Source organism: Amborella trichopoda, chromosome 11 (assembly GCF_054954075.1).
Source record: "Amborella trichopoda isolate Santa Cruz 75 chromosome 11, AtrichopodaSantaCruz75HAP2 v2.0, whole genome shotgun sequence".
Classification (NCBI taxonomy): domain Eukaryota; kingdom Viridiplantae; phylum Streptophyta; class Magnoliopsida; order Amborellales; family Amborellaceae; genus Amborella; species Amborella trichopoda.
In genome coordinates, this window is record NC_142346.1 from 38,532,189 (window position 1) to 38,604,277 (window position 72,089).

Genomic DNA, 72,089 nt, shown 5'->3' on the forward strand with positions numbered 1-72,089 from the left:
ATATGAAAAGGATTAGGTGGTCCTGTGGGACCAATTGGTACATTGGGTCTAGCCTATCAAACATAGTTACGTAAAGGAAGATTGTTTATCTTGTCAAGAGTAGGATATTTTATCTGAAACTAATATATTTTGTATAATATTATTTTATTAGCTTTTTGGTAAGTGTCTTGTATTGTATACAATTTATTTAATTACTTAGTTTTTTTTGTGATTTTAAGTTTTTTACTTATTTTTTGTTAAAAATATGTGATATTCAACAAATTGCTTTGAATAAAATTAAAAAACTATAGGTAAAATTACCTATAAGTTTATCAATGGACAAAACATTTTTAGAAAAAAGTAGGTGATCTAACCACTAACCGCCCAGTTAGATAAGAAGTGGCCAGTAGCCGGTTCTAGTTTTTGGTGGTTTTGGTGATCGATCGGTATTTAAAAAAAATATATCAAAAAATGCATATAAATTCTCAAAAATAAGGAATTTAGTTTGTAATACATTGTTTAATATTCTTTACATTATGGTAAAGATTAAAGAAAATATATCATTAATACTCACTTTAATTAAAAAATCGATTCATTAAAGTCTAGTTTTTCATTAATTTTCTACTTCATTTGAATGTGTTTTGTTTTAATTATTCTTTATATGTTTTTTATATTTTAGCAGATTTTTTATTATTATCTTTTTTATGCTTTCAACCAATGGTTTAAAAACCGGATCGGTGACCCGGATCGGGCTTTCCAAAAACCGATCCGGATCTGCGAATCGGCGATCCGAATCGGAATCGGGTGAATCCGTAAGAATAAAGCTTCAAAAAAATCCGAAAAAATTATTAAAATTCATTATAAATATTGTTTTTTAGGAATTCAATAAAAAATGAGGGTACTCCATTAAGAATTTTCATGTTTTTGAATGAATATGCGAATATTGATATGTTCTTCCCCTGCATGAACTGCCATTCAACATTTAATTTACATCACACAAAAGGATAAACATAGAATTATCATGGAATAAGTATATCAACATACATGGACTACAATAAAGCATAAAATTAGTAACATACGATCTAAAAATAAAATGATAGACGACGTTGTTGTTCTTCTTGGTCACGCTGGTGCCATTGATTGAATTCGTTTGACAATTCATTGATTCGATCTAAAAACGAATCATCGATATTAGCGGGCGTCTGACTATTTTCAAATCCTTGAGTGTTAGTGTTTTGTTGTGCTCCCAAGCCAAAATCCCCGAAGCTTGTCCATCCTTCATGCTCACCTGCACTGTCGTGCTCATCCCTACACTGTTGCTGTTGGGACTCGATATGTGAATAATATGGCTGGGATAGGGTGGCCTCAGAATCATCATCTCTCTCATTTTCTCTTAGACCCCCTTCCCACTCTCCCTCATTAGGTGCAATATCACCGACATATTGTGGATACATTGGCTGGCTGCTTCCTCTTTCATGCCGCTCATCACTTTCTTCAATATCTTCATCACCGATAGCCTCAAGGAACGCTCTCTTGTGCAACACTGGCTCCTCCTCTTCTACTACCCATCGGTCTGCTGTGTCTACGACAAATATTGTGTCTAAGTCTATCGGCCCATAGTCTTCAAGCTTCCTTCTTATTTGTCGCTCTCTAAGGTTTAAATTATAATGAACGTAGACTAGTTTATGAAGCTTCTCAGAAGCGAGTCGATTCCTCCTAGTAGTGTGCAACCATTGGAACGTACTCCAGTTGCGCTCACAACCAGTAGCAGAACATGTCTGGGAGAGCACCTTGATTGCTATCCTCTTTAGGGTGAGGTGCATCAGTACCATATATCTCCCACCATTCAGCTGGATTAAAATGTAAAAAGCATTGTAAGGGCAAGAACAATTCATAAGATTAAATATATGAATAAACAAAATATTAGCGAGGGGATAACCTGGATCCATCATAGTTCGAGAATTTCTGGCAAGTCTAGTTCCGAAGGATCCTATAGCATCCCTATACATAGCAAGCTAAAACAAATATATTACGTTTTAGTGCATTATTCCTCACAAATATAACAACTCAATGAAGTTCTTACCCAAACATTAAATAATACCTCTTGTATTGCTGCTACTTGGTTTCGATGGCTTCTCTCCAACCTTGCAATAATGTATCTGACCCCTTCCATAATCTTGTGGGGTTGTTCAGGTGTCAAATAGAAAAATTTTGGGTTGAAGTAGTAACCTAAAAAATATATAGGTAGAAAAATGTCATTTACAATTTCATAAAAAAATGATTTAAACTGAAACATTGTAATGATATAAATATATATTTACCAGCATAATGAATTGGACGTCCGAATTTGGTGTTCCACCTCTTTTCTATAATCTCGATCACTTTGCTAGCAAAATTACACTTCTCCCCAATAGCTGATTTCGCCCTCTCAATACCCTTTATAAAGGATACCCATGGTAGCTTTCTTATCAGCATCCACCATTCTTAACACCGTGACCAAAGGGGCAGTGGCCTCTACAACGCTGGAACATCGAGACCAGAACAGCCTATTTGAGATTATGTTGTCCACTTTTATACCGATACTGGACTTCGAGAGGCGGTCATTTAACCACTCTTCACAAGTAAACAATCTCTTTAATGCACCTTCAGATTGTCGAATGGAGTCCACAACTAAGTAATCGGTCGCAAAGCGGGTTATGGCAGGCCTGATTATCTCTTTTTTCTTAGAGTGTTCTCTAAACAGAAATAATATTTTCGAGTGGTTGTATATAAATCTCGACACCAACCTTGCTTCATCTAGAGTCTCCTTCACAATTTTGATCTCACCGATTTCCTCTAACATAAGATCGATGCTGTGTGCAGCACACGGGGTCCATACTAGATGCTTCCTCTTATCCATCAACTTGCTGCCCGCAGAAACACATGCACGAGCATTGTCCGTAATAAACTGGACTACATGCTTATCCCCCACCTCCTCCACTATCTGATCATATAGTCGTACGTAGAAGTTTGCATCCTTCTTCGTCCCTGATACGTCTTTGCTAGACAAAAAAGCTGTACCTTTTGGGGAATAGGCCAAGAAGTTTAAAAACTCCTTTTTGCTAACTTTATTCAACCAACCATCACTCATGAGAGTAATTCCTGTCCTTGGCCAACTCTGTTTATATTCTTCAATCCACTTTTTAACTTCCTCTACCTCTTCGTCTAATATTGGCCCACTGAGCTCATATGCCGTCGGGGGTTTTACCCCGGGCCCGGCTCTCTAGATTGCACTAACCATAGGTGGAAAATATGGGCTATTGGCTGCATCAAAGGGAATCCCTTTATCGTAGAACCATTTACCAACATATCTCCCTAACATGTTTCTTGTACCTTTAACCATGCCTTTTAGGGTCATCTGTTGTGACTTAGGCTTTGAGAGAAATGGGTCTTTACGACCATGACTTGCAATACTGGCACTCCTAGGTAACTTAGAAACAATTTCTTCAACAACTGATTCTTCTTGATACATATTGCCACCAACCCCTCCATACATATTTGAGCTGGGCCAGCCATACATGCTAGAGCTGGACCCGCCATGCATATCTGAACTAGGCCCACCATGCATATCGGAGCTAGGCCCACCATGCATGTCTGAGCTAGACCCACTAGGCATTCTAAACCCACATTCCCTCTGATATTATTCATGTAAACTCAATCTTGTGGCCATGTCCAGCTCATTATTATATTGCTCTTCTAGGTCATAATTATATTGCTCTTCTGTATCATTCCTGCTTGATGGTGTATATAAACTAGCTATCTCCTCATTCATCCTATGTTTGACAATTTTTTTACCTTTGCTAGCATTAAGAATTGCCACCATCTGTTTTTTTACATTACTAGGGACACTAGTGCATGCAGAAACTTCTCCCTTAACCCCTGCCAAGTGTTGCTTGAACCTATGTACCCCACTACTTATCACTCTTTGACAGTAATTACAAATAATTTTGTCTTTCTTGTTGGGATCAAGTCTGACCCCATGTTGCCATGCAGGGTCTTCTGTAGATCTTGACATGATTCAACTGTTTTAAGATGTAAAAAGTTTAAATTAACCTGACAGTTCAAAAAGAAAAATAATCACCATATGTAGTGATAATATGTTGCGGTAGTTCATGTAGTCATATTCGTTGTTATTTGTTATTGCAAAATACCTTTTTTGACAATAATATTTTCGTACATATCAATTACAAACATTTAGAATAATACAAAATGCAAGCTCCAAACATGGCTACAACTCAATTATCAAGAACATACATTTTTTGCATTAAAAAATTAATAATAAAAACAATTCTTCAAAAAGCCGGCTAACATCAGTCATTCCAACTAAAAAATCCATGAACAACAGATAAAAAAAATACAGTTTTGTATTGAAAATATAATAACATGCATTTTTTTGCATAAATAATCCATCAACATACAATTTTTTTAACAAAAACTTTAACAATAAAAATTTAAAATATGGTTTAATACCTCATGATAATTAAAACCTTGTCACGATTTTCACATCTTTTCGAAAAATCATCAATTTTCAAAAAATTCGATCTTGAAAAAAAAAAAAAAAAAATTACAGCAAACTCAAACAATAAAAATTAAAAATTGGGTTTAAATGTTTAATACATCATGATAATCAAAACTTTATCACGATTTTCACATCTTTTCAAAAAATTCGATCATGGATAAAAAGAAATAAAAAAAAAAAGTACAGCAAAGTTTCAAAAAATTCGATCATGGATAAAAAGAAATAAAAAAAAAAAAGTACAGCAAATTTTCAAAAAATTCGATCATGGATTAAAAAAAAAAATTAACAAATTTTCAAAAAGTTCGATCATGGATTAAAAAAAAAAATCATAAATTTTCTAAAAATTCGATCATGGATTACAAAAAATTCGATCATGGATTACATAAAATTCGATCATGGATTACATAAAATTCGATCATGGATTACAAAAAAAAAAAAAAACATAAAAAAACAAAAAATTCGATCGTGGATTACAAGAACAGAAAAAAACAATTCGATCATGGATTACAAAAAATTCAATCATGGGTTACAAAAAAAAAAAAAACACAAAAAATTCGATCATGGATTACAAGTAAAAAAAACAAACATTTCGATCATGGATTAAAAAAAAGTCGATCATGGATTACAGAAAATTCTATCATGGATTACAAAAAATTCGATCATGGATTACATAAAATTCGATCATGGATTACAAAAAAGTCGATCATGGATTACAGAAAATTCTATCATGGATTACAAAAAATTCGGTCATGGATTACATAAAATTCGATCATGCATTACAAAAAAAAAAAACAAAAAAAAACAAAAAATTAGATCGTGGATTACAAAAAAAGAAAAAAACAATTACATCATGGATAACAAAAAATTCACTCATAGATTACAAAAAACTCTATCATGGGTTACATAAAAAACAAAAAACAAAAAATTCGATCATGGATTACAAAAAAAAACAAACATTTCGATCATGGATTACAAAACATTCGATCATGGATTATAAAAAATTCTATCATGGGTTACAAAAATAAAAATCGATCATGGATTACAAGAAAAAAAAACAAACATTTTGATCATGGATTACAAAAAATTCGATCATAGATTACAAAAAATTCTATCATGGGCTACACAAAAAAAAAAAAAAAAAAAAAAAAAAAAAAAAAAAAAAAAAAAAAAAAAAAAATGTTCTTCACAGAGTCGTTTTACATAAGCGATTTTAACTCAAAAATTCACCTCCAAGTGAATAAATTACATCCAATTGACTATATTTTCTGATAAACAACAATATAAGGAATCAAAAACCTAAATTTTTAACACATTATTTCTAATATATCATGAAAACAAAATCAAAAGGCGGAAAAAAAAAAAAAAAACAGCGGAATTTGGTTCCGCAGACATCTCACTGTTCATATCAAATTTCTTGCTGTAATTGACCAGATTACGTAAAATTGAAATTTTTAAATCATACTAGACACAATAAAGATTAAAAACCCTAATTATTAAACTCATTTTGTTCAAAATATGCCGTGAAATAAATCAAATGGCGGAAAAAAAAAAAAACCCAAAGTTCTTACCTGTTTTTGTGAACCGAAGCCTTCAATCTCCAAAAAAACTCTGTTTTTCTCAACGATTATCACAAATTAGTAACAAAAGCTTTTGATTCACAGTATTAAGATCAATATGCCTACAAATTTTGAAAGATTCATGCCCTATTTGGCATGAAATTTCAGAAATGGCGGAAACCCTAAACCCCGAATTTTTCTTGATCCAAAAACAACCAATTTTTTCACCATTTAATCCTTGAAAAAGCTGAATAAAGCTGTTTACAGCCTGCAAAACAGATCACATGCCGAAAAAAACAAAAAAAATGATCAAAAAATGACAAATTTGAAAAAATCCGTGAAGAACACTGTGCAACCCGTGTTCTTCACGGACTCGCCGATTCCGCACAGTGAATCGGCGAGTCACTGTGCGGAATCGTCCTGTTCTCTCTAGAACCGGACGATTCCCGATTTTTGAACCGATCCGGTACCTTTTTCGTGAATTTCGAGTCGAACCGGGCGAGTCCGGTTCGACTCGGCGATTTTTAAAACACTGCTTTCAACACTTTTTGGGTCACTCGGGACTTGTCCAATTAGAACGGTTGAATCGGAGGGTTTACCGGTTAAGCCAATTAAACTGCTTTCGGGTCTATGTCTGGTTAACCGTTCTAGTTCGATTTCGTGAACACTGGGACAACACTTGTTCTATGAGCCCTTTTCTAGTGTATAAATTTAAAATTTCAACCTCATTTTTACCGGATCTTTCAAGTTCCTCTTTACTTCTGACCAGTTTTCACTTTCCACTCCACCTACCTACCATTATTGCAATGTGAGCACAAGGTCTTTTTTTTTTAATTGAATGTTAACTATACTTTATTATATAAAATATCCAAGCTCCACATTTACAGCAGTAAAAAGAGATGAAAAAATAGAGAGATACAAGTCCCTACTACCAAGAATGATCAATCTAGATTTGCAAAATATTGATAACCTTCAACCTCAAAGGAGCCTACATTATCGGCTATCTGTGGATCCCAACTGAGCTATACGAAGTAGCTTCCTCAGATATTAAACTATCATATCTCCTCTACTTGATTTGAACCTCTCACAAACAACCCTTAATAAGCATCCCTTCAATAATAACCTCGTAAACTAAGGTTGGGACGATGTGCCAACCAAACGTATGACAATGCCCATAAAGAGATCAATAAAAGTTTAGCGGCGTGCTAATAGGGGTCAATGCACAACCAACGATCAAAATGTAGGGTTTTTTAAAATGAGTTAGAGAGATTTGGACGAGGAAAAAAAGGCCAAAAAGATGGAAGAATTGGAGACAGACTAAGAGTGAACATAGAGGAACACCAAGCAGAGGTGAAGGAGGAAATGAATTCAATCAACTCCCAAAAGATATTGTATCGGGCCACACAGAAGGAGGTCTAAGCCCCCAAAGAAAAATATCTCATAGAGGCTTAATTGTTAAGCCAAACTAACTAAATATAGGGGATTTTCAAGCGGAGAGACATAACGTTTAGGTTTTGTTAGGGTGTCATTTCATCATTTGAGACAATAGTATATGGTCAAAAGGGTCCAGGGGATTGAGAATAGAAAAGATTAATACCTCTTGCTACCATAAATATTTTGAATCCTTGGGTTTCCTGAGAAATGGGTACAAAACACGAGGAATATGGAGAAATTTTCCTTGTTTTTTATATAATTTAGGGGGAGTACATATTATTTATGCGATACGAAATGAAGGAAATTGATAAACAAAAAAGGAAGAGGAAGATGATAGAGAGGTGTGTTGTTTACACCACAACTCCATGTGCGGTAACTACAATTCTAGCTGCTTGTTGTCGTAGACAAAAGGATCCCATACTACGTCATTGGGTACTAATTACCACCTCAAGATAATAAATAAAGGAGAGGTGGATTTTCGGGACCAACTTTGTATGAGTAGGGCAGTATTCTCCTCCCTCTGAGATCTCCTCAAGGAAAGGGGAAAGATAAATGACACGATGGGAGTATCATTAGATGAACAACTAGTGATGTTCCTACATGCTAAGAGCCATAACTTGAATAATCACAAGATCAATCACAAGTTTAATTGTTCGAGTGAGACTCTCAGCTGTAACTTCAACCGAGTGTTGGATGCAGTCATAAGATTTCATGAGGATTTCATTAAATTTCCAAAGACGACCGTACCACCCGAAATACTTCATAAAAGAGGGAAGTTCCTCCCATATTTTAAGGTATTTTTAACATATCCTTATAATGTCATTTTCTTAATTAATGTACAGTCATATGAACTTGAATCTGCTTGCTTGTTCATTTTCAAAAAATTTAAGATTACATCGAAGCAATTTGCACTGCAAGGCACATATTGAAATCGAAAGGAATTCATCTCTCAAAATGTCATGGGGGTATGCTCCTTTAATTTAACATTCCAATATATTCTTTCTAGTTGGGAAGGTTTAGCATCAGATTCTTGTATTATGTATCATTCTTTTATCGAATTCTGACCCACTTCGAGTTCCTCCAGGTATAAATATATTTGCTATGGTAGTTGACCTCACACACCTATACATCCATATCACCACTTAATGAGTTTATAAATATGGCGTTTTGTAGAGAAATTCTATCTTGTGGATGTCGGGTAACCAAATACTACACTATTTTTCTTAATAAAATTATTCATTTTGATAAAATTAATTTTTTGATGAAATTGATTCTTTGTTTTGATAAGTGCATGATAATGTCGCTCGATTTTTCTTTATTATGTTTTTTTTAAGTGCAAGATATAGTTATATTTCTCATGATGGAAATGAGACATTTTGTTTGTTTAAGTACATGTAAATATTTTGGTTGCTTAAATATTTTGGTTGCCTTATGTTCAATGAAACACTACACCATCGTCTTGTATGTGCTTAGTTCTTCTCTTTTTCATTCTTCTTTTTATTTTTTTATTTTTTATTTTTTTCATTTTTTATCAAGGTTTTGAAATGTTATGGAATGAGCCTTTAAAAGATCAACTGATTTTTTAAAAATCGACCGACTAACTCATGATCGGTCACTAGCCAATCCTGATCTAGCCTAATTCCAGAGAGAGAGAGAGAGAGAGAGAGAGAGAGAGTTTTACAAAGGTGATCTTAATTTCAAATCATCCATCACATTTTGAGAAATTGATTTTCCTTAAAAAAAATTCATTTTGCTTAGTAAATTTATGTTTTTTTATCAATATGGGAACTTTTTTTTCTATACTTCTTAATAAAATTATCTTTTAAATAAAATTATGTTTTAAATAAAAATTTATGTTTTTTTATGAATATGGTAATTGTTTTTCTATTTTGCTGAACAAAATTATAATTTTTTGATAAAAATATGGTTTCTTAATAAAATTATGTTGTATGATGAATATGGGAAGTGGTTTTCCATTTTGCTTAGTAATTTTAATTTTCGATAAAATTATTCTTTTTTAATAAAATTATGTTTATGATAAATATGGGAAGTGTTTTTCTATTTTGCTTAATAGAATTATTTTTTGATCAAATTATTTGTTCTATTGTTCTTATTTGTTGATAAAATCAATGCACAACACACTGACATGGATATGGTAGATACATATAAGAACAGTTGTGCATTGATTTTTTGTTTTGTTGCATGTCATGAGATGTATTTTTTGTAAAGTATGCCTTATTTAAATTTATCAAAAAGGTATTTTATGAATTATGCTTTATCTAACTATTTGGAAGAGGTCCTTTGTATTTATTGTCTTAATTAGTTGACGTTTTTATTTGTTGTTAAAGTGCATAAACTTTCATTCCTAATGTGAGCAATTTTTTGTACAAAAAAAACTAGAAAGATTTTTATGCAAGGTTTGGAATGAATATGTTATTTCTTGGAAGAAGATGTTACGTGACAAAAATATATTCAAAACATATCCTAAGATATTTTCATGTACAGAACCATACTATTCAAATATTAATTTATAAAAAATTGTTTCAAATTTTTTTTATAAGATAAATATATGTAATAAGATATTATATACTTAATCCAAGTATTTTTATTTTTTATTTTATTTTTTTGGAAGTTTTTGACCCATTTTTTTTTAAAAAAAATCTACTTGACCGGTTAGTTCAGTTAACCACCCCGATTACTGCTCCCAGCCCCATGTCCGGTTAACCGTTCCGATTCGATTTTGCAAATACTGGAATGAACCAATAGTCCCAAATTAGAGGTAATCTCAAGAAAAAACTTAAAAAATGAAAAAAAGCGAAGGAAATGTATACCATGAAACTATTTATCTTTGGTATAGGCAAGTCATAATTATTTCTAACAATGTGAAATCTAATAGCTTGTGTGCCACAAAGTTCGAAAAAATTTGTTTAGAGCTTTGAGCTTGGTCAATAAAATAAGGGTGCAGTTGGCATGCAGATGCATTTGTAGCTGTAGAGGTAACGTGTGCCTTCAAATTTTATCATGGTATATAATATTGATGTAAAATATTTTTAGAATTACCTTAAAATATATTTTTATATCTAATTATAAAATTTTAAATTTTAAAAATACTTAAAATAAAGTAGATCTATAAACATACGAAAATCTTAAAAATAAATGACGTAAATAATATGTTGTAAAATACACTATTTCTTAAAGTTAATTTTTATTTTATTTTTCATGATCATATATCTCGATTTCGAGACGATCAAATCCAAGGTTTTTTCATCATTAAAACTGCCTTTTCCGGATATTTGAGGGGCATCCGTAGTTCTACGCTATAAGGTAGCATCGTTATATAAACCTTTTTCAAAAAAATAAATATAATACCCCAATTTATGACCAATTTTACATCCAATAGTAAATATTAATTTCGGCAATCATACATTGACCTCCTACTATAAAGCCAAGCAGGGGAATGTGTTTTGGCCATTTTGGCGGCCTAAACCCCCCATCTCCCCTACCCCCCGCGGGTTTTTCGCTTCTGATTTGGATAGAGGCTCGAAACTTCTACTTCATATTGCTTCTTATCTATGTAAGTTAGGGTTTTTTCTTTCTCTGATTTCTAGGCTTTAATGCTCTGATGAGTTATTGGGTCTTATGTTCTTCGTCTTTTATTAGCTTCAGTCTTTGAAACCCTAAACTTGTGTTTTTTTTCCTTTTTGGTTCGTTATTTATGTATCGGTCGTGTTTATGAACCTTTGATGGGCAAAATTGTTCCTAGGAAATGAAACCCTAAATCTTAATGATTGTCGCTGGTCTCATTTTATACTTCTGGTTTTTGAGCTGAATAATTTTGTGCACTTGTTCATTGTTAATATTTTGGAAATTTCATAGGTTTTGTTAAGTTATCGACGCCATTTGATGCTTATGCAGCAGAGCTTTAGGATTGTTCATTGTTGCCGGTCTTATGGTGTCTTGTCATCGGTCTCATGGTGTTCCATATGTTACTGTACGCCATGTCTTCTTTATCAATCTTTTATATGGCTTTTGAATGTTTGTTGAATTATCTCTGTAATTTGATGCTTATGCATTAAAGCCTTTAAATATGTTTGATTGTTACTTGTCTTGTGATTCTCCATCTGATATCCTTTTATGCTCAGGTGTTTTGTCGTTCTTTCAAAAAAATTTAAATGTTTGCTTGCTATATTTATACTTTTGTATTCATTATCTGTCATTTGATGCTCATCTGCTCCAAATATTAACCAGTTTCTTGTTTTAAAGCTCTTTAATACTCTCTATACGCCTTTATATTATATCTGTTTCTGTTTCCGTTTCCGTTTCCGTTTCCACTCTATTTATTACATCCTGGTTTACGATGTTGAATCTGATTAAATGTATTTCTTGCATGTAAAATGTTTATAACTATGATTTTTATTGGGTGCATTTGATATGTATATATTTTTGTGTATTTTATCAGATACTGGTTGGTCAGCTTGATGGATTTCGACGAGTATGATTATTTAGAGAAAACGGTTGAAAATCCCGAGGGTTACAAGGATTCTTCTACTGTTGATGATCATAGAAAAAGCTCAAAGCGTGGGGCTGATGCAGATGAACCCACTGTGGAGAACAGGACCAAGAGAGCGAAATCTGAGGAAGAAAGTGGAGATAGATCGAAGCATAGAAGCAGCAAAGAGATTTATGAGAGAAATGGGAGGTCAAGGGATCATGACAGAGAGAGAGAGAAAGTACGGGAGCGTGACCGTGATCGTGATCGTGACCGTGATGGTGAAAGGGATAGGGAGAAGGAGAGAGAAAGGGATAGGGAGAAGGAGAGAGAAAGGGATAGGGAGAAGGAGAGAGAAAGGGATAGGGAGAAGGAGAGAGAAAGAGATAGGGAGAAGGAGAGAGAAAGAGATAAGGAGAGAGAAAGGGTTAGGGATAAGGAGAGAGAAAGGGATAGGGAAAAGGACCGAGAAAGGGATAGGGAAAAGGACAGAGAAAAGGATAGGGAAAGAGAAAGAGAAAGAGAAAGGGAAAGAGAAAGGGACAGGGAAAAGGAGAAGGAGAAAGAGAAGGAGAAGGAGAAGGAGAGAGAAAGGGAGAGGGATCGGGAAAGGGAACAGGAGAGGTCGCGTAGGAGCAGCAGTCGGTCGGGAAGGTATGAGAGGGAGAGGGACCGAGGAAAGAGTAGAGACATGGAGGAAAGAGAAAGAGAGAGAGAGAGGGAAAGAGAAAAAGAAAGGGAGCTCGAGTTAAGGGAGAGAGAGATGAGGTAACTAATACTGTTTTATACATTTTATTTGGTTTTTTTCAATTAGTTGCCTTTAGGTTCAATGATCTTCATCTTTCTTTTCTTTCTTTCTGTTATCCTCTTATTCATAAGTGGTTTTGTAGTTTAAATAGCAATTATCTGCTAACATAGCTCTTTTCACTTTTTTTCTCTTTTTTGTCTTCTGTTTGATGTACATTAATATTGGAAATCTAAAAAACAACATGATCTAAAAAAAAACATGAATATAGATTTGCTCATGTGATGTGAAATAAGATTGTATATCAGATGTTTGTTTAATAACCGAAAAATTCTCTTTGATTTTATCCTCATAATAAGAAAATGTCCCAAAATAATTTATAACATAAAAATTCCCTCCTACTTCATCCTCATGACAAGAAAATGTCCCAAAAGTGACGTGAGTCATTTAAGATTAATCAATTATTTGTAGTATGTGGGATTGGCTAATGTCTTGTAGCTGCCTTAACATAGCAATGTGAATGCCTTTGTATATACCCTGATTACAACTTTGAAAATAACCTGATACTGTAATATATCAATAATTTTGTTGAGATTCATCTTAAGTTTATCACCTTTTGAGTGTGTCACTGGAGCAGAAAACTAGTTTTATGCTCCCCCTCATTCCATGGCTTTCTATACTCACCTTGCATTGTTTTTGGTGATAAAGTTAGTCAGGATGCCGATGTGGTGACTTTGAAAAGTTCTATTTCACTTGTGATGGTTGTTGGAGTTTTGATTTGTTGTCTACTGAGAAGGTTGAGTAGGTGGTGGTTTTGTGGATGTTGTTGATCAGATGGGAAGTTCTGATATTAAATTGAAGTTCTCTGTATTAGGATCTAAGAACACAGTGGGAGATGATAATCGAACAAATTGTGTGGGGCTTGGTGAACAAGTTGACAAGGTAGAAAAAAACAACGATGGGATTAATAATGTCATCCAGAAGTTTTCTCATATGCTAACCAGATTCTATGTGATTGATATACGCAGAAACACAGGATTTTGGGCAATCTGAATGAACTTCTCACGATCACAACACCTTCTTTTACTCATTAAACAACCCATTAGCTTACAATTGCTATGAAGTTGGGGCTTATCCTTTTTCTGTTCCAATCTTCTAGATGGAAAATAATTGGGATTTGAAACCTGCTATCGAATCTCCATTTTTTTCTGAATTGCTTCTCAATCATTAGAAATCTCTATGATATGCTCATAACTATTATTTGGTAGCTGACTAAGATACTTCGCCGTTTGATATCTTTTGACAATTCTCTACTTGAGTATTGCTAGCTAATGGAACATGTGTTGCACAATGCTTATGCTAACAGTTTAGATAGATTTATGTTTTCAAAAATATTGAACTTAATTGAATAATTCAATTTTGAAATTAAAATTTTTAAATTCCCAAGTTGAGTATTCCTTTCTTTCTTTTTTGAATGTTAACTTGAAATCTGGGAGGAATGCAATTCAAGACATCATGTTGTGAGCCTTGCCATCCAAGTCATCTATGCCTTGAGCCCCTTCCTGTCGTTAATGTTTTTTTTTTTACTGTGTAATTTGCTATCTAATGTTTTTGAATTTCTTCTTGAGATTTTTTCTTTCTTTTTTTCTGATATGCCAAATACTCTTCTGAAAACTTCATATTTTCAGGGAGAACATTGAGGAATATCAACGCCCTTCTAAATTTTCATGAAGTTTTCTGTATTATCTTTTTTTTATTGTTCATTCCTATTTTTTTATAATTCGGTTTGTATGAGAGAGAGAGAGAGAGAGAGAGAGAGTAGGAAAGTTGGAGGGAGAAATAAGATTAGTTAGAAATGTTAAAGTCACGTTCATATTTTACCGTCTCATATAATTTTCTTTTACCCATCGAGTTCAGCATGTGACCTCAGCTAGAAGTTAAAGTACCAAATGCCTCCTAAAAATACAGGTTGTAAGCTTATCATTATTAAGTTTCACCCTACCACAAAGTAGTGCCATCCTGTATGAGTCTATTGCAAGATAGTCTCATCGTCATCATCATTATCAGAGCCTTTCTCCAACTATTTGGGGTCAGCTACATGAGTCCTGATCTGACACTCTACTTTATCAAGGACCATACCCTGGCCATAAGTTCCCATATCTTTTATCAGTACTTCCAATCTTGTCCTTTACGTCTACCTCTTGCCCTTTTGGAGCCTTCCACTCGAACCAACTCGTACTTCCTAATAGGTGTTGTACTGGGCATGCACTGTACATGGCCGGTCCAGACTACATTTTCTTATCTTATCGCCTATTGGAGCCCCACTTAAATTCTCCTGAATGTTAATTCTTGCCTTTGTCGCCTTGGCACCAACCTGTAGATCTCAAAGTGGTATCGTACTAGAATGATCCAAAACTTTGCTCTCTCACTTATAGGCCCTATAAAATCCACCTGGAAACTCTCTTCTTCTAGTCCAAGGCTGTATCTATCAAACTTTAAACTATTTAATGAATAAAACTTCATATAAAGGAAACTAAAGATCACCATGGAATTAAAGGAACTATGAAGGTATGTAGTGCAAATGCCCCATTGGTATTTATTAAAACTCTAATTAGCCGGGGTATTTGCCATAGAGTTGGCCTCCCTAAGGATATGACAATAATTTGCATTATTAACGCGAAGCAGTATATCTAGCATCCTTTTGACTCTGACAACATCCTCTCTCTCTTCCCTCTCTCTCTCTCTCTCTGGGGGGTATATGACCAAGATCGTCCTCTAACCCATCTTATAAGGTTGTATGCATCACTATGTAGAATACAAAGCCTAAAAAAATTGAGCCACAAAATGAATATTCAGCAATAATGCATTTGCTTCAGTGAAATACACAATTCACAGCCAATTGACCTGCATGACCCTCCAAAATGAGCCCATCATTTTTCTGGATCACTACCATAAGCCTGCTGCACTGAATCATCTAGTGCATTGCTTAAATTTTGAGAATCCTGTGAAGGGTGGGTCCTCAATCCAGTTTCAATGTTGGAGGATGGTAGTTGCTAATGACGCTCACTCACTAGTTATTAACCTACAACACCACCTTCTCATTCATTTATGGATGTTTTCAGGCCCATAAAAGGTGCATTCCTTGATGATTGCGATTGGCCTCTTGATCCATTTTCCCTTTCCAGAAAGTTCTGTTGCTCCTTTTTATCCAAAATTTCCAAGTCATAACCATGAAACATTCCACCATAAAAATATTATCTTTACTTGGTCTTGTCCTCACATATAAACCAAGAAAGGGATGTTGCATCATCCACGCAATGCCAAACAAATACAACATACTTATCCGTATTAAATGGTTACAAACTTAGATCCCTTTTTGAACAATATAAATTGCTCTAGATTTTGGACGTAGTTATAAACTATGCTGATATCTTGGTTGATTGTCTTCTTTCACTTCACTCATTTCCTATATCTCGCAATGAATTGTTGGTTCTTTTGATATCCTAAACAAACCTATTCTTCCGGACAAGGCCTCTAACATTTTCCTTGTCTCCTGGCATTTTAGGATTTAAACTGGAATTTCTGGCTGGTGTGCCAGTTACGTGCTTGTCTGCTCGCGCTTGTGTCTATGACGAATCTTTTATTTTGATCAGTAAAGCATTTTTTAGGCTTTCTTCTTTTTGGATGCTTATGCCTAGAGGTTTATTTGGCAACTCTGTTGATGACTTATCCTCTCTGATTTTGTAGGCGTCTCAAAGAAAAGAAAGAAGTGGTGGAACCAGAAGCTGATCCAGAGCGCGATCAGAGGACTGTCTTTGCTTACCAGGTATCATTGTTTCATCATAATAACGTTCAATCCTTTCATGTTTTGGATAGACCTGATTCATATACATTGTGATAACCTCAAGTCTTTACTAGTTCTATTCTGGAAAGGGACTGATAGAGGATGATGACCATGCTTGTGAATTTTGACAGATGCCATTGAAGGCGAATGAGAGGGATGTATATGAGTTTTTCTCAAGGGCAGGCAAGGTTGGTGGATGGGAATGTTTGATCTTGTTGTACATTAACTTTTGACTGCATTATGTTAATTTCATGTTTCATACGAGTAAAATTGTCTTTCATAAGAAATGGTCAAGATCATGAACTTCGAAGATATTATTTTGTACCTCCTATTTCCTTGTCTTTAAAATGTTTATCCCTTCTTACTGTGTTTGCTATATATGTCTTCACACTTAGCATGAGAGACCACTCAGATTAGTATCAATGCATTTCATTGAGATACATTTGCTTCTGATTGCAGTATATGCTCCCCTGCCTTCAATGAGGCGTAGTATAGTGACTGTTTTTGTGGCTTCAACATTCTTTGCATGTGGTGAGTGTGAATGTTGCACATAAAACAAGCTGGTGATCAATAGACTGCGTCTCTCCGGGGTGCTAGGATGCCTGATATTGATGTCAATAATCCTTTTCTTGTCACTTAGAACTTGTCTGTGTGTTTCTTAATCTTTCATGAACTCTACTGAGTACTTCTACATCTTCATTTTTAGGTAAGGGATGTTCGGCTGATTATGGACCGGAACTCCAGACGCTCAAAAGGAGTTGGGTATGTGCTTTATTTTGTCCGAGCTCAAGCATAGTCACTATTTTAAATTTATTTTTTAATAAATAGGTTTGATTGAGTTCCTGAAAACTAATTTGAAATATGTTTGCTTTCTCTGGTGATCTCAGTTGAAAATTTCCTAATTTTCCAAAGATGCTTTAAGTCTGATTATCTTTTGACTATATGGCTTGAGAATCTCCTAGAGATCTATTCCTGCTATCTTACCAATTCAGCTGTTAAAGTGCCTGTCACTTTTGTGTTTGTGGTGGACAGTGTCTATCTGAATTAAATGAGAAGCAAACCTATGAAAACAAAGTAAAGAAAGGGCAGAATACCTTGATATATGACTCTCCACACCCAAAAACCGTGATAACTCGGGAGTTATTCATTCAGTATTATGATATCTTGAATGCGCCTCTTTATTGGATCAGAGCATCATGTCAATCAGATCATCGATTTCCTATTATGTCAATTAAATTTGACATCGACCAAAATTAAACTTGTTGCTAAGGTGTGACTTGATTTCTTAAGCTATGTAATGTCCTTGAACCTGTCTCCAAGCAGCAATTAATATGCATGAGATTGTTATGTAAGGTCCATAATCAGCCTATTTCTGGCATGGAAGTCTTCTTGTTTCCTAGACTTCTTTCTATTGCATTTGTTCCATGTAACCTGAGGCTGTGATGCACAGGATAAGATGAGATTCTTACACTTCTGTGTTTCATTTGACTCAGTTATTAATCTAATACCCTGTCCATGATCCCTTCTTAATTTGTTGCAAAAGTAACTGAAGGACACAACTTATGGATCCATCTGGATGATCAAATCTGTAATGTAACTTTTTGATGCATTTTAATGTGACTACGATCTCTGTAGGTGTTTACAAGACTTGCCCAAACTCGCTTCTACTGTTGATTAAAGAGTGTTGGGCATTTCCTCCCTAGGTGTGGTAATGCTCTAACAAGCTTATATATTTCCAATGCCAAGGAGTCGCACTTCAATATTTACGAACATGGTTTGTGGGTGGTATTTGTAACCTACATGTTACATGTTATGTTATGGTATTTGAACTTGAAGCTTTGAACCATCTTTGCAGGAAGTTTGTTTTTTGGTAGCAAACTGCTACCCATGTGATTCCCACAGGGAGATTGTTCTCTTAGTAAACAATTTCTGATGCGAAAATTGTATTCCACCTTTGCCCTTATTTTTTTTGGGGGGCGGAGAGTTGAACTCCATGTAGAAGATGATCTGCAATATGTTTGTGATCAATTTGAGTTGGACACTCCTGTCAAAGGTTCTTTGGCATGTGTTGAAATGTCTAAGACACATCACATGTCTGTGACACTAAAACACTAGAGACTTTTTTGCTTGAGATATTAATCCGAAAATCCTTTGTTACTTAAATTTGACCTACCACACCCTTTAAAGGGCATAGTGTGCTCTCTGAAAAACCATTTTAGGGTTGGTGTTTCTGACATGCATAGCTGTGTTGAACATTTACTGTTGTGTTTGTGTCCTTGTACATAATTCGTGACCAATTTATTGATGTTGTCATAGCATGGCATAAAATATTAGTTGTGCTGTGGATGACCTTAAGTGTGGTATGGGGGGTACTTTCTTCATTCCTTAATCCTTGACCTTGACTTCTTGTAGTTGCATTGCTGGCGGAAAGAAAAGGTTGCCCATGTCATTTGCTCGATAAATTTCTGGTTAGCTTTAGCCTGGGGGCATGTTTCATTGACAAGGATGTGTCCCGATGTGGTGGCCTGAAAGAATCCTTGAAGTTGTCGAGATGGAGCTTGATGATGCCAGCAGGGCAAAAAGGCGAATTGTTTAGGGATTATGAGAGCTTAAAGCCTTAAACAGTCACATGATTTGGTCAGATTAGATGATAAGGGGTTATGGCAGACCATTCCACTGAGGGATTAATGGGTTGGGAAAAAAACCAGCTCCTAGTGAAGATTAGGGCTGCATTTAGTTCTAGGAAGGGGGTACGTTAAACCTTGTTAGATTTTGCAAACGGAGTTGGGTATTGGCAATGATTGATTGATTGATTGATTTTGGTTGAGCTGGCATTTAGCAGCGTTGATGGGATTGTGGGGCTATACATTCCTCATGTGATTGGGGTTGTTTAGGGATGCTTAGGTGTTGTGGATCTAGTTCTTGAATGGAACTGGAGCTCATGGACATGGAGTGCTGCCAGGTTTTTTTGAGAAAGGTTAAAGGTACTGAGTTTGTTTCGCCAATCAGCTTTCCTGATTGGAAGGAGAGGAAAAGTCGCTAGAATCTAGTTACGATCAGGTTTTTTCTCTTTGTTTTTTCTAAGTATATTCCTTATCTTTCATATAAGAGAGGAGTACAAAATTTATATGGAACAAAATTCCCAAGCCCCATGTTATCACTAGTTTAACAACTGTTAGACAAAGATGTATATTAACTGCATCCAAAACACAAAAATTAAACAACAAATACTTATATTAGAAAAGTCTTTCTTTGAGATGCCCTTTTAACCATCTGATTCATCCTTAGGCATTTCTTAGATTTTTTATTTCAAGGAAAATTCTTTTCCTTTTTCACATTTAGAGCCTACATGGCACTTCTGGACAGTGCCATCTATGTTCCTAATAAACCTTTTGGTAGCTTTGCAGACTAGGATTTCCTTTGGCTAAACCATAAAGAGCCATCTTAAATGATATCTCTTTGGAGGTGGCATCTAATAAACATGTGGCCATAATTTCATTCTCTGATCACATGTTTCTGTAGTCTATGCGGTTTGAGATTTTTTAGTCGAACTCCCTCATGAGCATGACACTTTTTTGCTGGGCCCAAGCTAACTGCTTGCATCCTTATGATCTCGAACATAGTTTCTTTTCAGGTGCTTCACCTTGGAAGTCTCCATTGTTTTTTTCTTTCTGGTGAAATGTTCTTCTCTGATTAGGATCTGAATGAGATCTGGACCAAAAACTCCTAGGGAAACACTGAAGAGCTTTCCCTTGAATGTTGGATTTATGAAGTGCTTTAATTGTTAACAAGAAGGAATATGTATTTTTCTCGAACACCATTTGTGAATACTGTAACTAAGAGAACATATGGATTTTTAGTTTTTTTCTTTTCTTTTTTAGGGAAATTTATCAAAATACCCTCAAGAGTTGAAGACGTGGAACTATTTTATATTTTTACCCATGTACAACTGATCCAAGTTGTGATCATGTGCTTTTTAATGGGATTTTGAAATTATGGGTAGTGTTAAATAGTTCGTCTCCCATGGGTATTTAGACAAATTTCCCTTATTTTTATTCTCTGCAGATGTTTCCAAACTGGTAAATTGGCAATGTTTTGTTTGTGCTTATATGGCACAGACTTCTCATTAATGATTTCTGTGCTTGTTTTTCTTTTCATTCCTCTATCTGCTATACTCTATTTCCTCAATATTTAACTTTGTATCTGAGGTTGTGACGCAATTTGTTACCTATGCTTGGGAGAGAATGCTGAAATTTTTTTGACTTGTAGGTATATCGAGTTTTATGACGCCATGTCAGTTCCTATGGCAATTGCTCTTTCTGGTCAGCTGCTTCTTGGTCAGCCTGTAATGGTTAAGCCATCTGAGGCCGAAAAGAATCTTGTACAATCAACAGCTTCTGCTGGGGGAGCAGCTGGTCTTGCTGGGGTGGCCAGAAAACTTTATGTCGGGAATCTACACTTCAACATGACTGAGGATCAGCTCCGACAGGTATCTGTCACTGGATGATGATTCATTATTGGGAAATGATCTGTGTAATACATTTATTAATGATTATAAGTACCTTTGATTAATATCTTTATGATGGAGTTATTCAGTTCTATGAGCATTCTTTACTGCTCATTCTAATTGCATAAATTCTGGTTGTCTATGTTTGATTTTGATAAGGGTACTGCATTTCTTGACAACTGTTTGTCTTGACTGTTTTCGTCCTGAGGGGATTATGAATGAGTTGCTGGAGCCTCATCATAATAAGTAGCAGAGTTTAGCTATCCATCCTCATATAGAGACATCATTATACAAATTTTTCATGAACCCTGGCAACTCCGTGGAGATAACCAAGTAACCTACAAATAAGTGTGTGGCTAAATGGGTCTATTTGCTTGGAGATGGTCTACATATTGGGCAGTATAAAATAGGACCTTCTACTTGTCCCTTGATCATTTACAAATTTGTTGGAATCTATAAAGAGTTTCAATTTTTTTCAGAACTACTTGATAGTTACCAAGGAATTCCTTCATCCATTTAAGTTGATTCAGTGGAATTTAGGGTGGTCCTCCCCGTGGACTAGTGTGGTAGTGTCTCTTGCGACATGCTGAAGCCAGGTAGCAGAGTTGGGCCTCAACCTATGTGGAATCCGCAAGATTGCATACTTCAGAAAAAAAAATAAAATTGAATGTTTACTACTATAATCATCTCTAAATATTTCCTTGCAATGGCTGATGCTATTTTCTTTCAGAGAAAATATTTTTAGTTTTTATGTTTTATTTTACTATTAAAATGAAGAAACTGATTGCTTCAAGTTAGGAATGGGCCCTTGATTGTCAAGGGTTCCATTCCTACCCTATTAACATGTTATTATAAAACAAAAGAAAGAAAGAAAGAAACTGATTACCTCATGTTGCTCAAAACAGCATACAAATGTTGACTCCTTGGTAAGAGAGAGGAGAAAAGAAAGAAGTTAAAGAGAGCCGAGAGAGATTAAAGGGGATGATGCTGTTGCCCTGCCAACAAGTTCTATTTTCTATTGCCAGCCTGGGCTGGAGTATTTGCAATATCATCTGCCATCCTAGGAGTATGTATAAAGTAACATCCCTATCATGAGAGATGTCATGTATTTTCTCAAAAATGTTGGCCATCCTCCACGGACCAGCATTTCCCTTATGAGCCCAACAAATCACATTCTACAGATCACCCTGAACTGTTGGGGAACTTGAGAAGTTTCGGAAATAGATGTCGGCCCCATTTGAGAGGGTTTGGTCTCAGCGAAATTGGCATCATCGAATCCCACAGGTCCTGAAGAAATTAGAGATGTTTGTCTTATATTTCGTCCACCCTGCCCATGAGGGAAAAGTTTAAAAAGAAAAAGGAAGGATATCCATTCCATAGTGCATCCCTTGACCTATTTGACGATGCACCTTATGAATTACTATCTTCATGTTTGTTTACTCTTGAAACTTTTCATAATGGTCTTGCTGATTCACAATGAGATTTAACTTAGCCAAAATAAACAAAATTGTCGATTAGATCAATGAGAAACAAATATTGAAGAAAAGGAGGGGGTGTGTTGGAGAGGATAAGAAAATGGAAAACAAGTCTTGCTGGGTGCACCAATAAAAGAAACTCTTCCCAAGTGTCCTGTTATGTACCCGAACTTTTTTTTCGAATCATTCGTCAGTGAGACATAAGTCGCTTTCCTCTTATATTTATGTCTATGTTCCTAAATCAAACAAATTCCCTAGGAAGCTCCGATAATACCCCATTGAATCATTGAGTTTTAATCCCCTTCAAAAGTAAGGGATGGACATCAGATCACAAGCTAGGAACCCTCTCTTCTCAATTATGTTAATCTTTTTCATGACAAACCAGGTCAACTGATTCGAAGCTTTGTTCTACCGTTTGTTTTAATCACATATTATCAGCACAAGATTGACCATAAATCTGCTTTACAATTCTGATGTGGTATGACTCCTGGTCTGAGTTAAAAAGTTCCATTAATTGTTATGTGAAAATAAAGAACAGGGGCCAACTGGTGTAAAAGGATTGAAGTGATCCAAGCCAGTTTTGGGAGCATGATTTGAGACTCAGTTTTTAAATGGTAGGAACAACTTGGAAAAAGGTTTCAGAGAGGACCACTACCGTAATTGCAAGGTTTCTTCAAATATGTTCTAAACAAGTTCCATCAGTGCCGAACCAGCCATTCTATGTCAACAAAATCGGTTTGGTCCAGTACTTGAGACAAGCCTAGTAAAATGGTTGAATACAATCCTGGCACTGTTCTTTTATGAACACCCTGAGCCTGTCCAATAGATTACTAATCATGCCTCCCATACTCTGATTATGGACTAAACTCATAAGGTATATTAATCGACGGGAAAGTCCTAGGTGCGTAGAACAGTATGTGTGAAAATTGAGCCCAATTGAAATGCCTCTCATATTTCTTATATTTCTTCATCCTCCTAACATGCATCTGTCCAGCATGCCCTTATTCAAGTTCAATAGTTGTATATTAAATGGGATTAGACTATATCATATCATTTTAGTGTCACATTATATCATTCTATTTATATGTTACATCGTGCTAAATAACATTATATAATGCGGTGCAATGTGGTGCATTAGCAAATTTGCCTGGGCGATGTCCCGTAATTGCTGCACTTGACTAGAGTTACTAGACTAGTTTTGTGTAATATGCTGCACTAGCAATTCCCCCCCCCTCCTCCTGTGAAGATTCTTCTCCTGGAGGTAGATTCCGTTGTAGAGTCACCACCTGGGTTGGGTATGTTGGACAGAAACTAGCTGATGTAAGTGGAACATGAACACCCAATTCTCTTCACGTATGTTGTAGACAACCAAGGTACTCTTCCACAGTGTGGTCGCCTCTCTTACAGATTATAATGTTTTTGGATGGAGTTGATGCAGTCTGGCCACATTATCCTCCTTAGAAATTGGTCTTTCAAAGCCTTCCATATCTCTTCAGCAGTTGCAAGATACATTAGCCCTTGAGAGAGGCTCAATGGAATTGAGAAGCCAGCCCAAGATATAGAAATCTTTAATGTCCCTTTCTGAGATTTTAGGATTGAGCTGCTGAATTTTCCCATTGGTGTAACTTATTTCCTACTTTGAGAGTGATAGTAAACTGAATCAGACTAATATAGGTTATTGCTCTCATTATTTTTTACAGTAGTAATTTGCAAGTTGAGGTTTTCAAATAAGCTTAATGGAATTTGTACATTTCCTTATTCCCATAAGGAAGAATACACGTCGACTCGTATCGCCTATGGCAACAAGGCAAGAATATCAAACGTTTCTTGAAAGCAAAAGAAACTGCAAAAGCCAGTTTTGAAACAGAGGAGGATGAATACCTCTCATATGAGTAGGAAATATAATTGGAGAATTCTACGGAAGGTAGTGTTTTAAAGGGATGAACAGAATTGTTAGCTTGAGGCCCGCATGAGGATGTCATAGCTAAAATATAGCAGGATCTAGTTTTCTTGCTCTGATACCATGTTGGGGTAGTGCACAGGATAGAGTCCTCATGCTTTGAAAAGTGAGAATTAGGGCTCTACATGCTTCTCATTAACTTTTACACTTTACAAAAGAGCCCTAGTACATTTAGGTAGTTACATGAAGGTCCTAAGGTCATGTGCAGCATCAACCTAGAATAATACTGGTTTTGAGGGATGATTTGGTTCAAGTGGAAGGCTCTAAAAAGCCAAGGGAAAGGCCTCAAATGACAAGGATTAAAGTAGTGAGAAAAGATATGACGACTTATGGTTTGATTGAGGGTGTAACCTATTATAGAGGGGAATGGCAGAACAAGATTCGTATAGCTGACCCCAAATAGTTGGGATAAGGCTCACATGATGATGATGACATAAAGATCCGAAGGGTAAACACTAAACAAAGTTTTAATAGAGCAGATTTTGACCTAACTGTCCTGGTGTATATATTCGAAGATTTTTATTCTAGTTGCGGTAGTCTTCTATATATATTTGGACCATTGTGGCATCCATGGCTTTTGGATCTCTATGAAGCTTATTTTATTTTTATGTTATAGCATTACTCCAATTGGGTTTTTGGAGAAAGTGTTGGCATGAGATACTGGTTTACATACTGGTTTACATGTAGTTTTGACATGTAATTGAGGAACATATTGGTGTAGTGCAAAATAAAATAATATTTTTCATGCGATTAAGATGCAAGAAATACTTCTATTACGTGTCTGTCCAGAGTAAAATATTATTTCACTGCTTATCACTGCCAACATAATATAGGGGGTGCTATGTTTTCTTTTCTTGTTTTCTATTCTAAACTACTATTGTAGTGAATATGGATGTGCTTGTTCAAACATTTGTGAGGGTATTGCTATTTTTTTTTCCCATGGCTGGTTTTGGTGAATACATTTGAACTAGGTCCTGCGATATATTCTCTTCTAGTATTTCAATTTTTCATGCTCTTAGTTGAAGCTTAGATAACCTCTTGTTATTCTCATTTGCTTTGGAGTTTCTGGGAGTTTGTTCCTCCCTTTTCATTATATGCTTTCTAAATAAAGATGGATCTTTGGGATGGATGATAATCCAGGTATTTGAACCTTTTGGTCCCGTGGAGCTTGTTCAATTACCCCTTGATCTTGAGACAGGGCAGTGCAAAGGTTTTGGGTTTGTTCAGGTAAGTGTGTTTCCAATTTTAGGTGAATAATCTTTTTCTTTTTTTTTTTACTTGGGCTCATTATAATGTGGGAATATTTCAGTTTGCTCAACTGGAGCATGCAAAAGCTGCTCAAAGTTTGAATGGGAAGCTGGAAATTGCTGGCAGGGTTATCAAGGTAGACTTTCATCAGTTTGGATCTTTATCCAAAATTCTGGTAGTCCAACAGCCAGTTATTGCTTATGATTAGTTTCAGCATTATTTCTGCCATCATTAGTGCTATTATGACTCATTATATTCATTTGTTCAGGTGTCTGCTGTGACAGATCATGTTGGAGGGCAGGATGTAGTGGCAACAGCAGGTGACCTCGATGATGATGATGGTGGTGGCCTTGTAAGTGAAATGATACTGGTTTATTTCTTGGCTTGCAGTCTGCTGTGCAATAAATTGTCTGATGAATCCAAAGGCAACCCAAATAGTGCTTTATGACCTTCCCAGTCCAATCCTATGTTCAGAATCGAGGATCTTTTGCCATGCTTCAACACCAACTCAAGGATGGGGAGTTCTTTGAACTTGGAGAAAATAATGTTTCTCTGAGAACTTAATGATTAAAAAAAAAAACAAAAGAAAAAAAAAGAAAAGATCCAATTTACTGCTTCCTGTAACTCATTTAGAAGTTCCAAATGAGCAGATTTTTAGCATCCTGTACTCATGGTCCTAGTTATCCAGAAACCAGAATCTGCAATCACACTAGGATTTTGAACATTATTTTTCCAGAAATGGCCACATAATGCTGTAACAGTGTAACTTCAAGCCTTTGAGCTTTCATCTTATGTGTGCTATATGCCTTGAAGTACTAAGTTCCCTGTCATGTTACTTAGGCTTGTATTTGCATATTGATACTGTCTCTGCAATATAGGAAGAGCATTTTGTGAGCTCTCCTTTTTCTCAGATTTGGGGAGCTAAAAAGGTCTCCTGGAAAAAACAGGACATTTCCTAACTAAATAATAACTAAATAATGACCAATTCGTCATGTACTAATCGTCATCATAAACTAATTATTCCATTGACCCTGAGCTGTGTTCTCAAGCTCCAGATAGCTGCCCATATTCTATGTTGCAGATTTTGTTTAAGTTTTTTGCATATAGGAAATCCTGCTAGTCTTGTACTCTGCCAAAGTGCTATTAGTCAAATGTGATGAAACCTCTTTTAGGAGAAATGATATTGTTGCATTTTCTTTTTAGGGCAATCTGTTCAATTCAGTGTATTTGAGCTGGTAATTATTAAATGCCAATTAATATTATTTTGTATTACCAGGCCCTCATCCCTATGCTAAAGGGCTTGGTCCTCTTCTGTATTTTCTCCATTGCAAGCCTCTGAAAAGCCTCACACCAAGTTGTCACATTGTAGATGCAATGGTCGCATCTTAGTTTAACATTCACCAATTAACCAGTCGCTTTCAGAGTCCAGACCTAGGTTTTTGATAATTTCTTGTTTTAACTTTCACTGCTTCATGCAGCTTGGTACATGTTGACATTCTTATGCTGAGATGGGTTAATAAAACTCTCTTTTGGTTCAACATATATTTAGATCCCTGGATTGTGTATGTCTTTGCAAAGGTTTAGATAACAATTTTGCATTTGATACTTATCCAAAAACCCAAAAAAAGAAAAAAGATAAAACAAAGTTCCTGTTTAGTAAATACAATAGTTAGGCAATTTTTTGCTCAAATTTTCCATTTAGGAAAGATATTAGGTTTCTGTGCCGGGGGGGGGGGGGGATGTTATGAGAGTGATATTTTAATTGGGCAGACTTCTGGTGTAGCAATTATTGTCTCTAGGATTTATTTATAGAATTGAAGTTGATTACACCCACCTCAGAGGCTGTCGTTCAGGATTATTTTTTTCTTGGGGATGGAAGCATTGTGTCCATCCTCCAGGAGAGGTGATAGATCTTGGGGATTTTCTGTTGATGCCTTCTTATCTCAAGTCTGCATTCATCTTCCTTGCTAGGCTTTATATGTTGTTGTTGGTTGGTATCCTCTGTCAGTTTGTGCATTAGAGCAGTTTAGGGTGTGCTCTAGTCTTGACTCCTGCCTTCAGCTCCCTTTTCTTGATTTTCCACTACTTATGGCCTCAAAGGTGCTGGTAAGGAACATCTCCACCACCGGGGCCTTGAGATGGCATGCTTATTGCATTCACATGGGGAGGCAGAGGCTGCAGTGAATGACTTCTTCATTGCCCTTTTGCATGTTCCATTTGGAATGTCTTCATCATTCTTTATGGCATTCTTTGGTTATGCTTTGTTGTGTGGCTTTGATGATGAATGTTAATTTTTATTTATTTATTTATTTTTTGCTTGTAATCTCTTTAAGCTTACGTTTTGTGGATGATGACTTCATTGACCTTTGTCCTCTGGAATGAAACTATTTGTCAATCTGGAATGAAACTATTTGTCAAGAGTCATGATCACAGAGTCTCTATAGAATTCTAAAATCGACAGAAGTAGAGCACAGAGTTTCTCTCAATCTGAGATTGATTTGTGTGCTAGATGCTAGTCCCATTTAAGGATTAGTTTGGACAAACATTTTCTCATGAGTAATCCTGTTTTCTCCCCCACTCATTCATGTATAGTGACAAATTTTGTTTGGTGCCATCCTACTATTCATGAGTATGGCCCATTTCTCTCTCCCTACATGTTTGAGGAATGCCATGAAACACTCCTTCTTTTTTTTTGAAAGAAAACTTGTTTTTCTCATATTCGTTGTTACATCATTCATTAATATACTTACAGGGGCATCTTATCCTTCTTTATTGTTCTTGTCCATCCTTGTAATCCTGATGTTTCACTTAGTGGCAAGTTCTTTCCCTATTTGATATAAATATATGAATAATTTTAAAAACCTTGGAATTCCGTCGTGGATTGGCCTGTATAGCAGTTCATCCAACTCAGTGGCCTAAGCTCAGTTTGTGTTGGAAGGCTCACAATATGCGCATTTAGAGAAAGGGACCCTGGAAGAAGGTTGGGGGGATGGGGAGATTCGTTTATAAAAATATTTCAAACAGTCATAAATGGTTTATGCTTCTCAATCAAAACATCAAAAATATGGTTTGGATAAATGGGGGGTTAACCGGGTTTTGAACAATGAGTGAAATGGTGGTAGTCTAGGAAATAGGAAGTAAGAAATATGAGCAAGAAATTTGCTGAGTGGAGTACTTTAGACAATGCTAAACATAGGAAATTGGACAAGTATGAGAGACACTTGCTATAAATGTGGAATGGATCACTATTAACCTAGCCAGCGGTTTTTTGTAAATCCAAGTTTATGGGTGGTCAACCAGGTGAGTTGACTGGTCTGATCAACTCGGAAAAGTTCCTGGTTGAACAGCTGAGTTTTGAAAACTTTGATTTGAACCTGGTAGAGAGGAAATGTTGTGGGTCACTTGTGTGCTAATTTATTCCTTTAATTACCATGTATATGTGCTTTCATGTGTAAAGGGACGAATATAAATCTGTTCCTTTTGATTTATGCTGATTGGATAGTAATATATTTTGTTTAGTTTCTTGGTTGGATAATATTGGTTAAATTGTTTAGATTCTTCAATGTGCAATATTCCTCAAATCGTGAGAAATTGTCCCCACAAATAGTAAGGTACAGTGATTCTATTTGTTCTGTTCAAAATAAATATTTGAGCAATATAGCTTCATCTGTATGACGTCTTATTTTGTTAAATTTTGCGTTGATCTGCAGTCTCTCAATGCTCGCTCCAGAGCCCTACTCATGCAGAAATTGGATCGTACTGGCACTGCCACGAGGTTGGTTCTAATTACTTTTGTGTCTTTGTGTTGTGTGTATGAGAGAGAGAGAGAGAGAGAGAGAGAGAGTCTCACTTGTTCATTTGGTGCAGTATAGCGGCTTCTCTCCCAACACCTGTACTGAATGGTCCAGTTCTAAGTCAACCGACTGTAGGCCTTCCAATGATGGGACCTACTGGTGTTTTAGGTGCTCTCTCTGCAACAGCAGTCACTGCTCCTGTGGTTGACTCCCTTGGGGTCCCTAGCGAGTGCCTTTTACTTAAGAATATGTTTGATCCATCCACTGAGGTTTGTCATCTGTAATATTGTTCTGTTTCCTCTTAATATTGAGGAACTTGTATTCACTTTGTTGGCGTGTTGCAGACTGATCCAGAATTTGATTTGGAGATAAAGGAGCAAGTTGCTGATGAGTGTTCGAGATTTGGCTCCGTGAAGCATATCCATGTGGACAAGTGAGTCATTTTCCTGGTTCTTCACTTCTTTCATGGTGATAATTTGCAACTTTGAACTTCGGATTGTTCGAAATTAATTTGCATACATACTTGCTATAAAAGGAAAGAGGAAAATGAGCTCTCTATCAAATGACTTCTGTTTATTTAAAAATGGGATTTTAACTTCAATGCCAATAAAGAAAAAAAAGTAATAAATGCCTTTATTTGCACACGGTTCAAAAGGCATGTGCAAATATTCATTGTGGCTATAGCGTAAGGTTGTGGTTTCCGGTGTACTTTTCTAGTTAATAGTGTTCAAATTTTAGTTTTAGAAAACCTTTATATAAGGTGTCAACCTTATACTATTGAAGCAATGTGCATCTTAAAAATCTATTAGAAAAGGTTGTTCGGATGCTAAAAATGCATATTTATCATCTCAACCTCAAGATGTATTGATATAGAAATAAAGGGTTTTCAAGTTTTAGAAATAATGCCATCGTGTAATGTATTATTTGAACTGTCTATTTCAAGATTTTCAAGTGTTCATATATCTGTTTGATCTGCATCATTTTTGGAGCTTTGAATTTAATAAAAAGGGTAAAATTGGATTTTTAGATCAATGCAATATTTTTTGACACAAAAAATGCATGTCTTTGGACACAGTTTAGAGGTGTGCCTTTGATTGTTTAAGGTTGAGGCCTTATACAAACCGGACCGGTTTAGTTTATGGCAAGCATTTTATCTGTGATTGTTAAAATCATTTTCTTACCCCTTTCCTGGCTCTGCAATATTCCAAGTTTGGTTACATAACCATTCAGGACAATGGTTAAGAGTACAAGATCTCCCCAGTTATCTTAAATATGTTGCGCTTTAGAAAATTGCTCTTACATGGTTATCTGTAATCTTAATATTCTGTGTGCAGATACAATCCAGGAGGCCATGTATATTTGCGGTTTGACAGTGCAGCTTCAGCAATTAATGCACAACGTGGCTTGCATGGCCGATGGTTTGCACAGAAAATGATCTCCGCTACATTCATCGTACGCTGCCCCGTCCCTCATCCCACAACACACATTCTCTTTTGCATGTGCACAAACCCAATTCATCTCTCTCATGCATGCACCATGTTTCTCTCACCTTTCTCTCTCTCACACACCTGCACACACCTCTTTTGTCTCTCTCTCTAACCAGAATGGACTTCTTGCATGTGCAGCCCCCTCAGCAATACGAGGCAAAGTTTTCGGGAGGCATTTAAGGGGTTGCTGAGTTTCCACCAAGACATCTCCAATTGGGTATCAGTTGCAATTTGTATTGATCTAGCACCAGTTTATATATATGTATATCCTTAGAGGGCTGCATATGATGAGCTTAAAAAACTACAGCCAAGACAGAAGAACCCATAGGAACTGTACACATTTGTGAATGGTTGATCTGCGGTATTATGGTGAGAGTTGGATTTTAGTTGACCAGTGTTATTTTGGTGAGAGTTGGCAGAATATCAGGTCTGGGGTTTTGTTTGGTTGGTGGAAAGAATGACAAGTATAAGATGTTGAACCCAAGAATAATCTTGTCTTGGGTAATGATTGATTCATAGTAACACTATTTTTAGTTTGGTTTTGACAACAGGTTTTCATATTCAACTAAATGGAGTGCATCTCATTTTTGCTGCCTTAATAACTGCGTGTGCTTAAAATTTAGAAAAAGTATATGAAGAGAATTTATGTTTGGTATTGGGAGGTTACAATTATTTTTATCTGGCAGGTTTCAAATCGGATGGTTGTATGAGTGTCACGGATTAGACTCAATGTTAAAAAAAGATCTCTCGTATTTCATGATGTCATAAGCCATCCAATTTTCCATCTAATAGCTTGGAGTAGTTGCGATTTTTTTGTAACAAAAATAAATGGTCGAATGCAATTTTCAAAAATATAAGGCGTGGATAAGAGAAATTACAAATCCATCCTCTAAAATAGGTTTGGGGAAGTATTCTTTCCAAAAAAAGAAATCGGAGTTGAAGGAAGTAGAATTACGTGCATCCTTACGGCGGAGATAAAAATGGCAACAGACCTTAAAGGAAAGCGCTTTTGCAATACACTTAAGTCGTGTCCACCCTATGTTCCTAGAAAGGACGGTGGGGATGAAGCGTGGTTTCCTTGAATATTCTGCGAACGTTCATTCATCTCCACCCTCTTTATAGGGATGAACGTGAAGCTTTGGTATGTTTATTATGAGTGAAAAATTATTTGCTCCCAGAGAAGCAAATTGTATGCTTGCTCCTTTGAGTTACACCTCAAGCATGTTATTACCAATACCCCAAGTTCGGGGACATAATAACCACGCAACCTGGTGGCCGACCTAGAAGGATAAGTGCCTTGGGAAAAATTTAAGCTTTGGATTGAACAATCCCCCTAAAAAATGTCAGTAATATCTAGGAGAATAATTCAGTTTTTTTTTTAGTTTTTTTGGGACAAGTGTACCAAATTTTAATTATAAATCATCATGTGGTTATAAAGATCACATAGAAAGAGATTCAGAAACTGTACGCTCCAAAGAAATGACCCCTTTTTTTAGTCGAACTATCAATTACTTCATTGGCCTCCTTGTAAACATGACTTAAAATTTACTCTTTTTTTTTTTGATAGAAATTCAAAGCTTTATTAATCAAGAACTAAAAGAAATTATAGAGTCAGAGACGATAGTCTCAATTAAGGAAGTACCTCCTTTGGCAAGGAAGTTTGCTAAACCGTTGGCCTCACGGAAGATATGCATGAAGGAGAAAAGGTCTAGAAATATCTCAAATCTGTAGCAAAATGGACTGAAGTTTTCAAGGTGGTTTTTGCTCCATATTGTACCCCTTAATGACATTCAGAGAATCACCTTCCACTACACAAAATGATTCTAAATTCCTTGCCACAAAAAGTTTTAATCCATAGAAGAGAGCCATTAATTCCGCACCATTTGTCTCCCATTGGGTATACATAGGAAAAGATAGCAGCTCTATTCCAATCCCTCAGCATGCCTCCAAAGCCAACAGGATACGGATTTCCTAAAGAGCTCCCATCCAAATTAAGTTTAAAAACCCCAATTGAAGGGGGAATCCATCTCCCATGAGGACTGCATTTAAAAGGCCTCAACTAGAAAAGATCTGTTAAATTTCTCCTAACACTTGTTTCAATAATATCTTTCCCCTATTTTGTGATAGAGCATGAAAACCAAATGGAATATAAAATTTTCTCCAGAATGCTTTCCACAGGCAAACAAATCCCATCAAACACTCTTCTATTTCTCTCCTTCCAAACTTCTCAAAGAATCTACCCTCTCGCTATTTGCCAAATAACCACACCAGTTTGTGGAAGCCAAGAAACTACTAAACTCGAAATAATTTTTTTAACTACCGCATGCATAACCATGGCACTCCCAAGCTAGTCAAAGAATCAGTGCCAAATTTTAAGCATAAAAGAGCAATGCAAGAAAATATGAGCTCCTGTTTCAGCGTCATTTTTGCATAATAAACAAATATTTGACGAGATCTTTCCTCTTTTGATAAGGTTATCAACAGTGAGAACCTTATCTTGCACTGCCAGCCACAAGAAGGCTTGAATCTTAAGTGGTATGGGCCATTTCCAAACAGCAGCAATTTCTGACATAGACCACCTCCAATGATCATGGAAAATCAAATTATACATAGACTTCATCGAAAATAATCCATCTGAAGTAAGCTCCCAGACAACCTCATCAACTGCGTTCTGCGGAATATGTACCTCTTGCAGAAGCGCTAACAGACGAACAAATTCATGAAAAACTTGATCCGAAATTCTATTATAGGGGAGGACAATATTCCAGACAACCTGGTTACCATTGATTTCAAAAATATCAGAAATATTGGCATCGAGATGATCCATTTGCTGAAAAACCAAAGGGAAAACATATTTCAGAGGGGAATCACCTAACCATTTATGATACCAAAAGAAAATATTACAACCATCCCCAAGATTCCACTTAATATCCCTATATATCAAAGGTTTACATGAGTTAATAGATCTCCAGTAATAATACATCCCCTTTATACCATTTCTTAGTCCAGCCCTCATATGAAATCTATTTTCTCTATATTTAGCAGCAATAGCTTGATACCATAGCTGGTCTTTAAAGTTTTAAGCTTCTCTACCACCATTTACACAACAAAGCATGATTAATCAATCTGATTTTCCTTATACCAAAACCACCTTCCTTCTAGGAGTACACACCCTGTCACAACGAAGAAGGTGGTAATTTTTGGAATTATCAAAAGATCCCGAAAGGAAGTTTCACATCAACGCTTCAATTTTCTTGGCAACCCGAGGAGGAATCGGTAGTAAAGACATTTGATAGATTGGAAAATTTGATAAGCAAGCTTTAATTAAGGTAATCCTCCCACCCAAAGAGAGATATTTATACTTCCACAAATCAAGCTTAACTTGTATCCTTTGAATCACTTTATCCCAAATGGCCATAGGTAGACGTCCATCTGAAATTGGCCTCCCTAAATACAAAATAGGGAAAACTTCCACCTTACATCTCAGCACCCCTGCAATATCACAGATCAAAGAGTTATCACAATTAATACCAATTGCTGTAGATTTTTCAAAATTAACCTTAAGCCCCAAAGTCGCTTCACAGCATTGTAAGAAAGTAGCAATATTTTCAATTTGGTCACAATTAGCCTCACAAAAAAACAATGTATCATCAGCGTATTGTAAGTGTGATACATACAGACCATTATTAGGCATAAGAAATCCTCTAAAGTGCCATTTTGCTTCAACATTTCAAACAAAACGACTAAAGCACAAAGCATAAATGGTGTACAGGAAGGGGGACAATGGATCACCTTGGCGAAGACCACACGAAGCTTCAAAGAAATCAGAAGGGCATTCTTTACAAAGAATAGAAAAATGTGCAGAAGATAAGTACCCATATCCAACTTCTCCATTTATCACCAAATCCTATATTCTTCATAATTTCAAGAAGGATATTCCATTCAACCCTATCATAAGCTTTTTCTATGTTCAATTTGATTACGACCCCTGCACTACCACTTAGAGATCTTGAATAAATGCACTTTTGTGAAACCAAAACACTATCGGTAATCATCCTATCCTTGATGTAAGCAGACTGGGGCCCAATGATAACCTTCGGTAAAATTTTTAAGTCTTTTAACTAGGATCTTAGCGATAATTTTGTAAAAGCTCGAGAGAAGGCTAATGGATTTCATATCACTAAGGCTCCCAATAACATACTTTTTGGGGATAAGAGCGATAAAAGTGGAGTTAACACCTTTGAAAAGTTCATCACTATGCAAAAAACCGCACACCATTTTCAGCAATTTCGACAAGGCCAAATTCCAGAATTTGTGGAAAAAGAGAAGTGGAAAACCATCAGGTCCAGGAGCCTTATCCCTAGGAAGCCCAAAAACTGCTTTTTTAAATTCTTCCAAAGAAACGTCCCTCTCTAGCAGTACTAATGAATCAGCCAAAAGACATCTAAAACCCACTCTAGATAACTGGGATGTGACCATTACCTCAGTGGTGAAAGCTTTTTTGAAGTGACTGATGACCGCATTAGATATTCCATCTTCATCATCAGAGTTAATTCCATTAATAATAAGCCCAGAAACATCATTCTAACGTCTCCAAGCATTAGCAGTGGTATGGAAGAATTTGGTATTTAAATCCCCTTCTTTAAGCCATTTGACCCTGGATCTTTGCTTCCAATACATCTCTTCTATCCTATAGAGTTCATGAAGCTCATTAGTTTTGGAGCTCCTAACTAAAACCAATTCTTTAGACAGAACTCCAAAATTTTGGACCTTAGAGTCCACCTCTATTAAACAGTTGAGCACCTCCTCAATTTTCTTTTTCACATTAACTCCTCTATCTGTCTTCCAAGCAATGAGTTTATGTTTCACACTTAAGAGTTTTTGGTGAAGTTGAAAGTCCATAGAATCAATAGAAATTGAATTTTCCTAGGCACTTTTGAAAGGTCGGATGCTTCCTTCTCGGCCAACCAATTAGCCTCAAACCTAAAAGGTTTAGGACCTACAGGAAGAACTTTAGTACACAGAAGAGTGGGAGTGTGATTAGAGGAGAGCTTGGGTAAAGCCTTGATCGAAGCTAGGGAGAAAAATTCAGATCATTCCCCAGACACCAGAAATTTGTCTAGCTTAGACATCGATGAGTTTAACGAGCTACCATTAGACCAAATAAAAATTGCGCCAGAAATTGGTAAATCTATCAAAGCATGTGTCTTGATAAATCTATTAAAAAGATTCATTACTGTCATGATCGGTCCACCATAACTACTTTCATCGGGCCATGTGATAAAATTAAAGTCCCCCCACCCCCATCCTCACCCCCACACCCACCCCCACCCCCACCCCCCAAACAAATCAGATGATTGAAACTAGTAAGAAAATCAAACATCTCATTAATTAAAATTTGCTTTTGAGCCAAAACTTGAGGACCATAAGCATTCAATAAACCCCAACGAAAATTAGAGTCAGGTCCATCAAAACCAAAATTTTCTTTAACAAGAGAAAAAAAAGACTTTAGAATATTAGGGTCCCATAGAAACCATAAGCCCTTAGAAGCCCCCACTGAGTCAATACCCAAAAAATCTACATACTCAGGACCCCAAACTTCCCTAGCACTCACAACTGTGGGACTAGGAAGTTTAGTCTCCTGCAGGATAAGAACAATATGCTTAAAGAGAGAAACCAGAAACAAAACATCTTATTTGCGATTGAGGTCACCCAAACCTTGAACATTTCAAGAAATAATATTCATTGAAAATGATTAGCAGAGGAGGAACCTGGGCCGTCCTAGCTCGAGCTACATCGTCCAAGTCCTCATCATCATCCAAAGACAGTCCCGAATTGACTTCAATGACCTATTCATTAAAGATTACAATGCCTATCGCGGCCTGGTTTACATACGAAATTCCCCGAGCATGCAGCCTCGCCGAAGACCTCGTGCTCTCTAGAGATTTTCCTTTGGCTTTCGATTTACCCCATGTAGTAGGAGTACTACCCACATCCACCACGTCCTTCTTGTTCACAGCACCGAGTTTACCCTCCTTCTTTGCAAGAATCTCCTTAAAGATTGCTCCAATAGGAACATTATAATCCATTCCACAATTTGAGACCATGCAGAGGCTGACTCTGGGATTTCAACACAGAGTCTGCCTCTGCCTCTAAAACCTTTGACGAAAGGGTTTCATCAGCAGGGATAGTAGCAGAAAAATAATGCAACAAAGGCCTATCCTCATGCCGGATGACATTGAGAAGGCTAGAAGCATCCACCTCCACCAAAGCAAACTCAGAAGATTGAATCTCAAGCTCAATACGCTCATCAGCAATAACAGCTTGAACCTCTTGTTCCATCTCCTTAGGAATAATCTCCCCTTCCTCTAGGTCCAACTGAACATCCTCTTCCTCAAGCAACATCAAAGCCAAATGTTCAACCATAGGAGGATCCAAACCATGCCTGGTAGAGGAACCAAGCTTACGAAGCTTCCTAATAGCTCGACGATGAAACAAAGGAAACATCTTAGCCACCGAAAGCAAAACTAGGTTATGAGCTAACACCAAACAATGTGTCTGGCTTGCCACAACAAGAGCAGCAGCAAACCACAGAAATCTACTGAAGTTTTAGGTCTTCCTCTCAATAGCAGCAGACTTTTCATTTTTAGCCTGGAGGAGATCAAGGGAAGAATGGAAGGCCGTTCCCCAAATCGATGCCACTAGCGAAAAAGTTGGGGAGGCCTCCACGTCAACCACTGCCTTCCTCGAGGTTAGTGCATCGATATTCATCCGAGATATGCCACCGTCATGCATATCTCCTTCCGATAAGTGAATTGGTGAGGCCTCATGGACTACGTTACCGTATGCACTCACACGATTATCTCTAACCGTTGGCACCACGAACGACGGGCAATCCGTGAAATGACCCATTGGGATTCAGCGTTTTGAAATTTTCAAATTTCAAAATCCTTTTATCGTTGTCCTATAATTACGGCACTGAGTCCTCCTCGATAAAGTCCTAGACTGGTTCGTCAAAAAACCTAGATCTAGAGTCATCTTCACATTTGGATGACGAGGAACCTCTTGCCATCCCCCATTGTCCCTGAGGAGATCCCCAGCAGTCTTAATCACCGTTGGTTGAGGGCAGGCATTTTTAACATCTATAGAGATTTTTATAGAGAAAGATTCCTGGCCCACCAAAAGTCAATAGAGGCCTCCTTCCACCTCCAAATATAGAACCTCATAAAACTCAGGTCAACTCCCTAAAAAGAAGCCTTATCCATGTCACATAACTCACCATAGCAATTAGCCACCATTTGACAGGTATCCATCGACTAAGCATGGAGTGGAATACCTAATAATTCCACCAACTTTCCTTGGGTATATAAGAGAGATAGGAAAAAGGTTTCCATAGACCTAAGGATAAGCACTTATCTCGAATTTTGACAAATCGATTTTCTAAATCCCTACTAGCATCCCCTTTAGCATGCCGATGAAAGACAATCTTATTATTCCCCAAAACTTTAACCTTCGAAGCATAAGATAGACCCCAAAGCCTTTTGGCCCAATCACTCAAACCAAAAATGTCATTCGAAAGTAATCCTCTAGACATATCGAATCGAACTGATACCATGGGTGCCACAAATCCATCCTCCTGACTATCTCCATCACCAAAATCCCCACACAAAGCCATCAGCCTTTTGACTCTATGCCATTGAGAGAAGGGGGAAGCAACATCATTGTGATTCTATTTTTACTGTTGCACGAAGAGAGAGAAGGTGAGGCACGGATCTTGGCTGATGTTAACATAGAGAAAAGGTAAAGCACGATCTTAGTTGAGAGAGAATGAGACTCCACACTGATCCAAATTTGTTTAGAGAGAGAGAGTAGGGCACGATCTTGATTTGAGAGAGAATGAGGGACTCCACGTTGATTCAAATTTGCTTAGAGAGAGAGAGAGAGAGTAGTGTACAATCTTGATTTGAGAGAATGAGAGAGCATGAATTTAGAGAGAGGGAGAAGAACACAACTGATAAAGCCATGAATAATTTAGAGAGAGAGAGAGAGGAATGGACGAGAGAGAAGCACCCAAAGGAATTAACATGTTTTCTTTGTGTAATCAACTCTCTTAGGTCCCCCCACCAAAATCTTTGGACTCTTCAATGTCAAAGCCGCTTCTTCTATGGTTCAAAAAAATAAAAATAAAAGATTGCTACAAAATATCCATAATCTCCAGCCAAATACATCTCAAGCTTTTAGTCGAACTATCAACTACTTCATTGGCCTCCCTGTATACATGACTAAAAAATTACCTCATTATTCTTACAAAATATCCATAATCTCCAGCCAAATAAATCTCAAGCTCCATGAAGGCCTCACACATTGCTGCACCAATTTATTACCTCCTTATTCCTACAAAATATCCATAATCTCCAGTCAAATACTCTATGGAGGCCTACACACGTTGCTGCTCCAATTTATTACACTGAGAGAATCACCCTCGATCATACAACAATAATCAACACACCTCTCTTGAATAAGCTTACACCCTTGTAAAACCACAAATAATTTTGCCTTACTTCCTAAAGCCAAGCCATAAGGTCCCCAATAAGCGAAAATCACTTCACCATTTGAATTTCGAACCACACCACCAATGCTAGCTGGTCCCAGTCTCCCTACAAATTCCTTTCAAAGTTTGGTCATCCATTGTTTAAAATTAATTTTCAAGATTCCATATTTAACAAATCCTCCTAATTTGTATTTTCACCTTAGGGAGCAAGCATACCCTCATGGATACCTGCATTCTTTTGGATGGTATGGACTTGAGTTCTGCCATAAACTTACAGGATGGACATTTCTCAGTTTTTGAATCTCTCTAGGAAATGCATTTCCATGTACGTAAAAAAGCTCTAAGGAATAAAAGAAAATGCCAAGTTTAATAATTTAAAATTGTGAAAATCCCTGAAGTTAAGTAGCATAGCTAGAAAATCCAACGAGTTTCAACCTTGTGTTACTCACTAGCATCTCATACCAAAAGCCCTAGGATGAAAATGCCCTAGGTGAGTGAGTGTAGAGCGTAATGTCATGGAGGGATAGTTGGTGTGCCATCTGATCACGAAACGTCAGGATGAAATTTAAATGTCTATATTATCTTTGCCACTTACATGCCCCTTGAAAAACAGGGAGTGCCAAAGCATGTCTATTTCTTTGCCACTCACTTGTCCCTCGAAGGACAAGGATTACCAAAGAGGGGTAACTGTAGACACCCCATTTTTAAAAATGGCAAATTTTGTGATATTCTTGAACCGTTAGGACCACACTATCCTAATAAACTCCCAGATCATAGACCACCACAGTCCATACTGCCTGCCATGTGATCTAAAATCCTGCTGAATACCCTATTTTAGTAAAAAAAATCATTAAAAATAGCTAAACACCTCGTTTTGACCCAAATTTTGCCAGGCAGCATAACAAAAGCTCGTAGATCCCCCTACAACTGGAATTTTACGATTTTGGGCAGGTTTGGTCTGATAGACACTACTAGTGTCGTACAAGTGACACTCTTAGTGTTATCCAAGCCCAAACTGACCCAAATCGACTGATTTTTGGCAACCAACATCCTGATCCCCAACATTAGTCCATACAAGAATCTACATATTTAGTTTGGGCTACACCGCCCAGCCCAGACAAGAGAACAAGCAGATAGATGATATACATTGCTGCTTACTTCTCTACAGAATCTAAAAATTCTTCTCCCTCTCTACCAAAGGTTTCAGATATCTCCCTCCTCTTACAAGAAGATTTATATTATGACACAATATTTGGAACGAACTATTCATGTAGTAAATCTTATCAACAATTTATATGATGATTTTGTTTTAAGCAGATAAGAATCAATAAAAAATTCTATGCCGTTAACTGATTAATGGGATATCAATCCTCTATTCAATAGACGTTGAGATTAGATGCCTAGGATTATTATGTAAACTACCTGATTTTGTTGATTGTTTTTTACATTTCCATCTTCAAGTGAAAATTATATATTTAAAGTGGTTTCGGATTTATTTTACTGCCACTAAATATAATTTAAAGAGAGATACTTTATGCCAATTTAAAAGAAAAATTAATTTCCAGTAATAAGAAAATACGAGGACTGAAATATAATTTATAAGTTCTTACAATTTCAAACAATGGACTTATCCCTTGCCTATATTCCTAAGGTAATCGTTTATTCATCTTTAAAAAATATTAATATGCAAAATGGGCATTAATTTTAGTATTAAATTTTAAATTGAGCTCTAGTAAGGAAAACGTTATCATGAATTTTTTAGATTTAGAACCACTTAATGGGCCACTTGTATTCTTTTCCATCATCTTATTGGCCCTATCTTACCTAAATATCCGTGTCCCTTTCCATTGAAACAACCTATTTTAAGGATTCTTGAAATTGAAAATCCGTATTTTTAAGGTTTGTTGAAATGTTTTTGGTTGAATATTTGTTGAAAAAATGCTGAATGATAATATTAGCATGAAATAAATAGTTGACCAGTCTTATTCTATTCCATTGAAACAGCCTATTTTTTAGGTTTCTTGAAATTGAAAATCCATTTTGTAAGGTTTCTTGAAATGCTTTTTAGGTGAATATTTCTTGAAAAAATATTAAATGCTAATATTCGCGTGATATAAATCTTTGATGAGATTTATTACTAGAATAATTGGTTCCAAGTATTGCGTCATTATATAAATCGTCTTATGAGAGAAAGGATCATTCGAAGTCCTTGTTAGAGAAACAAACCAGTAAGGTTTCTGATCTTTCTATTTCATTCTTTTGACTGATAAGCTCTTGTTATTTTTAAGAAAGCATCTAAAAATGTTTTTTCCTTTTATTTATTGATTTTACAGGTTTGGGAACTAAAAAACCAATAAGATGAACAAGAAACGAAAGATGGAGACTGCAATTTGGAAGAGAGAGAAGAGGTGAAGGATGAAGCAGAGGGAGAAAAGCGCATAAATTTGGGAGAGAGAGTGGAGGAATCACAAAGGAAATCTTTTTCAGTAGACTTGGATGAGAGAGAAAGGATGAGAAAAGAGTTTTAAAGAAGAAAGATGAACAATGAGAGAAGTAAACTTGGGAGACAGAGAGAGGGTGAGAAAAGAGTTTCTAGAAAGAAATATGAATGATGAGAAAGAAAATGTTGATGGAGAGAAACTTGGGAGACAGAGAAAGGGTGAGAAAAGAGTTTCCAGAAAGAAGAGAAAGGGTGAGAAAAGAGTTTCCAGAAAGAAATATGAATGATGAGAAAGAAAATGTTGATGGAGAGAAACTTGGGAGACAGAGAAAGGGTGAGAAAAGAGTTTCCAGAAAGAAATATGAATGATGAGAAAGAAAATGTTGATGGAGAGAAACTTGGGAGACAGAGAAAGGGTGAGAAAAGAGTTTCCAGAAAGAAATACGAATGATGAGAAAGAAAATGTTGATGGAGAGAAACCAAGGGAAGAAGAGGAGGGACTTCTGCGCTTCACGTTAAAGTTGGTTAACAACATATATGTCTTTCAGCCGTACGATAAGGACACATGGTCAATCCGAAAAGATACAATTGTTCAATGGATTGATTAATAAAAGATGTAAATCGATTTTGATTCAATTTATCCAAAAAAACCATTTTTTTTATTGGGTTATACAAATCTTGATATTATTATTAGTGTTGGGCTATCATGGTGGTTTTGTCACAAAAGTAGAAATAGAGAGAGAAAGAGATGAAAGAATCATGGTGTGAGAATGCGAGAGAGAGTGAGAGATTGTTTTTTGGGCTTCATGATATGATATGGTCATGTGGAGTTAGTGCATTTTTTTTCTTTCCAACTAATTTTTTATAAGATTGATTTTAGAGACTAATCTATCGGGCTAATATACATTATTGATATTTTGTTTGTTGAAACTCGTTTTGAATTTATACCGATTATATATACTAAAGTAATGTTGTGGTGTTTTGCACTATCCATTTTAATCGGGTGTTATAGATTTGATGTCTTTTAAGACGGTGTCAAATTTACAATGACTAATTAAGTGTCAAATTTACACCGACTAACTAAAATAGATGGTGTAAACTTATACTACAAAAGTGAGATGCATATAAAAAAATGATATGAAAAGGTTATCACAATATTGGCATGCCTTCAAATTGATCATAACGACCTCTATATGCTTTAATAGGAAAAGAAAAATAATTTCAAATATTAAAAACAGTGCATCTTGTATGCATTATTATTTATTTTCAAGATATCGCTTATTTTTATAGATTTGCTTGATCCGTACCAGCTTCATAGCTTTAAATTTGATAATTAAAGGTGCAAACATATTCTCAAGCCATTGTAAGTGTTTCCATTTTCCTGAACCAGAACAACATTATCTGATCGAATTTACAGTGTGCCTTTAAATATCCGGCCAGCAACTAGTTCAACTTGATCTAAACGAGAACAATAAAATGCACAAGAATCTCGAAAGAAGAGCAATAAAACGAATAATAAAATGCAAGCACAATAAAATGAATAATTATCTCAAAAGCCAAAAGATTTCATACTCCGGTGGGAGTATATTATTCATTTATTCACTCGGATAAAACCCAATCTTGAAACAATTTTAATATCCCAAATTTTGTTGATGGAAACTTTTTACACAAGGACTAAAATCAATAAGAAAATTATCCAACTTTCACTCTCTTTGCACTTAAAAATAATAATGTTTCAATTTTGCTGATTAAAACTTTTTACACAATGACTAAAATCAATAAGAAAATTATCCAACTTACGCTCTCTTTGCACTTAAAAAAAATAATGTTTCAAGAAGATTGAACAAAGACTGTCAAATATTTGGACGGGGAGATCAAAGTATAACAAAAACCAAACTCAATTGTCTTTTTTTTGAAAATAGTCATCCCATCCTAAATTTTGGGATATAATCTCTAGAACGCAAGAACAAACCTCAAGGAAAAATAAATTGACTCGCACTATGTAGGAATCTGAAATAAATAACATCTCAAGATTGCATATGAACCATCATATCTTCCAAGGGAAAGATCTTCATGTTTAAAAACATAAAATATAACTTTTTTTATCAAAAAATAATTATTTAATAACACTTTGATAGATCCTAAATTTTAAATATAAAAATATAAATAACATCTCAAGATTGCATATGTACCATCATATTTTCCAAGGGAAAGATCTTTATGTTTAAAAACATAAAATATAACTTTTTTTATCAATGAATAATTATTTAATAACATTTTGATAGAATAATTATTTACTAACACTTTGATAGATCCTAAAGGGAAAGATCTTTATGTTTAAAAACATAAAATATAACTTTTTTTATCAAAGAATAGTTATTTAATAATACAATTATTTAATAACACTTTGACAGATTTTAAAATTTGAGCCCATTCCCTTGATGAGAATGGAGTCAGAGACCTCATCATGGGGCTCGACAGTACTATTGTCTAGACCTTAGGCCATTCTCCACCACAATGTAGAATTCTTACCACTAAACTACAGCTACATGGCAATGGTGGCTGGAAAACTAAGTTACCAATATCCGATCTAAAAAATTAAAATCATGTGACTTTTTACAACATTTTGAAATTAAACCAAAGGAAGTAGGTAAGTGTTAAATTTCTATTATATCTCGGTGTAGATAAACACTCTTTGCTTTGGTAACTCACTCCTTGTCTAAGCTGAGTTATACAATCGATTTTTGAGTCCACCTTGAAAGTTTCTAAAAAAATATAAAAAATTAAAAAATTTGGAAAAAAAAAATGTATTAAAAGGAAATTCAAACCTAAAACATCTTTAAAAAGTTAAAAAAAATTAAAAAACTAAATATGGATTTAAAAAAATAAAAAATTACAAATAACCCCCAAGACTAGACTTTCTATGCACTTTACCCCTAACCAAACTTTTTCACATTTTTTCCCCTAAAATGTACTTCCCTAGCAACTACCTTTCCAAGTAAAAAAGTTTATTTTTTTAGACGAAAATGCCATTTTTGTACATAAGAAATCATTTTCGCCGGATTTGACGTGGACTGTCAGACCCGAGTAGCAATGTTTTGACCACACCACCGAATTGTCGAACCTCTGCATTTATGCAAGACCAAACTTTGAATTGCCGGACCTCTTATTTCAGAAAAATGAGTGCCGGACTTCACTTTTCAACTACAGGAACCCTTGCTACAAATGTTGAAGCGCCTCTCTGATCGTTGGACCCCTTTTTGTTCTATGGACTTGTACAGATCGCCACTGTTATTTGCTAGACTGACATTACACTATAGGACAGCCCTAAGAATACGCTGGACCTCCTTTTCATGGGAAAGAGGAGAAAGGTGTGTGGATAAAAGTAAGGGAGAGTAGTTTAGACTTTTTTGTTTTTGGGTAAAAGAATGAGAAAAAAGTTTGTTTGGGGTTAATTTACCTAGAAAGTCTAGTGTTGGGGTTATTTGTAATTTTTCCTTAAAAAAAACCTAAATTTGGTATATTTTAAAAAATCCAAACAAAAGAAAATACAAATGTAATTAGGGCAAAATATATTCACCAATCTTTGCTGAATACATCTAAATCATGTAAAAAAAAACTGTAGTACACCAATATATCTCGTTAAAATACACAATACACAACTAAAAAATGCATTTTGCTTTTTCACAACTTTTAAATTATCAATCTCTATAGAGGATCAAATCAAAACAACTTTAAAATTATCAATCTCTATAGAGGATCAAATCAAAATAAACATATTCACAAGCGCGTTTACAAAGCAATATCAATGCATCTAAAACTTTCAAAAACTAGGATGAAATTATTACTAGTAAAGAATTTAACTTTTGGTCAAATCAATCAACAGCTAAATAATATTTGAGGAAAGAACCCAACTACAAAATACTTTAGTGTTTAAAAAATATATAAATGACCAACCCGGTATTACAATGAATCGAATCTTGAAAATTCAAAAAGTGAAGAAGAGACTCATGACAATTATAATTCCTGTATCTTTTTAATCTTCTACTCTGCTTCATTCGGTTGAATTCAGCCTGGGTGCTTCATTCGGTTGAGTTCAGCCTGGGGTGCTTTTGTCGCTGCTTCTTTGGGTTGAGTTCAGCCTGAGTGATTTTGTCGACATGAATATCCAGTAAAAGTGGAAGTAGCAGTTTGGATAAATAAAAACCGACTCAAGATAGCCGTTTTCAGATGATAATATTATAACATTTTGGTTAGACAATTATTTTCCAATTTGGATTCTTCCCAAGTTTCCTATGTCTATTTCCTCGCTTATGTTATTCTCGCCATAGACAGTCTCCCGTGTCTCTTTCTTCCTCATGTGATATTTTGTCTGCTCATTAGTAGTCAAAACCTCGTCGGAGTAGTTTAGTGAGCAATGGGTTGTCAAAACGTCGGAGTAGTTTAGTGAGCAATGGGTTGTCAAAACTTTGATTCAGTAGTTTGGTGAGCCATATAAGAGAAGAAACTCTTTCTCAAAATCAAATTAGGTGATAAAGACTAAAAAAAAGGAATATACACTAATTTTCAGGTTGGGTTTTGAGCGGAAACTCCTTGTCAAAATCAAATTATCTGGTAAAGATGGAAAAAGGATATGTACGAAGTTTATAAAAGTTGAGGGTTATTTTTCAATTAGGCATTAGACGAAAATAAAAGTATATTTTTGATAATTTCTCTACAATTAATTTAAATAAAAGACCAACGTACTCTAACAAAATTTTAAAAATTAGAGGTATTTTAGTCAATTTATATTTTAAAAATAATTTGTTGGTCTCTTGTACAAATGTGAGATGGTGAGAAAGTTGAGTTCCCATAATTTGGACTTAATGTGATGCTTATAAAATTACATAAAATTAAAATACAATTTGCACTACCAAAAAGCAGAACTTGAACAACTTGGCGAAAAAAGAAAGTGAGACTTGAATGTAAAATATAAATTGTATGTGATTATTTTTTAATATTAATAATAAAATTAGAAATATGCCATAAATATTAATCACAATGATAATGATATTTAAATATTTAGTATAATATAATAATCATATAGTAATATATTTATTAGAATAATTATAAGACATTGTATATAACAATCATAATAATAAGATACGATTAAAAGAAGCATTATATAGTAATTAGCATAATATTTGTCATTTAATAATATCACATTATAATAGGTTATATATAGTATAATATAGGGAAATTTACATCGGTACCAGTTTTTTAAACCGTTATAACAAAAATGCCCCTAATAGGCCGTTATTGCTATGAGGGACGGTTCCTCAAAAAAAAAAATTTATTTTTGACAAATTTCCTCGGATCCGATGTTTCTAACATCAAACCGCATTTAGGCCTAATTTTTTAAAGGTTTAAGGTGGTTCCATGTTTATTTAGACCTATTTTTTTAAAAAATGTTTAAAGCGGTCTGATGTTTCTAACATCAGACTGCATTTAGGGTTCATTTTTGTAAACCATAAGGCCGTCTGATATTTCTAACATTGGATTGCATTTGGACCTCATTTTCTTAAGGTTTAAGGCTGTTCGATATTTTTATTTAGACCTTATTTTTTTTAAGTTTAAGGCGATCCAAGGGAAAAGTTGGAAACAAAGTGAAAAATCAGGAGACAAGTACCTCCGTATAAATATAGTATATTTTTTAACCATCATGTTATAATGGTCAAATAAAATGGTGGAGACATAATTTCCCTATAATATAACACAATACAATACAACAATTAAAATAAATGTCAATTTATTATGAAAAAGTTTATATAGAGCCGAGGCTCTAAACAATCAAATTAAAGTGCACCTCAAAAATTTCACTAGATGAGGTTGTTTTGATGCCCAAATATCTTCAAATTGATCATCTCGACATCAAGATACATGGATATGAGAGAAAAATGGATTTCAAGATTTGGAAATAGAGCATATTGTATGCATTTTTTGACCATTAATTTTCAATACTTTCAAGTTTTCATAGATCTACCTAGTCTACACTCTTTTTTAAGCTTTAAATTTTATAATTAGAGATGTATATTTTAAGGCTATCACAAATATTCTCAACATTGAAACCATACATTTTTTGATGCTATTTGAAGGTAGGATCTATTTTGATTTTTTAGAGCCTCGGCTCTATACAAACCACACCCATTTATTTTTAGTATAGTAATAATCTTTTATCTCTATATTTTTTGATGCTATAATTTGGTTATTTCTTAATATTTTTAAAATAAATCATTATAAATAATACAAGAGATTGAAAAGTGAATATGATTTATTGAATTGATTTATATATTCTATTAAATACATATACATTTTTTAGGGATATGGTTTTGATGAGTCAATTGAGGTATCGATTTGCATCTGTTCCCCCTCAAAATTTTTCTTAAAGATGGATTTTAGATCCAAATAACTTTATAGTCTAATTTAGAGTGATCATGAATCGAAAAAAAAAAAAAAAAATCTAAAACAGATTTTTGTTTTGCACTGGACCTTACTTTTTAGTTTTTGGCAGAGGAGCAATTCTTGCCATTATCCTGATAGTGCTTTTATGCTTCAAGGTTTGTAACCGAGCTTTCATACTTCAAGGTTTGTAACCCAACAGCTTCATCTCTTTGATGTGATAAATATTTTTTCTATTTTTATTTTCTAATTCTTTTCTATAGATCATGATATTTATACATAATTATGGATATCATAAGTTGTACTTCTTTTAGTATATCAAGTTTAATAATTAATTCATATCGTTTGTTTATCTTCGTAATGACAAACAAGGTAGCACACATTAGTCACAATAATTGTTTAAACTCATCGCACTTTTTTAAGACATTGAATTAAAGCATTGAAAAATAACTAAATATATAACTTATTTTTAGAATCATCAAAATAAATATGTTAAATACTTACCCCTTCTTCAGTCTACTCCAATGTCTCAAAGCTTTAATATTTAAAATATATGACACATATTTAAAATACTATTGCATAATAATGTAGAGTTTTATACACAACAATTAAGACGAAAATCATGTTGATACTCATGGGATAAGCATGTTGAAGGTCATGTTAAAAGGGTTGTCACAAGATTCTCATTTCAAAGGGATTTTGCACACTTGTAAGCATCTAAGTTTGACATATCTATATATATATATATATAAGAGACTCACAAAATAGAACACATATATTATTGAAAGAGTTAAATTTATTATTTTCTAGGTATTTCACTTGTTACCAAACAATTATAGATGACATAGGACATGTAACCTTCGAATAGAGGAATTTGGTATCATGTGGGGTATCTTTCTACTTTTGAACAAAAGCCATCCTATCTTCTTAGGATAGAGAAAAATATTTTATTTATTAGATCTTTTAAAATTGGAAAGAGAAAATCTATATACTTTGAGAGATTTTAGGAGAGAATTAAAATTGATGAGAAAAAGTATATTTTATTTATAACTAATTAACCATAAATGTATTACTCATAACTAATTATTTAAATAAATATATAAAGTTCTAAGTTTGTACTTTTCATTACTTGAGTATTTGAATACGTGTGCAATGTGTGATACTTCAAGAGAAGGTAGATGTAGATGAGCATCCAATTTGACATCTAATGAGCAAGAATGATTGTGACTTTCATATACAATAGTCTCTTTGTAGACAAACCCTAATTTTTATAATGTATATGTTTTGCTCTTCCGGTAGTATACTAGTCATTTACACCCTTGAACAAAAGAATTATTCGAGACATTTCTTATCTCAAACTTTAAGAAGCTGATTATTATTTTCAAAAGATTAGAAGCATAGATTTTGAGTTTTCTAACACTTAGATCTCACACTCCAAGAATTTAGATTTGAGATCTCTAACATTTAAATCTCACCATCCAAAAATTGGACGGTCTCTATTCAATCTTGAGGCATTATTTTTCAAGTACATCGGGAATGTGATATATATATATATATATATATATATATATATATGCATTGAGATGAGTCTACGGGTTGAAGATGTTACATCACCAAAAATTGGGGTGCTAGAGGTACTCCTAAATTAGGTTTACCCAACGGAATAAATAGATATTATGCTCTCACAAGACTACGAAGTGTTTTGGTGCTACCAAAAGGAGCATAAATAGATATTATACTCGCACGAGTACGAAATGTTTTGGTGTCTTCCAAAAAGTTCTAATGGAAATAGTTTACCGTTCAAAACAAAAAGAACAACGAGTGGTCCTTTAAAGGCCTTATGTGGCCTTATTGTCTAAGGAGTTATATTTTAGGGGGGTTTTTTGTTTTTTGGACAATGAGACAACATTTAAATACCCAACTACATCAACTTGTAACATAGGGTTTGCCATGCAATCCTGCACAAGCCTGACATTCTTTATGCAAAAAAAATTAACAGGGATTCATTTTCAAGTGACAAACAATTTCATTTTTTTTTGGCATAAATTTAAGGGACAAAGAATGATCGTGGTCCCGTTTTACAACCCCTTAAAATTAGCACCCTAGAACCGAACGAAAAAAAATCATGCCCTACAATAGCACCGTGACCAACGAATTATCTGGCCGGTCCTTACAAATCTGTGTTATATACTCAAAATCTATTACTTTTCTAAAATGCTCATCTAGTGATTGTTGGATTTATGTTGCCTTTAAAGGCTTTATGAGTGCTTGTAAAATGAAATGATATAGTAGAACATGAATTCAATGGGAGTGTGGTCCCTTGTAGACCATATTAAGCAAACGATGGTTTGCTGATACCGATCTGTGCTTAACGATCTAGGCCAGTCAGTTGGAAAAAACTCATGGTACCTGGGCATGAACAAACCGATGAGGGTTTATGGGTTAACCCTTGATGAGGTCGAAGTACATGCCCGAATGAGTGAGCTGAGGGACTGTGTGACCCTTGTGTGTGATGGTGGCCTATAGAGAGATGCCAAAGCATCCATGTACCATCACACAGCATACATATCGATAGATCGTTCGAAAAAACCAGAAATCCACCTTTTAGGGTGAAGCGTATGCATGTGCGAGAGATACCCCTATGCACCATAGGAGCTATGGTCGTATCAGGTTTAGGTGACCTTGACTCGTATTTAGGGTAGGATCTGAAATCCACTGACTGAGATTGCTATCCCTTGGCTCATCGGTCAGACTTTAGTGACCCGCTAATGAGCCCCTGCTTGAACTGTAGGTCATGGAAAACACTGGGTTGATCTGATAAAGCAAGTGTGGTATGTAGTCCACAGTTGAAGGTGGATTGCCCCATGATTGTTGATTCCTAAACCATATGGATCTTTTTCCGATCAAATTAATTTCATTGTGTTTATTTTATGATGGAACTTATTTTAAAATTATTATTTTGAATTTTTATGAACCCCTAGATATTTTATTTATAATTTTTAGATTTATAAAATTAAAGATATTGATTTTACAATTGTTTAAATATTCAAATAATATTCTAAAATCTTTTTATTAATTTTGAATATATAAAAATATCATGGGGGCCCATTATACACATTTGCCCGCCATATTTTTAGAAGGTGGGGCCCATGAGTGCCTCCCTCGGGTGACACACACCACCTTTATTATCTTTCCTATTTTTTGGTGATATGGCATGTGGCCATATGGTTGGAACATATTGACTAAATATTGACTTGATATATCTTTGAAAGATTGAGTAGACTTGTGCTAATTTATGGTATGCAAAATATTTTGATTAGATTTAACTTATTTAATTTCTATTGATAAGAAAATGGTTTAAGTAAGGGGGATAATGGTTCATGCATCTTCCATAATGTTGATGACCCATCTATGGAATAGATGACCAATCTATGGAATAGATGACTCAGATCTCTCACCCCAGAAGTCACCATTGATCGACAGTCTATGTTTAATCTCACAACCATTGGTCGACGGTCTATGTTTAATCTCACAAGAAGATACAACCCAAAGAAAACCCTAATCTTATTCAAACCCTATGAAAAGGGATTGTCTTTACCAAAAAATATCTACCCCTTATCTTTCTATCTCTCTTTTAAGAAAGTTCATCTCTCTCATGTTTGATCTCTCTTTCGTACATTGTGAAAGGACTCTCTCCTACATTATGAAAGGACCTAAAAGTTTAGGTTATGGAGTTATTCTCTCAAATATGGATTTATCGCTAAGAGTTTTAGGGTTTAGAAAAAAGAGAATCCATCTCTCTCAAATTAAGTTGCTAAGAGAATTCACCTTTGAGTTTATGATCAAAGGGGTTCATGTTCCATTGGTGTGGCTTGGCCGAAATTTGCTTTCCCGGTTTGAGATTGCAGCTAGACCGTTGATCTCGTGCCATTGGATGGTGGTGACTCGGTGTGGGGTGTTATAGGCCCGGTTGAAGTAATTTCCGGCACTCTTCCTTTTGTTTCTTGCAACTTATCTTTTATTCTCAAGCATAATGTATAATTGTTTCAATGGCATCAAGTTGTTAAGATCTTGATTTTATTGGGTGATTTTATTTTTTTTGTATTACAATAAAATTGAGCATACTTTATTTTGAGCAACATCGACTTTATTATAATACAATTTTATTATAATAACAATTTTGAAATCACTTTATTAGAATATTAATTTTGAGGTATTGGTATTATAATACAAAATTACTATAACATCAACTTTGCTCAAAATTGCTATTGGTATTATAATACAACTTTATTATAATATCAATTTTGTAATCACTTTATTATAATACAAAATTGGTATTATAATACTAATAAAACAAAATTGGTATTATAGCAAAATTGGTATTATAACAAATTTTGTTATAATATCAACTTTGTTAGAATACCGATTTGTATTATTATAAAATTTATTATAGGAATGTATTATAGCACTTTATTATAATACCATGTTTTATAATAGCAATGTTATAATACCAATAAAACACTTTTTTTGATATCGTAATAATACCAATAAAGTGTTTTTTTGGTATTATAGCAATGTTATAATACCAATAAAACACTTTATTATAATACCAATAAAGTGTTTTATAATACCAATAAAGTTGGTATTATAGCAAAATTGTTATTATAATAAAGTGCTATAATACCAATAAAGTGCTTATTGGTATAATACCAATTTATTATAATATCAAATTTGCTATTATAATATTAAATTTGATATTGGTATTATAGTACTTATTGGTCTTATCACTACTTATTATAGTACTTTATTATTGGTATTATAATATCAAATTTGATATTATAGTACTTATTGGTATTATAATATAGTACTATAATACCAATATCAAATTTGACCAATAATATTGGTATCATAATATTGGTATTATAATACTATATCAATATAGTATTATAATACCAATAAAACACTTTATTGGTATTATAATATTATAATATTGTTATTATAATATTGGTATTATAATATTATAATATTATAATACTATAATATTATAATATAGTATACTCTTATAATATTACAATATTATAGTATTATAATATTATAGTATAATATTATAGTATTATAAGCACTTTATTATAATCACTTTATTATAATACCAATAATAAAGTGTTTTATAATAAAATTTTGATATTGCTATAATACCAATTTAATATTGACATTATAATACCAATAAAACACTTTATTGGTATTGTAATAGCAAAATTACAATAAAATCACTGCAAAATCACTGCAGACTGGAATCTACCAATTTTGAGCAAATTTGGTCTGGGCAACGCTACCAGTGTCGCCCATACCCGATTGTCCCAAATTGGCAGTTTCCACATGCCAACCCCTCCGAATCATTTTTGGCTAGGTTCAATGTACCTGGACTATTTTGGTCTAGATGCCTTGGACCACCAAAATGGCACTCCAGGATGGGAAATCTTTTGGTTATGGTATGTTACCCATTTCAGATGATTTTCAGCTTATAGAAAGGTCATTTCGGGATCTTTTTAGGGGAGACTCATGAAACCTTATTAGCCTCTGGGAGCCCAAAGAAAACTGAGAGATTGTGAGACCTGAGATACCTAGACCTAGGATTACCTTAGCTTTAGGCCACCTGCAGCCCTTAGATTTGGAGATCCATTCAACCAAGCCAAGGCCTGGTCAAAACGTGAAGAGAAACAAAGATGACGCACAACATAAACTCAGCCGGTACTGATAAGGGCAAGGCCTCGAAGCCTCGAAAGCCTCAAGCCAATTGGCCCGGTCTGGTACATTTTTACTCTTATATATATTTTTTTGTTTATTTTATGATAATTAAATTAGTTTTATTATATTTTATATTGTATTTCGTATTTCAGATCAATGCTCGCACTGCCACTGATCTGAGAGAAGATCTGCTCACTTCTGAGTAGATTTGGCTTCATATTCGAATTTGATTGTCCCACTCTCTATCACTCTTTTAAAATCAATTTGTTTTGTTCAGATCTGAGGGATCCCATTCAGAGGTCTCTCCAATTTGCATCGTAAACATTTATATCATTATGTTTATATGTACTCTCTATTTTGTATTTTACGTTCTGTAGGCAATCTAACTAGTTAACTATTATCGTTATACAGCAATGAATGATGTGTTATAATCACTTAAGTATACTTGTGTAATTATCTATACTGCATTATTAAGCGAGAGTTAAGGGATCGACACATATCACAAGAATAAGAAGAGACCCTAATACTATAGAGGTTATAGGAAAATTGACTTATTATTAAGTCACATTCCCATCTTTGGGGATTGAGGGAGAGAGACACATTTTAAGGAAGAGATAGACTTGGAGAGGATATTTATTGGAGAAAGAAGACGCAGAGAAAATAGAGAGAAAATCATGGAGATAAATTAGCATCCATCTTCATTCCCCATATTTAGGGAGGAAGGAAGAGAATTTTTTTTTAAGAAATTTATATCTTTATTTAGGAAAAGAAAGTGAGAGGGAGAGACAGAGACATGGATAGATAGAATCACAAGGAAAGTCAAATTTATATGGAGACACAATCGATTAAAATCTAATAAATATCTTATAGTAGACATGGTGGAAATTACATAATATAAAGTAAGATATTAATTGAGAGGCACGAGAAAAAGTAGTTGAGAGGTGTGAGAGACCTCTCCCATCATAGAGAGAGAGAACATGCATTATTTATTATTAATGTTGTTTATTTATGTTTATTATCTTTTATAGCTTTTTTATTTATTTTTTATTTGTCTATTCTCATAAATATTTTGATTTCTTTATTGTTGTGCAAGTATTGATACTAAATTAGTTATGCTTAATGATGCTATAAACATCCCTAAATGTCTTTAAAGTTATGTTAAAGTTTTTGTTTCTTTATTTAATATGGATTTAATATTTATTTATAACTTTAACACCATGCATATTATTATGTAATTTACTGAGAGTGAATATCAAAGAAGTTCTTATTTTTTACATTAACTTCTCATGCGTTTAATTTTTCCCCATAACTCGTCATCTTGCTTTGTTAATAAGCTGAACATGAAGTTGAAATTTTTGGCGAAAGTTCTATTCCTGAAAAATAGATTATGACTAATTTTAATAAAGTTCTGTGCCTGAAAAATAGACTATGGCCAATTTTCACATTTATTATTATAAATTTTTCGATATATAAAAAATATTCTATTGATACGGTGAGATGAAAAAGGCATCAATCTTTTTTCATTTATTTTTTCATAAATACATTTACTATTTTTTGTGACAATCCCTTTCTAATTATTTTTTATGATTATTTAATTACTTTATTTTAATTTTTTTGATGAAAGTTATCAATACTTTATATGTTTTATTTCTAATAAAAAATCCCTACACTTAAGAGTTATTCTTAAAAATGCTTAAGAAAATTTATGCCTTTAATGGCATACTTTCCTACTCTTAAAATTTATTTTAACTTTGTGAGTGGGTAAATAGCATCATTACTTCACAACACAAATTTTCCTACTATTAGTTAAATTAAGTAGAGTTAAGGGGTGGACACATGTTACGAAAATAAGAAGGGGCCCTAATTCTATAGAGATTACAGGACACATTCCCATATTTAAGGGAAGAGAGCGATAGAGTATGAACTAAGGTAGTTTATACTATATTTTGTATCTCGACATTGTTGAGAAAGAGAGATAGTATCATATTTGATAGTAATCTATAAAATTGATCGTTATCTAAGTTAATAAAAAGCATGAGAAATCCCAAATTCTTCCATATTTTTTTAAAAAATTAGATACGATGTAAATTGTATTTTTGGCTCTTACATATATTTTCTTAATTTTTGAGGAAGGTGAGATTTTTTTTCTAGAAAACCAAATTTGAGAGAGAGAGGGAGAGAGAGAGAGAGAGCACTTCCATACCCAATCACACAATTTCTGGGATTTAAACTAATTTGTTTTAAAGAAATCTAAATGATGAAGATAGGGTTAGAAAATAGCTAAGGAGATGATATAGATGGAGATTTAAGGAGAGGATCTAAATGAGTGAAATTGTAAATCTTTTTTTTAAAGAATATGTTGTTAAAGAAATAAATCCACCATATTTCCTAATATTTATCTCTCCTCCAAACTTTTTTTCTAAGCAAAAAGTCCATGAGATATTTGATACCCTAATATATATCCTAATATATGAACCGAAAAAACATGTTAGGGAGAGAAATGGGAGAGAAATTAGTATATTTTTCCCCTTTTTAATAAATGTATGATATGAAATTATTAATAGAGATGAAAACATTAGAGAGAAAGCATCTCTTATCACTTAACCTTGCTTATTTTGTTACAAAGTGTTCTTGTTTTTTTCAATTTTGTTATCTATTTTTTATTATTTATGAGATATGTATGTAAACACATCTTTTTTGTCCTCTCTCTCCATATTTAAAACTACATTTGATATACATGCAAATCTTTATAGCATAACACTCTCTCTATATATTTAAAACCCTATTAGATATGCATGCAAAGTTTTTTGGGGATGATCCTATACATATGCAAGTTCCACTTTTTATGGCCTCTCTCTCTTCACATTTACAATATAGCCTCTATCTCTCTCTTTTAGTTACCTTAGCCTTTTTCTCTCTCTTTCTACATGGTCTCTCTCCCTTTTGTCTTTCAGGTTGGTTTTTCGCTCCTAACTTGGTCTCTCTCCACATTTGAAATCTTATCAGATATACATGTAAATTTTTTGGAAAAATGATCCTGCATTAGAAAACCGTATTACATGTAAATTTTTTAAAAAATATTCCTTCATTAGAAAACAATATTACATGTTTTTTAAAAAATGATCATTCATTAGAAAATTGTATTAAATATTATCAAAACCACAAGAGTTGCTAAGGGTAATCATTGAGAGAATTGAAACAAATTAATTTCTTACCGGGTAAGAGCTTTTTTTTTTTTTTTCTTTTAAATATGAATAAACTCTTTAGAGTGATAAAATCATAATTTTTTATATTTATGGCAGATATGATTTGAGCACTCTTATTGCACGAATGATACATATTGTAGCATTTTTTAAATGCTCATAGTCATCTTGATATAATACGATCATCATACCAGTGCATTGCGCATGTTGTCTAGCAAAATAATATTATTCTATATTATGAAGAGATTTATTTTATGTATTTTCTTATTTCATTCTTAGGTGCAACACACATTATCCATAATTTTATTTAGGAGTTTTGATGCATCTTAAAAACATTTATTAAAATTTTACGTTTTAAATTAATAAACGTTAGTTTAAAAATATTTTGAATTTTTTTTTAGATTTACATATCATCATTTCAAAAATTTAAATATAATTTTATGAATTATTATGTATTCATAATTATTCATAACGAATTTTTACCATTATTATAAATTTTAGAATGTTAGAAAATAATTTTTTGTCGTTACCAGGAAGTAGAAATGCAACTTTGTATCTTTTAAGTATGTTTTAGTAAATCTATATTTTATAGTGTGAAGTTTAAAATTTATCAAAATTCATGATTAATTTTTATATTTTGCTAATAACTTTTTAAATTGTCATATTTTTTAATGTATTAATCTAACTAGTATTTTAATAAGTATAAGGCTATAATTATCTATTTCTTGTATATTTCCTTATTTTCTAAGGGATGTTTTTATTATTACCATGGTGAGTGTATGTTCTAACTTATAATATAAGTCATGGTAAAATTATAACATATATGGATGATATAATAATTTTATAATTGCAAAGTTACCTGAAAAATGATAAGTATAATTTTATCATAATAAATTAATGCCATATAAGGAGAGAAATGGATGAATAGGGTTTGGTCCAATGAGCCAAGAGATAGGTACAAACCAAGAACTTCAATACGATTTTACGATGGCCTCAGAAAAAAAATTTAGATAATGATATTATACAACTATATTTCATTTTTTAAAAAACAATGGTTCTTTTTTAAATGATTTTGAAAATCAGGTTTTGCAAAAACATATCTTAAGAAAAATTTCTTATAAAAACTGTTGTGTTTTAAACAGAATACTGCTAACTATGCTCGTGACGTGAAAAATTATGGATCTGGAAGTAATGTTTGTCATTTTCAGTGACGAAGCTCTAGTATTATACGTAAAGTGCATAGTCTTATATTTGTTTTTAAGGGAAAATTACATAAATATCCGTTTTAAGTTTAGTTATTATCAAAATACCGAATACTTTCCGTTATTACTTACACGTCCATTTTTTTTGTTAGCAAAGATGGTTTTAGAGAGAGGTTTCAGGAAGAGATGAGATCTGTGATTGAGAGAGGGGGGTTCGAGAGAGAGAGGGTTTAGAGAGATAGAAAAAGGCTCTCTGATTAGCAAAGATGGTTTCAGATAGAGAGATTTCAGGGAGAGAGGGGTCTTTGATTGAGAGAGGGTTTTCAGATAGATAGAGAAGGGCCATCTGATTAGCAAAGATGGTTTAAAAAAGAGATTTCTTGGAGGGAGGGGTCTCTGATTGAGTGGGGTTTCAGAGAGAGGGTTTCATAGACATAGAGAAGGGCTCTCCGATTAGTAAAGATGGTTTCAAAGAGAGAGATTTCAGGTAGAAAGGCGTCTCTGATTGAGAGAGGGGGATTTAAGAGAGAGGGTTTCAAAGAGAGAGAGAGAAAAGGGGTTTCAGAGAGAGAAAATGCACAAAGGACCGACTAGAGAGAATTTTTTTTCAAAATTGGCATGATTTATGTTTTTGAAAAACCGAAAATGAGTAGTTTCATCTTTTATAAAAAAAATTGTTATGAAGTCCAAAAAATAGGGTAATAACGGAAAGTATTCGGTATTTTGATAATAACGGATATTTATGTAATTTTCCCTTGCTTTTTATACGTGTCTTCAAATCTATAAAAGGAAATCCAACAAAAAGTCAGTAAAAATATACATAGGCTTAAACTTTCATGCCAAGTATTTAGGGGTGGCATCGGGTTGGGTCCAGCTGGACTTGGACCCAGACCCGAATAATATTTGGATCCAGGTTTTGGACCCGGACCCAACCAGTCGGGTCTAAAGGTTGGACCCATGCCTGTACCCGTCAGGTCCTGAGTCTATCCCATCGAGTCCAAGGTCTTGTCGGGTCCATTGCCACCATCACTATGAGCTTTTTTTTTTTTGCCCTGTTTTTACCATCATATACTCATATTATTGGCAACATGGTCACAATCACCCGCCATTAGATTTCATGCCGACTAATTCGTTGTTTAATAGCTAAAGATGACTACAAGTTCTTATTGTAGACTATCCTTAATAATCTCAAACGAATAAGACTTGAAATATTTGATCTCCAATAGTTTATGTGTACGAGTCGGGTCCAACGGGGGACCCAAATAGTGTTTAGGTCCAAGTTTTGGACCCGACCTGCCATGTCCAAATTTGGACTCATACCCAGATTTGTGTCGAGAATATAAGGCAGGTCCGGGTCCATTGCCACCCCTACAAGTATTGTGCTTGTCAGAATATTGAATGAAGCCCAAATAAGCTGTCTTGTGGTTTTTTTTTTTTGCCTATGTGAAACCCATATAAGCCTAAAAAAAAATTCAGAAACTGTGATGGCATACATTCACATTACTCGAAAATTTAAGCAAAATTTTCCTTTTCCACGTCTTTAAAAATTGAGTAAAAAAATCTCTCTCAAAAATAAATTTATTAATATACCTTTACATTTGCGCACTTGGCCGCGTCGAAACCGGGTCCAAACTTTTTAGAAGTTGTGGCCTTTTTCTTTCTCATTTTCAATAGCTAAAGATGTTGTGTTCCTGCAGGAGTAAACTATTTATTTACTTCCTCATGCAAAAAGCTGATCTAGTATTAACTCTAGGATATCAAATTTTTGGGATATAACATTCAATCTATAGACTAATCTCAATAAAATTATTTTTTCCAAATCATACTCTCGGGCTTGAAAAAAACAATATCTCAAGATTTAACAAAGGAGGTTTGTGTTGTAGAACTTAAATTCATTTTTTTTTCTTTTACAAATAATCTTTTAGAGATTCTTAGTAGGGGTGAGAGCGAGTCGGATCAGGTTTGAATCTGGGAGGATCCGAATAGTATACATCGGATTTGGATACAAATCCAAATCCGATCAAGTCCTGTATATTTGGATCCAGATCTAGATCCGAAGAGTATACATTGGATATGGATCCGGATTACTATATATGTGTACATATACTATTTAAAAAATGTATATATATAAAATAAAAATATCCTATTTAAAAAAAAAACAGATTGGATTCGGATATAGGTTGGATCCAGATTGAATCAATTCGGATTTCAATTCGGACCTGAGTTTTGGGTCCAGATCCAGATTTCAAATCCAAATTTGGGGTCCATACCTAGATCTGAATAGAATCCGAATTTTGGGTTTCGGATCCAGATCCGAATCGGGTAGATTCTCACCCTGAATTCTTTGGTGCTTCCTAAAATTTAAGATTAAAAAAAAGCTCCTTAATAGATTTCTTGTTGAGGGAGTAGATGTATACTGCATTCCCACGGTAGCATAGCATATGTCCTCGAGTAAATATATCACCGTCATTCATGTTATTTCCTGGCAACTTTGTCCCTGGCCCTATGTATGTCTCCCTAAACATCAATAAATTTGTGCGGCAACGAAGATGTATTAACTTCGTTTTGGTTAAAAAAAATAAAAAATAAAAAATGGCTCAAAAGGCAAAAGTGTTTTAGATATAAAAAATGGCTCAAAAGGAATTAAAAACTAACATTTATATCTTTTGAAAAAGAAAAATTTCGAATTTAGATTATTGTCATGGTTGAGATTATTGGCTCTAAAAGTTTGGACCGAAAATACACTTGGGAGATATATTTTTGTAGGGAGGCCACGAAAGAATAATGTGAGTGGCCCACTCACCAAACCCTTTTCCTGCACCTCAAGACATGGAAATCTGAACTTTACCTATTTTGGTGTCATTTACATTTCCAGATTTTGGGCTAAAAAACGTGGATGCCGGTCTCCACACAATAATTGAAATCCCAGATCCAGGCACATCCAAAGTGTGTAAACAAGTGGTATCCATAAAAATGGGCCTTCCAGAGACACATTTCCGTGGAACCAATGGGCCCTAATACAATTTTAAGATGGTCTCAGAGATCTTTTAAATAATGATATTACAAAACTATATTCCATTTTCTTAACAAGAATAGTATGTTTTTATTTATTTTTGGGCATATTCAGTATATTAAACCCATAAAAACCTAAAAAAATCCCTTGGAACAAAAGCTGACAAGTTCCATTTCACAGTAATTACACTTAAATCCCAAAATAAGGAGGAAATATTTCTTCATACAACGAAATATATGGAAGCTCCACTCTTTATGGTTTCTGTCTAGACAGACTTTCCGGGTGCAGGTGCAGGCCCCGAGGCCGAGCGCGCAACGAACGCAGTGCAGTAAGACTTAAGCTTGGAGATGAGAGCAGGACTGAGGCCACCAGGAACCCAAAATGTGAGCCAGCATTGTGCTCCCACTTCCAGAGATGCCTTGCAACAATCCACCCCAGGGAAGTTCTTGCCAGTGGTGTAGAAGTTGTAGACCTCCTGCCAGAATCCCACTTTGTCCCATAGAGCCGAGAAGCACTCAGAGAATTCTGCTGGACGCGCACTCGCACTCGCAGATTGGGCTTGGGCTACTGGTGCCACAGACGCTGCCATAAGGACTGCCAAGATCAATAAAATTGCAGGGAGCTGGTAGGATGCCATAGTTTTGGCTCTTTTTTTTCCCTTTTTTTTCACTTTTTATTTTGTTAGTTTATTTGAGTTCTGTGGTTTTCGGGGATGGGAGGGGGGTATTTATATATAGAGTGGGTTTTTAATCAAATTAAAAGGTTAATGGTGGTTAGTCTTAGGTTATGGATGAATGGTTATAGGCAGTGGAGGTTTTGGGGTAATGCGGAATGGTTATTTTTGGGAAGGAATTGTTGGATATTCGACAAAACCAAGGCCGTTCGCTACTCGGTTTTCCATATTTTACCTTAAGACGTTTGATTCGTGACTAAACATTTAGGCACGTAATATACCTTAAGACTTTTTCCATATTTTACCGTAACTTATTCGTGACTCAACATTTATGGTGCAAGGTTGAAATTCTTGGACAGCTGTTTTTTTTTTCAAAACTTAAGTTGCGGTTTGAAGATGCTCAAGCCATTTTTTTTTTTTTAAACTTAAGTTGTGGTGCCATCTTCTGACCGAGATATAATTTTGTCAAAAAAAATCTCACATTGACTGATTTTCATTGCAATTTTTAGGTATAAATGGGGCCACTCGCATGTTCCTGACTTATTTTACCATGCTTCTTTACACATTTAAAAAGTATTGTCCAGTTAGTTTCATATGTTGGTAGAGCTTGGTTGGTGTGGAAATATTGACCTTGGATAGATATGTATATTATATATAACATAATAAAGATATATATTATACAAACAATATATAATATAATATAAATATTATATATTTTATAAATAATAATATTAATTATTATATATTATTTTATTGTTATTTTATAAATAATTATATCTATTATCATAAATTTTAAATATTATATATATATATATATATATATATATATATATATATATATATATATATATATATATATATATATATATATATATATATATATATATATATATATATATATATATATATATATATATATATATAGGAAAAGTTTATATAGAGCCAAGGCTCCAAACAATCAAATTTGAGTCTATTTCAAAATTTTCAGTCGAAGAGGTTTTTTTTATGCCCAAATATCATCAAATTGACCATCTCGATGTCAAGATGCATGGACATGAGACAAAAATCGATTTCAAGTTTTGATAATAGTGTAATTTGTAATGCATTGTTAATGCATTTTTGGACTATTAATTTTCAAGATTTTAACGTTTTCATCGATCTGTCAATTAACACTATTTTTAAAGCTTTAAACTTTATAAATAAAAATGGAAATGTATTTATAAGGCTATCACAAAGATTTCCAATATTGAAACCACATTTCTTGACACTATTTGAAGGTAGGCTCTAATTTGATTGTTTAGCTCCATACAATCGTGACCGCGCGATAAAATTTGGACGGTGATGAAGATAGGCAAAATCGCTATTCATTTTCGCCCATACGTGTTGGGAAGACTTTTCCTATACCTATATTATATTATATTATATTATGGAAGCCCCTACGCAACGTCTATAGACAAAAATGAACAGTATTTTCGCCCATTGGCTCGGCACCGTCCAATTTTTTTGGACGGTGTAGATTAAAAGACCGCAACGGACGTAGTAGGTCCCTTGTGGTAAGAGAAAAATCGGAAACGGCCACGGACCACGCGTTGTCGGTTGTGGCTCCATTCAATAACTGCCATAGACATGCTATGTCCGTGGGGGGAGGAAACATTGTTCAAAATCACCTATAGACGTTTTTAAGAGTTTTCCTTATTATATACATTATATTATATTATACATTTATATATTTTTATATCATCTAATATTATACAATGGGTACGGTTTCTATAAGGTTGCAACCTTAAACAATCCAATTAAGGCTCACCTTAAAATTTTATCATAACATGTAATTTTGTTATTAAAAGTTCTTAGTATTATCGTAAAATCTATTTTCATACCTAATTAGAAAATTTTAAAATCCAAAAATGGTTAAAATCAAGTAGATCTATAAATATATGAAAATCTTAAAAATAGACGGTCTAGATAATGTGTTGCAAGATGCACTATTTTTGGGACTCAAAAATATTTTGTTTTTTTTCATATTCATACATCTCGATGTCGAGATGATCGATTAGAGGGCTTTTTCAACATTAAAACAACATTCTGATAGATTTTTTAGGTGCATCTATTATTCTACATTTTAAGGTTGCAACCTTATTAAAACGTTTCTCTTATATAATATAGTATAATATAAAATAATATATTAATTATTTGCACTAACCAAAAGTATGAAATGCGATTTACATATGTAAATATTTACCAGAAAATATTTACGCACAAACCAAACATACCCTAATGAACGTAAAAAATGCTTGTTGTGAACCAAATGTACCCTAATGGAAGTAAAAGATTATTTTTTTAATTTAGATGATACTAGCTGATTTACATATTTATAAAAGATGTATATATTTATACTAGTAATATGCATATGCGATGCATATATATTAAGAGTATTGACACTATGAGACCCTCCCACACTCATGTGAGTAGGACCCCAAAGGATCACCATTAAATTTTGACAAGAATCAAAATTTACTGGTGAACCTTTGGGGTCCTACTCATATATATGTGAGAAGGTCTCATGGTATCATTACTCATATATTAAATATTAATCATCAAAATATATTCAACATTGCAAAACATTATCAATAAACATGGTCTTAGAGAGAATTCAAATAGATTTGTGACGCAAAGGTTAAACTGGGGATGCTTCACAGGTCTCGTTAAATGGTTATGATAGAAATATTATGAGAATAAGATAGTGATTGAGAAAATAAAATTATGTCTCAACTCTTTATGTTGTGATTCAATAGTAAACATTTGTTTACCGAAATGAGTGTACAGAGATGAAAGCGTTAAGGAACTTCTTATGCATGTATTTTACTTTCGTTACTTTATAACACATCCTAAACCCTTGTATTGACTTACAACTTCTGATCAAGGAATTCGAATTTAATTAAAAAAACAAAATAATTTAGTTGCCGCACATATCAAAATATGGAGAGAGAAATATAACAGAGTCATATTTTATATACATTACAACCATAGAACTACAAAAAAACTTATATTATAAAAAATTTATATTGTTGAATACATAAATATTATTTATTTTATTTAATAGATTATTTAGTACATATTTATGATAAATACACTTAGGAAAGGAGAAAAACAATCAATTAAATGCACATAAAATTTGATCAAATAATAAATTGTCCATAAAAAATAACCAAAGTATGAAATATGTCAAAGAGAAGTAATAGTAAAATAAAAAAATAAAAAGCTGAAAATAAACAATAAAGCATGTCCAATAATTGCCAATAAAATCTGCAAAACGTAATTTGCAAAAATAGAATACATACCTCTTAACTAACCACCAGATTAAAAGAGAATAATTTATTTTACTATAAAATCATTAATAATTATTCTAGATAGAAAATTGAATACAGTACAAAATTTTTAAAATTGAACAAAAATTATAAATAATGTGAAATACATGCTACCATAAAAAGATTAAGTTAGGTTTGTTTGGATATTTTGTTTCAAGTTTGCTTATTTTGTTGAATAGGAAACTTTAAGATAATATTTTGTTACCTTATGGTAAATTAGGTGGTTTAGCTTTAACATAATATTACCTCACGTATGAATCGGTTGAGTTTTATTAGGATTAGTTTTGTTGGTTAACATAAAGAGGTTGAAGTGGTGCATCACATTGGGCATTGCCATTAGAGAGTATTACATATGCTTGTAATTATAGGCCCAACATGAGACATGTGATCGCAACAAGTTTGGGTAATTATAGGCTCAAATCTACATATGCTTCTAGATGGGTGAATCATCGCCATTTATGTCAATGGTCTATGGCGTAAAGAGTTGTTTGATCCTAGTCACTCATCTACCATCAGCCATCTTGATTTACTTAATGGTACATAATGGAACTAAAGTTCAGGGCTTGCCTTATGTAATTTGACATATTTTTATTTTTCCCCCCATTTTTGGCGAGCATGTTAACCCAATCATATGGTACCACGTACACCCATGGTAATTTATTTGAAGAGAGAGACCAAGCACATAAAGAAATTGGGGCATTGCAAAGAAAATTCTTCTTTTGTGAGATTTCTCTCGCAGCTTGTGAGAGAGTATTGTTCATCTTCCTCTCTATGTAACCATGGATGGCATAAGATTATATAATTGCACGATAGAACTAGAGATAATATGAAATTGATTGAGATGTAAAGGTTATTGTTTACAAGGAACTATTTGTACAAAAAGGCCATAACTATTTCTACTCGTTACATGTCAAATTGGATGGCTTGATGTGAGTACGAAATCTGAGAAAATATTTTTGAGACCTCTATATTTTTAATTGGATGGCTTGGAGTGAGTCACGAAGTCCGATTTTATGTGACTCCCTTGTACAAAAAGTAAACGGACTCTTTATAAACAATCCATATACAATTATACATACATATAAAGAGAGATGGTGTCAAGAAAGAGCTAAAGTATGGAGATGAGGGTGATGGAGGCAATAAGAGAGCCAGTAATTCTCTCTCTCTAAATCAGCCCTTTCACTTTCTCTCTCTCTCTATATATATATATATATATATATATATATATATATATATATATATATAATAATACAAATATAATTATCTATTCAATGTAGATTTTCTTATTTCAAGATTTTTTTGGTTGATATTATAAATGTAGTGAGTGTGTGTATATGAACAATAATAATTAAAGTTAGAGCATTTTTTTTTAAAAAATGGTGAGATATTTTTCTTGTAAGTTTATCACAATTAAAATTAATGCGGCCAACTATTCTATTTTTTATAACTAATCCATTTTCATTGCAACTATTCTATTTTTTAGAATGTAATTTAACAATAATTATTTAAATTAATATAATTAATTATTTTCTTATAATAACTTAGTAATAGTAATTGCTTTAAAGTTAAAAATTGTGATAGATATACATATCATTAATTATGTTAATGATATAATTGTAATAAATATTATGATAATAATAAAAATTATCAAAAGCTAATTAAATATAAGATTATCTTACAATTATGTAATTATTTATTAATATAATTTAATAGTAAACAAATACTAATTTTATTCGTAGAATTTATTAATTTATTTTAATTAGTTTAGTTTACAATTGATAAGTATATTTATAATTGAATTATAATTATAATGATATAATCTCCAGGTTACTTCATTTATTGCATTAATTTTTATATAGGACCGCATATGTAGTCATGTTGTCCAGCCCTCATGAAACAATTTCCCTTTTATATATTATTTAATGTATCACATAAATTATTTGCTCAATTTGCTAAGCTTATATAAGGGTTTGTATATAATGAAGCCATTATCTTTAGTATTAGGAGGTCATAACTATTTATAATCATTCGATGTGAAAACTGATATCTGGGTGATTCACAAAGTTCGAGAAATCTTTTTTGAATTTTGAGCTAGGTCAATGGAATAAATGCAGCTACCCAATTTCACATCTAAAAGTCAAGATTAATTATGATTACATTGTACGAAAAGTAAAGGGTCTCATTGCATATTTTTTTTATTTAAAATATTCAATTACGAGTGTGGTTTATATAAGGCTAAGGCCTGAGCAATCAAAATAATGCATGCCTTCAAATAGTGCCAACATATCAAACAAAAATTTGATGGCCTGAAAATTTATTTCCATCTCTAATTACAAAATTTGACGATTAAAAAATATTATAGAATGAGTAGATCTATGAACCCTTTGAAAATGTTGAGAATTGACGGTCTAGATAATACATTACAAGATGCATTATTTTTAAGACTTAAAATCTATTTTTTTCATGTTCATACATCTTGCAGTCGAGATGATCTAATTAAGGGTTTTTTAGCATCCAATCAACCACTTCTAGTGAAGTTTTGAGATGTATCTTAATTAGGCATAGTTAGATTTTCTAATTTTAGTAATAAAACATTTCGATGAGACCAGTGAAGTAGGTGCATATCACTAGTATAATATACATGACCTCTAATCTCAGCCATCATATCTGAGTAGATGGCTACGATGGTTGTCACAACATCAAAACCTGGCTCTGGAGCATCAGATCTTGATTTGACAACTAAGAGTGTTTTATTCCATAAATCATTTTATAGTGAAATTTGGGGTGTGCGTGCATCTGATAGTGGCGCACAATGAAAACTAATAAAACTATTTCTATGATGGAAAATTACCATAATACACCTAAATATTTTAAGGGCATTTTGGTCATTTATTTCATGAGAAATATGTTTTCTTTATTTTTTTGGAGGTGTGATCCATGAAGGAGTTGAGACACCCCAAACTTCAGCTGAAAAGGTTTTGTAAACAATATTTTAGCATGACATTGTGACATGAGTAATCCTGGTTCTCGATTCAGATGGAACAGTGGAGACATGGAATCACATATAATATAGGATTGTATCTTATGAGACCATTTATCAATCCTAGCCACTAGATATCAAATTCCATGGCTTAAGATATGTTATTAAGTTCGAAAATTTTATTTTTGAACTTTGAGACTAACCAATGATATACTTACAACCATCCGATTTAAATTCTAACAGACACTAGCAATTGTCACTACCTTGTACTAAAAGTAAATGGTGTCTTTGTATACTTTTCCTATAATATATATGAGTTAGGGTTACATAGAAAGCTTTTTTTAACATATATTTGATAAATATTCATTATTATATATATTATTCCATATTGATTATTATAATATATGAACTATTATTAATTATGTATTATAATATACTTAAGTATAATTATAATATATATAATTATATACTCATTATAATCACTATATATAATTATTACATGAAATCAGTAAGTTGATTATATATTATGGTATATACTAATTATTATATTATATAGTGGACACGGTTTTGGTGAGTCAGCCGACTCACCTATTACCGTGCAGTCCCATCGTCCATCTCTAAGATATATGTGAGAGAATGTTAGATTCACTTAAACTTAGAAGGAAAAAGTTTATATAAGGTTGCAACCTTATAATGTACAGCTACATATGCACTTCAAAAATCCATCAGAAAAGGTAGTTTTAATGTTGAAAAACCCTTTGATTGATCATCTCGACATCGAGATGTATGACCATGAAAAATAAAAAGATTTTAAGCCTCTGAAATAGTGCATTTTACAACATATTATCTACACCGTCTATTTTCAAGATTTTCATATGGTTATAGATATACTTGATTTTCCCCATTTTTTTAATTTAAAATTTTATAATTAGATATAAAAATAGATTTTGAGATAATCCTATTTACCTCAAAATTATATACCATGATAAAATTTGAAGGTGCACCTTACCTCTATAGCTACGGATGCCTCCGTATGCTAACTGCACCCAAGTTAAAATGGACTGTCAAGAATGGAATTCAAAAGCTAACATTTCTATTTGTTGAAAAAGAAAATTTCCAAATTTAGATAATTGTCATGGTTGAGATTATTGAACTCTAAAATTTTGGATCGAAAATACATCTTTGAAATATATTTTGTAGGGAGACCGCACAAGAAAAATATGAGTCAGCCGACTCACCAAACACTCTTCCGTATATCGTGAAAACGTGTACTTCACCGATTTTGATGGAATGGACATTTCAAGATTTTGGGCTCAAAAAGTGGATGCCGCTCCCCACAAATATTGAAATCCCACAACCGGCGTGCATCCAAAGTGTGTACACAAGTGGTATCCATAAAAATGGGTCATCCAGAGACCCATTTCAGTGGAACCAATGTGCCCTAGTACAATTTTAATATGGTCTCAGAAAAAATTTTAAAATAATAATCTTATACAACTATATTCCAGTTTCTTAACAAGAATAGTGTGTTTGGGTATAGTCAGCATGTTAAACCCATAAAAACCTAAAACAATGCAGAAACTGTGATGACAGATTTCCACATTACTAGAAAATTTAGGCAAAAAAAAACTTTTTCATGGCTTCCATTCAAAAAGCACTTGGAACAATAGCTGACAAGTTCCATAACACAGAAATTACACTTAATTCCCAAAATAAGAAGGAAATATTTCCTCATACTAGTAAAGATAATGAAGCTCCGCTCTTTATTTCACATGCCCCATTTAGGTGGGCTTCGACAATGGTTTCTGCCTAGACAGACTTTCCGGGTGCATGCGCAGACCCCGAGCCCAAGCGCGCGGCAAACGCAGTGCAGTAAGATTTGAGCTGAGAGATGAGAGCAGGACTGAGGCCACCAGGAACCCAAAATGTGAGCCAGCATTGTGCCTTGCAACAATCCAAACCAGGTAAGTTCTTGCCAGTGGTGTAGAAGTTGTAGACCTCCTGCCAGCATCCCGTCTTGTCCCACAGACCCGAGAAGCACTCAGAGAATCCTGCCGGATGCGCATTCGCAGATTGCGCTTGCGCTACTGGTGCCACGGAGGCTGCCATAAGGACTGCCAGGATCAATAGAATTGCAAGGAGCTGGTAGGATGCCATAGTGTTGTCTCTCTTTTTGCCCTTTTCTTCACTTTTTATTTTGTTAGTTTATTTTATTTCTGTGGTTTTTGGTGATGGGAGGGGGTATTTATAGAGTGGTTTTTAATAAAATTAAAAGTTTAATGGTGGCTAGTTTTTGAATGGTGGTTAGTCTTAGGTTATGGATGGATGGTTGTTATGTGGAATGGTTATTTATGGCATAGAATTGTTGGATATTTTAATAAAACCAAGGTACTCGGTTTTCCATATTTTACCCTAACGCAAGTTTAAAAATGAAGTCAAATACAAAATGCAACCTTTTCTTTTTTTTGTTATTACATGTAACCCCCCCTAACTGTAATGCAAGTTTAAAAATAAAGTCAAATACAAATTGCGGCCTTTTTGTGCTTTGCTTTTACATATAATACTCTTCTCAAATGCTTTTGTATTTAAGTAAGGAATCAACTTGCATAAGGTTGAACTTTAACTAATCAAAACTTTGATGGATTTTTGAGGTACACCTTGATTCTAAGGTTGCTAACTTATATAAACTTTTCCATATATAAGAGTTTCTTAACAGTTTTTTATTTGGGTAATTAAAACCTAATTTATAAGGATAAAAAGAGTTTCTTAACATAGATTGTTCTAGGGAACTTATGTGGCAATTTTCTTTTATGGTCGTCTGAATGATTCATCACCGCAGTTGGCCTAATCCCGATTTGGACCTAGAGGACTAGCTCTACCTTTTCTATATTAAGGTTAAACAATCAAATCGTAATAGGAGATTGGAAGAAATTTAAACTTTAGCTATGATACTGCTGGTTAGGATTCAAGAATTCTCCTATATGTGGGAAAAGGAATCCTGAAATTTGGATCTCATCAAGATCATGTACTTAACTGATCAAAAATAAAATCAACTATAATATAATAAATAAAGTATAAAACGCATATGAATACAAAGATTTATTTGCTCATCTCATACGACTATATCTATAGGCACCACAAACTGAATTCCACTCTATGCATGATTTAAGATACGTATTACCTCTCTAAGCTGCGACAAAACCCAGTCGAAGAACATTTTACACTAGCTCTTTTGATTGACATCACCCAATGATCCTCCATCTATTTCCATTACTAAACTATTGCACATAAAAGAACCGTGAAAGTAACTTATACTTTCTTTACATGAAAACAACTATCCAAAACCTCTATTGAAACTGGTAATCTGTGTCGCATTGTGTAGGACGCACCACCGTAGCGT

General features: G+C 34.0%; 1 protein-coding gene and 1 long non-coding RNA gene across 9 annotated transcripts; one reads left to right on the forward strand and one right to left on the reverse strand.

Annotated features, from left to right (window-relative positions):
- Nucleotides 1-10,955: 10,955 nt before the first annotated feature.
- LOC18436847 (uncharacterized) lies at nt 10,956-31,624 on the forward strand. 8 transcript variants are annotated; one of them, XR_016044167.1, is made up of 16 exons: nt 10,973-11,101; nt 11,404-11,518; nt 11,987-12,784; nt 16,509-16,587; nt 16,737-16,793; nt 17,312-17,367; nt 20,875-21,094; nt 25,688-25,774; nt 25,857-25,931; nt 26,064-26,147; nt 29,350-29,406; nt 29,506-29,570; nt 29,663-29,858; nt 29,934-30,022; nt 30,924-31,041; nt 31,215-31,624. XR_016044167.1 is itself a non-coding variant. In XM_020668787.2 (15 exons), exons 2-15 carry the CDS (start codon nt 11,499-11,501, stop codon nt 31,254-31,256), a joined length of 1,986 nt encoding a protein of 661 aa, XP_020524446.1. In that variant the 5' UTR covers nt 10,966-11,101; nt 11,443-11,498; the 3' UTR covers nt 31,257-31,624. The 8 variants fall into 8 exon arrangements, 6 of the variants coding, with proteins under 6 accessions (XP_020524448.1, XP_020524446.1, XP_020524445.1 ...); XR_016044168.1 differs by lacking the exon at nt 11,404-11,518 and having other exon boundaries at nt 10,956-11,101; XM_020668787.2 differs by lacking the exon at nt 29,350-29,406 and having other exon boundaries at nt 10,966-11,101; nt 11,443-11,518.
- A 14,123-nt stretch (nt 31,625-45,747) lies between these two features.
- Nucleotides 45,748-49,067, reverse strand: LOC148779899 (uncharacterized). Its single transcript, XR_016044169.1, has 2 exons — nt 49,010-49,067; nt 45,748-46,209 (listed from the first exon to the last, which is right to left on the reverse strand). It is a non-coding gene; the product is annotated as an uncharacterized LOC148779899 (long non-coding RNA).
- Nucleotides 49,068-72,089: the final 23,022 nt, after the last annotated feature.

Coding starts and splice junctions, on each gene's coding strand:
- LOC18436847 (XM_020668787.2), top strand. CDS start 11,499: ATGGTGTTCCATATGTTACT. Junction 26,148..29,505: donor ATGATGATGGTGGTGGCCTT/GTAAGTGAAATG, acceptor GTTGATCTGCAG/TCTCTCAATGCTCGCTCCAG. Junction 30,023..30,923: donor AAGCATATCCATGTGGACAA/GTGAGTCATTTT, acceptor TTCTGTGTGCAG/ATACAATCCAGGAGGCCATG.